This window comes from Ylistrum balloti, unplaced genomic scaffold (assembly GCF_031769215.1).
Source record: "Ylistrum balloti isolate Yb309-2 unplaced genomic scaffold, AGI_CSIRO_Ybal_v1 Utg371962, whole genome shotgun sequence".
NCBI classification, from domain to species: domain Eukaryota; kingdom Metazoa; phylum Mollusca; class Bivalvia; order Pectinida; family Pectinidae; genus Ylistrum; species Ylistrum balloti.
This window is the reverse complement of record NW_026782959.1, coordinates 1-55,177: the sequence shown is the minus strand read 5'-3', so window position 1 is coordinate 55,177 and position 55,177 is coordinate 1. Positions and strand designations below refer to the sequence as shown.

Genomic DNA, 55,177 nt, shown 5'->3' with positions numbered 1-55,177 from the left:
TCTACCAGAGGACAGCCATCCTAAACTTCACAAGCATGTTCTGATACAGGTAAAATAAATACGTTATATGTTTTCAACAAAGTTTTCCTGGTCAATACAAACTTGAACTTTCGAAGTACTGATACCTTTTTCATGTACGATTTGTGAATTTCAGATAAATGTAACGACCATTTTGCATCTACACCAAATTACTCCTAAATCTTTATAGCGTTCAACACAATTAATTTGTTAACAAAAGAAATTTGTCAATGCAAAACATTTCTTGAATTGGATATTTATAACACATCAGTTTTCTGTGGATTTAACTTAGTAAGTCAATCTCTAGACCATTTATCAAGTTTTTCCAAATCGCTGTTGACAGACTTTCGATATCAGAATAAGCGATGAAGAATACATCCAACAGGTATCATCAGCAAATAAGCGTGAAATACTATTCAAATTGTCAACATTACCATTAGTATATATAAAAAATAACAGAGGACCTAAAACACTTCATTGTGGAACACCAGCATAGGGATAATCTTTGTTGGAATATGCATCTTTTATTAGAACCTGTTGTTGTCTGTTGGAAATTTAATTTTCTTACCAGAATATTAGACAAGTATGTTTTGTTTTTCTTTCAATGAACAATATTTATCATGGTAAATATCTATTAATTGGTGAACAGTTGAATGATGAGTCAAAAAACCAGATTGTTTTCCATAAAATAATGAGTTATCAAGAAAAAAATATAGATATACTTGAAAACAACTCTTCCAAAGACTTTACCCATACAAGACAACAAAGTAATTGGTCGATAGTTTGACACTAAATTAGATATTTTGCCAGTTTTAAAATGTACATGCGAATTATGGGATTGTTATACCAGATTTGCATCAACAATGCTAGAAAAGCTGCTCGTAGGCCGTCCTTCTTATGCGCACTGAATCAGGTCTACATCATCTTTTCAAAACGTTGAGAAAATTCCAAAATTTATATAACTTGTAATGCCTGGAACGTTGTTGCATAACACTTGTTTAATGACAGTGATGTCACTTTTGGGTTTTGTCGTGTGCGCTCGACTGTATAGGCACCCTTCGGCTGTCAAGCTTAACACTATAACATGCCTTGATAGAGTGAAAACGAAGGAAGGTAACTCAGGGAGATCAGAATGGCTTGAGTGAAACAAAGGGCAGTAACTCTGGGAGATCAGAATGGCTTGAGTGAAACAAAGGGCAGTAACTCTGGGAGATCAGAATGGCTCGAGTGAAACAAAGGGCAGCAATTCAGGGAGATCAAAATGGCTCGAGTGAAACAAAGGGCAGTAACTATGGGAGATCAGAATGGCTCGAGTGAAACAAAGGGCAGTAATTCAGGGAGATCAGAATGGCTCGAGTGAAACAAAGGGCAGTAACTCTGGGAGATCAGAATGGCTCGAGTGAAACAAAGGGCAGTAACTATGGGAGATCAGAATGGCTCGAGTGAAACAAAGGGCAGTAACTATGGGAGATCAGAATGGCTCGAGTGAAACAAAGGGCAGTTATTCAGGGAGATCAGAATGGCTCGAGTGAAACAAAGGGCAGTAACTATGGGAGATCATAATGGCTCGAGTGAAACAAAGGGTAGTAACTATGGGAGATCAGAATGGCTCGAGTGAAACAAAGGGCAGTAACTATGGGAGATCAGAATGGCTCGAGTGAAACAAAGGGCACTTATTCAGGGAGATCAGAATGGCTCGAGTGAAACAAAGGGCAGTAACTATGGGAGATCAGAATGGCTAGAGTGAAACAAAGAGTAGTAACTATAGGAGATCAGAATGGCTGGAGTGAAACAAAGGGCAGCAATTCAGGGAGATCAGAATGGCTCGAGTGAAACAAAGGGCAATAACTATGGGAGATCATAATGGCTCGAGTGAAACAAAGGGCAGTAACTATGGGAGATCAGAATGGCTAGAGTGAAACAAAGGGTAGTAACTATAGGAGATCAGAATGGCTAGAGTGAAACAAAGAGTAGTAACTATAGGAGATCAGAATGGCTAGAGTGAAACAAAGGGCAGTTATTCAGGGAGATCAGAATGGCTCGAGTGAAACAAAGGGCAGTAACTATGGGAGATCATAATGGCTCGAGTGAAACAAAGGGTAGTAACTATGGGAGATCAGAATGGCTCGAGTGAAACAAAGGGCAGTAACTATGGGAGATCAGAATGGCTCGAGTGAAACAAAGGGCAGTAACTATGGGAGATCAGAATGGTTAGAGTGAAACAAAGGGTAGTAACTATAGGAGATCAGAATGGCTCGAGTGAAACAAAGGGCAGCAATTCAGGGAGATCAGAATGGCTCGAGTGAAACAAAGGGCAATAACTCTGGGAGGTCAGAATGGCTCGAGTGAAACAAAGGGCAGTAATTCAGGGAGATCAGAATGGCTCGAGTGAAACAAAGGGCAATAACTCTGGGAGGTCAGAATGGCTCGAGTGAAACGAAGAGCAGTAACTATGGGAGATCAGAATGGCTAGAGTGAAACGAAGGTTAATAATTCTGGGAGATCAGAATGGCTCAAGTGAAACAAAGGGTAATAATTCTGGGAGATCAGAATGGTATCCCTGTTTCACTATCATTTTCCAACAATTGACGTGAACGAACGTGTCTCATATACAATGACATTGATATAGCCAAACCTAGAATAATTTACTTATTCTGTCATGGTTATTTCGAAAGCCAATCCTTTATTTTAATTATATTGAGTGCTGATCATTTTGCTGCAATTGAATAACGAAACGCTACCACATCTGGTGTTTGTTTTATAGCTACACCCGGCGTCATACCTTCCACTTTTCAGCGACTGTTGCTTTCAGTTACCCTGGCTCTCAAAGTACAACCATGCATACTTCTAATTCAGTTTTGAGGATCGAAAGTTGAACGTTATACGCATTGAACAAATTGAGTGGGGTTTTTTTACAGAATTTTGGTCACGATTTAGGTTTATTTGAAAATCTGTTGCGTCATAATCCAAATAGTACTAAAACCGGTATGACTTCAATCAAATAGCACTATAACCAATATGACTTCGATCAAATAGCACTACAACCAGTAGGACTTCGATCAAATAGCACTTATTTTGACCTAAGGTACTATATAGCACTACAACCGGTAAGACTTCGATCAAATAGCACTACAACCGGTATCACTTCCATCAAATAGCACTACAACCGGTATCACTTCCATCAAATAGCACTACAACCGATTTGACTTCCATCAAATAGCACTACAACCGGTATCACTTCCATCAAATAGCACTACAACCGGTATCACTTCCATCAAATAGCACTACAACCGGTATCACTTCCATCAAATAGCACTACAACTGGTTTGACTTCCATCAAATAGCACTACAACCGGTATCACTTCCATCAAATAGCACTACAACCAGTATCACTTCCATCAAATAGCACTACAACCGGTATCACTTCGATCAAATAGCACTACAATCAGCATGACTTCGATCAAATAGCACTACAACCGGTATGACTTCCATCAAATAGCACTACAACCGGTATGACTTCCATCAAATAGCACTACAACCGGTATGACTTCGATCAAATAGCACTACAACCAGTATCACTTCCATCAAATAGCACTACAACCGGTATGACTTCCATCAAATAGCACTACAACCGGTATCACTTCCATCAAATAGCACTACAACCGGTATCACTTCCATCAAATAGCACTACAACCGGTTTGACTTCGATCAAATAGCACTACAACCGGTATGACTTCCATCAAATAGCACTACAACCGGTATCACTTCCATCAAATAGCACTACAACCAGTATCACTTCCATCAAATAGCACTACAACCGCTATCACTTCGATCAAATAGCACTACAACCAGCATGACTTCGATCAAATAGCACTACAACCGGTATGACTTCCATCAAATAGCACTACAACCGGTATGACTTCCATCAAATAGCACTACAACCGGTATGACTTCGATCAAATAGCACTAAAACCAGTATCACTTCCATCAAATAGCACTACAACCGGTATCACTTCCATCAAATAGCACTACAACCGGTTTGACTTCGATCAAATAGCACTACAACCGGTATCACTTCCATCAAATAGCACTACAACCGGCATGACTTCGATCAAATAGCACTACAACCAGTATCACTTCGATCAAATAGCACTACAACCGGTATCACTTCGATCAAATAGCACTACTATCAGCAAGACTTCAAATAGTTTGACTATAATTAAATTCACCTACGTAGCATTTATTTTGACCTAAGTGATGTATATATAGACCTAATTGATGTTTATATTGACCAAACTAATGTTTATATTGACCAAACTGATGTTTATATCGACCTAATTGATGTTTATATTGACCTAATTAATATTTATATTGACCTAACTTGACCTAATTAATGAAGTTTATACTGGCTGGAACCCTCTCGAGATTGAAGTAAGGAAAACTGGCTGGAACGCTCTAGAGATTGAAGTAGGGAATACTGGCTGGAACCCTCTAGAGATGGAAGTAGGAATACTGACTGGAACCCTCTAGAGATTGAAGTAGGGAATACTGGCTGGAACCCTCTAGAGACTGAAGTAGGGAATACTAGATGGAACGCTCTAGAGATTGAAGTAGGGAATACTGGCTGGAACTCTCTAGAGATTGATGTAGGATACTGACTGGAACCCTCTAGAGATTGAAGTAGGGAATACTGGCTGGAACCCTCTAGAGACTGAAGTTGGGAATACTAGATGGAACGCTCTAGAGATTGAAGTAGGGAATACTGGCTGGAACCCTCTAGAAATTGAAGTAGGAAATACTAGCTTGAACTCTCTAGAGATTGAAGTAGGGAATACTGGCTGGAACCATGAATGTTGTGTTGATCAGCCTTGAATTACCAGAAGAAACCAAAATAATAATGCTGAACTTTCCTCGCTTTTAATTCAATCATAAAGGAAGTTCTCATCAAGGTTATCGTTTCATATACATATCTATAGAGATACATTATACCACATGACAAAGAAATACCACTCATTCCTTGTGAATGTAATTAATACACTTTTACAGTACTTTGTTCATGTCTATATATAAACATTGCACCACATGACAAAGAAATATTACTCATTCCTTGTGAATGTAAATAATACATGTTTACTGTACTTTGTTCATGTCTATATATAAACATTGCACCACATGACAAAGAAATACCACTCATTCCTGAAAAATACACATAATGTTTCAATGACAAAGCTAATTTTTAAAGGTATTCCATTTTCAGTACCACTGGCAAACAATGGAAAGGGTGATAACTCTACATCAAGGACATGTTATTGTTACAGGGCCGCAATAACAAAATAACCTCAATAACCTGTATCTCTCACCTGGTTGTGTTAACTGAAATTGATTAATCAAAACTAGCATTTCAAGTAACACAGTGAAGTTAATCTGTAATTTTTATCAACACTGGAATGTGAATCTGACATTTTTATCAAAGCGATGTCAACCTGACATTTATATTGACACAGTGATGTCAATTCAACTTTTTTATCAACACTTTGATGTCAAACTGATATTATAGTGATGTAAACCTGACATTTGTATTGACATTGCGATGTCAATCTGACATTTTCATCAACATTGTGATGTAAGGTTGCCAGATCAATCAACACAGGAGGAGGAGCCTTATGCTTTAGTTGATAAGGTGACATCAGCAGACATTGTAATGGTCATGGCTATATCAAGCTGATGTTGGCAAGACATAATAATCTGACACTGTGATTGACACTGGGCGATGTTTCATCGTGCACTGAAAATCCTCTTTCTTCACAAAGTTGTCACATAAGGCTCACTCTTTGATATCAGGAGTTCGACTCCATGGCTTGACACTGTAATTGACATTGAGCAATGTCTCGTAAAGCACTTTGTATCTGTTCCAAAAGTCCTTCCCCTTTACTGACAATATCCTCTAAATTCTTGGCTGTGTCTTGATTTTCTGTTTCCAGCTTCTTTAGAGTAGCAATCTGAAAGTAACAAAAAAATCTTGCCATTTGGTTTTTTATTTAAGTACATTACTTCTATGTTTAACCATATAGGAACAGGAATGAAAACAATCAATACCAAGACAAATCCTCAATATATAGTCTTGATCAGGACATCAATAACGTGTCCTGTGACTGTGTATACTTCTACCTGTAGCTCTAGTGACGAGTCCTCAACAGGTAGTGACTCGATCAGGACATCAATGTCTTTTGCTGTTCTGGCAATAAGTTTGGCAAATATGGCAGCATAATCTGAAACAGGAGGATAACTACATTTACTGGTAGTTGAAATAACATAGGCACATAGTTTGAATAATTCTGGTGTTCTATCAACTTCTTGTATCATTCTTGAGTAGATGAACTTCCGAAAAACACCCCAATAAAAAGTGAAGGAAATAAGCAACTTAGGAATTGATTGGCTTTAAACAACAACACCACACCGACACAAAGTTCTGACAAGAACAAGAGGCCCATGGGCCTTAACGGTCATCTGACAAAAAGCAAGCCAAACCTAGAAAGTGGGTTGAGGTCATTCATTTGAACAAACTTGGTAGCCTCTCCTCCAAGCATCTTACAGGCCCAATATCAGCACTCATGGACTTTTGCTTGTTGAGAAGAAGTCGTTTGTATATTTTAACATATTTGACCCCTGTGACCTTGAAAGTGGGTTGAGGTCATTCATTTGAATAAACTTGGTAGCCTTTCCTCCCAGCATGCTACAGACCCAATATCGGCACTCATAGACTTTTGCTTATTGAGATGAAGTCCTTTGTATATTTTAACATATTTGACCCCTGTGACCTTGAAAGTGGGACAAGGTCATTCTTTTGAACAAACTTTGTAGGGCTCCATGCCAGCATGCTATGGGCCAAGTATTAGCCCCCTAGGCCTTCTAGTATTTGAGAAGAAGTTATTTAAAGATTTTGACATATTTGACCCCTGCGACCTTGAAAGTTGTTCAAGGTCATTCATTTGAATAAACTTGGTAGCCTTTCCTCCCAGCATGCTACAGACCCAATATCGGCACTCATAGACTTTTGCTTATTGAGATGAAGTCCTTTGTATATTTTAACATATTTGACCCCTGTGACCTTGAAAGTGGGCCAAGGTCATTTATTTGAACAAACTTTGTAGGGCTCCATGCCAGCATGCTATGGGCCAAGTATTAGCCCCCTAGGCCTTCTAGTATTTGAGAAGAAGTTATTTAAAGATTTTGACATATTTGACCCCTGTGACCTTGAAAGTTGTTCAAGGTCATTCATTTAAACAAACATGATAGCCCTTTATCCCAGCATGCCACAGGCACAATATCAGCAATCTGAGCCTTTTGGTTATTGAGAAGAAGTTGTTTAAAGATTTTAACATATTTGACCCCTGTGACCTTTAAAGTGGGTCAAGGTCATTCATTTGAACAAACTTGGTAGTCCTTCATCCCAGCATGTCACAGGCCCAATATCTACACTCTGAGCCTTTTGGTTAATGAGAAGAAGTTGTTTAAAGATTTTAACATATTTGACCCCTGTGACCTTTAAAGTGGGTCAAGGTCATTCATTTGAACAAACTTGGTAGAGCTCCATGCCAGTATCCTCTGTGCCAAGTATTAGCCCCCTAGACCTTCGAGTATTTGAGAAGAAGTCGTTTGAATGAAAAGTTTACGGACGGCGCACGGCGGACGACGACGGACGAAGCATGATGACTATAGGTCATCGGACCCTTCGGGTCAGATGACCTAATAAAAAGTTTGATAAACAATAACATTTTCCTTTGGAACCTAGTTCTAATAGTACATATCGGATTACATCCCTGGTTAATAGGGGTACTAACATTCTGTCTTCTTTCTTTTAAGGAAAAAATAAATATATTCTGCATTCTAACCACAAACATTAATGTTTATATTAAAATGAATCATGTAGTAACATTTTAAACAATTTCTTCTAATGAAAAGAGTTCAACAGACTATAGCTGTCAAAACGAAGATAATAGCCAGTTGGCCATTTTGTTTCTACAATCATGATTTGGACAATGCAGAAATAGGGACTAGATTGAACCTGTATATGGAATTTGAAAAGGATCCATATTAGAACAACCACTGATTGATGATATTTTCTGGTCAGTCCAAAGTAAAGATAGCATACTTAGGTATCAGAAGGTCCTTTCTGATGAAATCTGAGAATAATCAAGTGCTGCCCTAGTGATAACAAACCACAAAGTCTGCACCCAAGACCGCCACTTGTTGGCTATTTTCATCACAATCAGTCTCAAAATAGACATAAAACAACTAGGAACCTTCACATGAAACTTAAGAAAGATCCATTCTGTACCTCTCTAGAAATAACAATAAGAAGAGTTGTTAAGGAGTAACAACAGATGAACAAATGCACCACAGACGCAGGATGCTTTGGACATCCTACCATGTGATGATGGCAAATACTCCCATTTTTTAACAGTTTCTATAAAACAACCAACCTTCTTGTGTATCAGTTGGAGACTTTCCAAGTTGTTTCTCAAATCCAGCAAATGTACTAGGAGGGGAGCACTGCTGGAGAATTCCAACGCTGTTACAGAATTGGTCAGCTAGCTGTGGAAAAAACCACACACAAAATGATTCACCTACCTGGTAGTATTTTAGAGCATCATTTCCAGTGTGAAAAGTGCGAAAATAAGACGAGGAACCAAGGGAGATAATAATCAATAAATTATGTATACAGAATATGAAAATAATATTATACATGATATATATTTACATGGTGTGATGTTATATGGGATGATTTCTCACTGCTGTGTATGCTTAAAGAGAAAAGTGTAAATTGGGAATGGGGAACCAGTAATTAATTACCACTTATCTCATATGAGTAATAGTCCTGCATTTGAGTGATAATTATCACTTTGGGTAATTATTTAAAGAGCCAGACCCACTTCTCGACCGATATCATTTTATATATAAATAAATAAAATTCATGATTTTCTATTTTTCTCTGGCAGCAAAAGTTCTGGCTAATCCTGTAATACTGCAATTTTAAAGTGAATCACTACCAATCTAACATAATAAATAGTTTTAAAAAAGAATTTGAAACGACTCAGTGCTAATCCATAATTATGCCAGAAGTCCTGCCCTCTGACGCATGCACAAAGAACTGTAAATAAATCTGACGTCTTTCAACATGGCAGAGCGTGCGAAGGAAGTGGGGAAGAAAAGGTGTTGTTAGACTCTGAGGCGAAAAGAAAGAGGATGGCTGGTTGATACTCTGTATCACTCTCTGTATGGCTCTCTTGTGTAGTATCACTCTAAAATCATATTCATAAATACTCTTATCATTGAATATTCGCTTTAGATAGATCTATTTCATGATGTTCTATATGTTTGTTACAGTATCGTTGTCCCCATTTGAGGGCCTCTTGGCAATTAATCGTAGTTTTTCTTGTAATCTGCACATTTTTGTGTCATATCTAAGCATTGAAAGATGTGATCAATAGATACGTTAGATGATTTCCATACAGGAAATATAGAGTATTGATTGCATTATCGGTAAAATCTTTTTACAAGCGATGTCACATTGACATACAACTCACCTCTTCCTCCATTTTTGTTTTGGTTCTGACCGCGTCTGAATGTATCACATGACTTTTCCTAATCAATATTCATATCCTGGTGTTGATTAATGAGACTAATTCTGGCACCAATATCTCTGGTACCCTTTCAATTTCAAGTTTGAAACTTTATACAAGTCTTTATTTATATATTATCTATTAGTATACAACAACATTTCCAGTGAATAAAATATAAAAAAAATATCTAAAACAGAGTGGATCTGGCTCTTTAACCAAAATGCAAGGTCATTTGAAAATGAAATATTTTTACATGGCCCAATAACCAATACAATGATGCACATTTTCACACAAGAGACTGTGAATTATCTTGTCTCGCGTTTTGTTAAAATCACAAATTGTATCACCTCCATTCAATATCAGCTGATTGTAGTGAGGCTAAAAAAAAGAGGACATGCCCACCTATGCCATTTGCACTAAATACTGCCACTTAGTATACAATGAAGTCGGTGGAAAACGAAGTCAATGATACAAGTACTAGTTTTCCTTTTAACACAGAGGTAGATATCGTAGATGAATATTTCCTTGGCAATTACATACATTGTCACATCGACTATTGGGTTCGGTATAAAGGATGGCTCCCTTTTCTGTTGCAAAAATTTCAACGATATTTACGTGTTTCTAATTCAGAATTATCCTGCATTTTAGCAAATAACTGATTACCCGAAGCAGTAATTATTCCTCAAATGCAGGACTTTAACTCATATGAGAGGTTGTCTAACTTGATCCGTTTAAAGCCTGCAAGAACGGTAAAGACAGTAGATACAGTTTGTTAGAACTAATCGCGCTAACATCTTATATTTTATGTCGAGTAATTGACGGCCGCTGAAATGCGTCACAATTTAAATTTGACAAACCTGATTCACAGCATCTTGTAACTGAGTGAGTCTGTCAGCCATATTTAACAAAGTATTCGTCTCAGTCTGCTAAGCGTTTGACAATCGGGAATCCTCGGCACTTTTTAGAGAAAGTGCCGAGAGTCCCCGACTGTCCAGTGGTATTCTCTCGCTGGCGGAAAGTGCCGAGGGTTCCCGACTGCTTCCTCTCCTAATTTGAAATAATTATAATTACATATATCTTTCATCGATTCAACTGGTTAAATTTATGTAATTTAAATTTAAAATAAAGCGATGTTTATAGTTTACACTTAATAATTTCGTTTCCTTTTTATTCCATTTTTTTAAGTATTTCCCAGATTTCCTCGTAGCAACTTCCTTTCGACATCGTTCAACAATCGGCACTGGTTTGTCCTACGTTTCGTGTCATACATAGACTTAAAAGTAAGGTTAATCATAACCTATAATGATATAATTTGTGTTCAGATAATTGTTTATGAGCTTTTATATTATTTCGATATAATTTTGAAGAAATTGAATGCGTTATAGATCATTTTGAGCTGTTATTAATACGACTCGACTCAACCACGTGGTCAGGTCTGCTTCCGCCATTCCTTGTTAATGTAATGCACCCAGTCCTTGCACCTTAAATCCCAATCACCTTGCCCCTTAAATCCCAATCACCTTGCCCAATACGTGTTTCCTGTCTACATTATATAATTCCATAAATAATCATTCTTTGACGCCACTTATCGTATTCTCTATCTTCGCTATGGTTCCCAGAAATGTATATACTTCAAACTGCCTTTGCGTTGCCACATTTTCTATTTTATTAGACTGTGGTGTCATTAAAAGGCAAACAGAAAATGGCTGTGATTGAATTCTTGTTAAAACCTACATGTGGTTATGACAACTGTGGATCAGTCAACAACAAGAATTGGACTCCTGACGACGCTTTTCATGTCGCAGGGTAGAAAAAGAAGAATATATAGTTCTACTGCTCACAACTTTTGAGGTGTATAATCAGGATGTTAATAGAGTCGTACTGAGATAGATCGATAGCCAACTGCGTTTCTGCTATGGGAATTTTTCTAGGTAGGCTTTTCCAGTCTTGTAGCCGGAGATTTCATGCAATTTAAAAAATAACATTAACAAATCATGACCATGGACATGCTGTTGTTCATCAGGGCTCAAAAATTAGTTATGTTTCAGTAATCAGATGTAGATCTGTTCAAATTTGATTTCATAGGTTGGCTGTATTAGTCAGTATAATGTTTTGCCTGGTGCAAATATCTTTTTTTTGGTACAATGAAAGAAGGAAAAAAATCAGAATTTCCTTTTCAGTTCGTAAGAAGTTTCTTACACAGACTGTCATAACTTATATTCAAAACAACAAAAGTATGAAATACATTGTAGTTAGGAATATTAGACTGTATTTAAGAACTGGTTCATGGTAAGATAATAATCATGATTAAAAACACTTAACAACTTCAAAGGCAGATAAAGCGACATTACTATTTGTATATATGCTTAATATTCAATCCTTCAAGAGATTAGGATAACAGTGAATTCAAACAAATCACTGATCGCTTATATACACATCATGGTGTGTCTACACTAAAACTTGTGTACAAATATGCAGGTGCAATAAAGGTAAATTCTAGCTTGACAATGGACAGCACTTCACCCTTCAGCAAAGACACTAAAGAAGTACGATACATAGCAAAAATTCTGGGCATTTGCTTCTCCATTTATTTTGAAGTTTGTGGTTTATGTTTGTGAGAAAAAAGGTTTACTTCGCCCAAAGTGATCATTTTAAAGCCTTTTTACCTTCATAAGAGATAATTTCAAGCAAACGTAAAATAAATTTTATGGACATACTGGTGTAGTTATTTCCTGACCAAAAGTTTTGAGTCTGACTACAATCAGTGTTAACAGAATACCTCTAATAGTGACAGTGTTCCCATTCATTCTCCTTTTAATTTGCTTGTATAACATCTACTATTTACACAATTTCATGGAGGTGCTTTTGTACACGTGTGTCTTTAATTACAAGTGTTACTGTTGTATCCTTTCAGCATGCGTTACGTAGCAGCCTATTTGCTTGCAAGCCTTGGAGGAAATGCTAATCCATCAGCAGCAGACCTTGAGAAGATCATTGGGTCTGTTGGCATTGAAGCTGAGGCAGACAAGATCAAAAAGATTATCAATGAACTGAAGGGAAAAGACATTGAAGAACTTATTGCTGCAGGTAATAACCAATGTCTACTTTATAACAAGTTCACAGAAAAAAAACCTAAATAACAAGCTCTGGCAGTTATTATTTCATCTCGCTGCAAGTTCTTTGAAGCAGATGACATTTTTCCTAGGTGGATACAATTGATCTGCTATCTAATACCTCGAAATAAATTTTGAAGGTATAGTATAAATTTACGTACATGTGCTTTGGAAAGAAATTTTAGAGAATGATGGTGGGAACACAAGAAAGAAATCTTCCATAACTATTTTTTGCTTCAGGAACTGCAAAGCTTGCCTCTGTCCCATCTGGAGGTGGTGCCCCCGCTGGTGGTTCTGGTGGATCTGCACCTGCTCCTGAGGAGAAAAAGGAGGGTGAGTTGTGCTATGTAAAATCATTGTTAACACAGAATTCTGTCCTACTGGGTGAATTTTCTTCACAAGGATCAAATTGAAATAATCCAGTATGTATTAATTATCTGGTCAATGGAGTTTCTTCACAAAATAAGACAGAAAAAGTCACATCCCAAATTGTCAATAAGAATTGCTTTTCAGTTGATTAATTTGGATTCTGGCTCTTTTCCTTCTTTTTAGTCCATCATCATCCAATGTCCATCCGTCTGTAAATGATTGTTGTTATCGCTTTTTCTTGTGAAGTACTGCATGGATCATTTTCAAATTGCATATGGAGGATCCCCTTGGTTCCTATTTGTGCCTGTTTGATTTTGGGTCTGATAAGAAGAAAAAAAATTGTCGACTACCACCTATCTTGGAATTTTTTCATTGATGGTTGATATCGCTTGATTCTTGAAAAGTAATAGATGGATCTCTCCCAAATTTCATGTGTATTATCCCCTTGGTCTCTAGTTGTGCCCATGTAATTTTGGGACTGATCAGAAAAACAAAATGGCTGAAAAGCGGCCATCTTAGATTTTGACTTTGAAAGTTTGTTTTCACTATTTCTTTTTGACCAAACATGCCAAGATGACTTATTGCTATGCTGCTTTATTCATGATGCACATACTCTGTCCAAAAACTTTGCCTTTGAAACATTACTCTTGCTTAATGCATGAGCAGATTTCAACCAAGTTTAGTCTGAAATAACATTGGGGATGGAGGGTTTTTTTTTTTTCCCTAATTCAGACTCGTAGGGACCTGTGAGCAGGGCCCAAAAAAGGGGACATTAGGCAATATTTTGCTGCAAAATGCTACTCCAAAGTTCCAACCAAATTTGGTCTGAAACATTACTCGAGATATGATTTCAAATGTGCTTGAAGAGATCCTGAGATTGTCCTTTCAAATCTGATTTTTTTGGTTTGATGCAAAATCCATCAGAACTCTTTTGTGGTCTGTCAGCATGTACGTCAGTTGTCAGATGACCACAAAAGGCCATTGCCCTCTTGTTTTTTTTTATCCGAAGCTGTTCCTTACAGAAGCATGTTTTCTTATGTGAGCTTGCATCTTTTGTTGTTTAATTGCAATCATATTTTGTACTTTCAGAGAAAAAAGAAGAAAAGAAAGAAGAATCCGAAGAATCGGATGATGACATGGGCTTTGGTCTCTTTGACTAACTTTTTATTTCGCTGTACAGTGCTGTCTTAATAAAAAAGAAAAAGCCCAGTACCTGTTGTATTCTTTATCATACAATTAGTAGACAATGCTTTATCATAATGCAGGGTTTGACACTTAACTTTTCCAAGTAAGGATACTGCAGGATTCCTTGGGTCCAATTTAAGGAAGAACACAATCTTTACATCACAACAACCAAGTATGATGGTGGGTTCCAAATCTTCATATGTCGAGTCCAACCCATTTGCACAATAAGCTTAACACTTTTTTATTGGGTTGTATGGAGTGACATATTGCAATCCCCTTGCGTCAGGCATTGTGTCATAAACTTTTAACATTTTCTTCTTTTGGAAAACTCCTGAACTGATTTTATTGAAATTTTACAAGAGTGCTGTGGACACAATATACGCCACCACAAAATATAAAGATCAAGATAAAATGGCATAAATCTTTCAAAACTCGATAAACTGTAAAATTGTCCGTTCATGCACATCGAACCGTTGTATTAGGGACATTGAGCAAGTTTTGTGAAAATCTGAAGATTATTTTAGGAGGAGTTGCGTTCACAAGGCTCCACTATGAGCAAGCTACAGATACAAAGTTGAAAATGGCATAAATCTTACAAAAATCAATGAACCAAAAAATTGCCCCTTCATGCACATCTACCCATTGTAGTAGTGACATTGAGCAAGTTTCGTGAAAATCTGATGACTAGTTTATGAGGAGTTGCGTTGACAAGAAATGGACAGACAAGACGACGCCAATATACGACTGGCGGTGTATAAAAACCTTCCATGGCTAAAGGCACACGAAAATTGTAGATTATATGGCCCCCGACTTCTACCAAAGGACTTCATCACTAGCCAATGAACAATTACTATGAGGAACAGGTGGATAGGACAGAACAACTTGTTTACAAATTATACCCCATCTGGTGTGATCTGTCAGATTAAATCATTGACTTAAAACTAAATAAGATAACAGCGTATGGAGGAAATTGGTTGTCATATCAAAACACTAATACACAATCACATTTATTTCTTTATTAGTTCACAAATTGACACAAAGTAATGTAACTATTTCTAGGAAATGTACAGTAAACTGGCTCAAAGCTTTGACATTTTTGGAGGAAACCTCTAACAATGTAAAGGCCAATTTCAGAAATTAACACCAAATACAGAAACGTTTTTTATAGTCAATCACAAGCATAAAAAAACCCTGTTCAAATCACCCCTTAAAACACATCTGGTTGTTGCTTTTTCTTGAAACATTCTTAGATCTGTCTCAAATTTCAAATGTAGCTTCCGCCTGGTCTCTAGTCATGTGTTTAATTTTAGGACTAGTTAAAAACAAATGGCAGACAGGTGGCAATATTTTGAGTAAATATTCTGGAGATTCCCAGGTCATATTACCACCTTGAATTTTAATATTCATTGTGAAGACCTGGTTTCTTAGTCAATGGTTCACAAATTGCCCTCGGCTAATCACAGGATCAGGTGATATCAAAGGTTGATGCCCTCGGCTAATCACAGGATCAGGTGATATCAAAGGTTGATGCCCTCGGCTAATCACAGGATCAGGTGATATCAAAGGTTGATGCCCTCGGCTAATCACAGGATCAGGTGATATCAAAGGTTGATGCCCTCGGCTAATCACAGGATCAGGTGATATCAAAGGTTGATGCCCTCGGCTAATCACAGGATCAGGTGATATCAAAGGTTGATGCCCTCGGCTAATCACAGGATCAGGTGATATCAAAGGTTGATGCCCTCGGCTAATCACAGGATCAGGTGATATCAAAGGTTGATGCCCTCGGCTAATCACAGGATGTGATGTGTAAATCTGCTATTGTCACTGTTGGAGAGGTATTCCAGTATAGCCACAGTGATCTGCAATTTTCTTCATCAAATCGGTTTGATAACCATTACATTGAAGTCAAACATTAACCTCATAAGGTTCTGAAAATTGAATTTAAGTTCAAGAACATGTTGCACAATAAAAAGAAATATGTGTGTCACTGGTATCAGAGAACATGATATTTTGTACCATACTAAAGCAAAGTCCCACAAACATTTTACAATCATAGTGTGTGGTCCCCATTTTAAATAACATAACATTGGACTTTTGAATTAAATTTCTAGTAATTCCAAATGTTTTTGATATATGAATTATAAACACAACAGTGAAAATGAAGCTAATTCTTCAAAATTTGAACCTCAAATCTCTAAAATAAAGTGAGGCTGATGTGCCTCTTTATAACCAGACACAACGCAAGGTTGGTCCACTGCCTTATAACCACAGACACCAAGTCAAGTTGGTCCTCAGCCTTATAACCTTAGACACCAAGTGAGGTTGGTCCACAGCCTTATAACCACAGACACCAAGTCAGGTTGGTCCACAGCCTTATAACCACAGACACCAAGTCAGGTTGGTCCACAGCCGTTTAACCACAAGCACTAAGTCAGGTTGGTCCACAGCCTTATAACCACAAACACTAAGTCAGGTTGGTCCACAGCCTTATAACCACAGACACTTAGTCAGGTTGGTCCACAGCCTTATAACCACAGTCACCAAGTGAGGTTGGTTCACAGCCTTATAACCACAGACACCAAGTCAGGTTGGTCCACAGCCTTATAACCACAGACACTTAGTCAGGTTGGTCCACAGCCTTATAAACCACAGACACTTAGTCAGGTTGGTCCACAGCCTTATAACCACAGTCACCAAGTGAGGTTGGTTCACAGCCTTATAACCACAGACACCAAGTGAGGTTGGTTCACAGCCTTATAACCACAGTCACCAAGTGAGGTTGGTCCACAGCCTTATAACCACAAACACCAAGTGAGGTTGGTCCACAGCCTTATAACCACAAACACTAAGTCAGGTTGGTCCACAGCCTTATAACCACAGACACTTAGTCAGGTTGGTCCACAGCCTTATAACCACAGTCACCAAGTGAGGTTGGTCCACAGCCTTATAACCACAGACACCAAGTCAGGTTGGTCCACAGCCTTATAACCACAGACACTTAGTCAGGTTGGTCCACAGCCTTATAACCACAGTCACCAAGTGAGGTTGGTTCACAGCCTTATAACCACAGACACCAAGTCAGGTTGGTCCACAGCCTTATAACCACAGACACTTAGTCAGGTTGGTCCACAGCCTTATAACCACAGTCACCAAGTGAGGTTGGTCCACAGCCTTATAACCACAGACACTTAGTCAGGTTGGTCCACAGCCTTATAACCACAGTCACCAAGTGAGGTTGGTCCACAGCCTTATAACCACAGACACTTAGTCAGGTTGGTCCACAGCCTTATAACCACAGTCACCAAGTGAGGTTGGTCCACAGCCTTATAACCACAGACACTTAGTCAGGTTGGTCCACAGCCTTATAACCACAGTCACCAAGTCAGGTTGGTCCACAGCCTTATAACCACAGTCACCAAGTGAGGTTGGTCCACAGCCTTATAACCACAAACACCAAGTGAGGTTGGTCCACAGCCTTATAACCACAGACACTTAGTCAGGTTGGTCCACAGCCTTATAACCACAAACACTAAGTCAGGTTGGTCCACAGCCTTATAACCACAAACACTAAGTCAGGTTGGTCCACAGCCTTATAACCACAGACACTTAGTCAGGTTGGTCCACAGCCTTATAACCACAGTCACCAAGTGAGGTTGGTTCACAGCCTTATAACCACAGACACCAAGTGAGGTTGGTCCACAGCCTTATAACCATATACACAGAAATGTGTCTTTATATTACGCAACACTATTTAAAACTTAAAAACATGAATTACAGTAAAGCTGTACAGTTGCCTTGTCGATGAAGTCTAAACTCACTATTTACTATAGATATGTAAAGACAGCAGAAGTTCATTCTACATCATAGCCATTCATTTAAAAATACAGTTATGATATTTAGAAAACAACTTGGCTTTTCAAAACTGTTTACAAGGTTTAACTGACACTACAACATAATGGTAATGCAAAACTACCATGTATGCATCCTTAATACTCCAGGAGTTACTATCACTTTCACTCTCTTTACCCCTGGAACATCCTGAATACTCCAGGGCTAACCATCACTTTCATTCTCTGTACCCTGGCTCTGTACGCCTTGAACCATCCTTGATACTCCAGGGGTTACCATCACTTTCACTCTCTGTACCCCTGGAACCATCCTTGATACTCCAGGACTTATTCACAAAGAATTTGGTTTACTTCTACAACTTGAGTAAATAAAGGAAGCTTTAAAGCTGATAAAAACATATTTATCAGAATTTCCGTAGTTCCTTACAAAATGTTGAGAAAATTTTGCTCACCTCATACATGTCATAAAAACACAAATGAGAAATATCAAATTAGAAGTCTCTGTCATATTTTTGGGTGGGATTTCTAACTTTATATAAATAAAGAATGAGCAGTGCACTTCAAAATCTTATTTTACTTTTTTAATGGAAAATGTGTAAAATTTGATGAAAGTGGAAGACAGAAATGAAACATTCACAACTCGTCCCTCTGAAGTAACTGGAAAGAAGTTAAAATATTTAGTCGTTCATTTAATTGTTCTTTCTTTTTATCACTAACTTTTCCATCTTTCAGTTTTTCTACCCTTGTAATTTCTGAATCAACAAATTCTGTTCCTTTTTCAACTATTTTTTTCATAGTTTTAACATAAATGTCAGCAGATCTTTTCTTTGATTCGTCACTTTCTTTTGAAGCTTCTTCCTCTGCAGTAGCTAAAATGTCTTGACGTTTATCTCCACTCGCCTTCAAAAATTCTTTCACTCTTTTATCATAATCTTCTAGGCATGAAGGTAAGCCAAGCCAAAGACCTAAAATTAGAAAATATTTAAATATAATAAATGGGTGCAAGTAATCAAATCCTTGATTGTAAGTATAGTTCCATTTATAGCAAATTTTGGCCAATTATTTAAGTGTAAGTATTATTCATTATAAAGAATGTGTTGCATAAATAAACAAGGCATCGTAAACAGCGAAAATTCCCTCGTAATTCGAGTCATCATTTCATTCAAATAATCTAAGGAATGAAGCTGCTATAGTACCGACAAAGATTTCTAAAAATAGTAAAAGAGACCTTGACCCTAGAACCCTGAAGATAGAACTTGTTTGATATATAATAATAATCTTTTGTAAGTTTGTGAAAACTGATCACAATTCTTCAAGGAATGCAACTGCTAGAGCGCTGACAATGGCTTTCTAAAAATGGTAATAGTGACCTTGACTTTGACCTTGCAACCCTGACACTCTGACACAACAGTCCTTTATAATAAGTATGGATGTTTGATCTAAATCCCCAGCAAATGCTTTCGCTAGATTTTACCTGATTCCCTCATAAGGAATTTTTTTATGTCGTCAGCATTTTTCACATTGCCGAGGAATTTTTTCGGGTTTTCTGCATCTCCAGACATGAACAAAAAATAGACAGGAAAGTCATCTTTTGTCACACTGAACCTTTCTGCCAAATCTGCATTCTCTTTATCACCATAATCTGCAAAATGAAACATCTGATAAACAAGGTTTACTACAATAAGGAATCACATCACTATACTTTTTCCAGTGTGATAACACATCACATTACAAGCTGTTATCAGTGTGATAACATATACATTACAAGCTGTTATCAGTGTGATAACACATCACATTACAAGCTGTTATCAGGGTGATAACATATAACAAGCTGTTATCAGTGTGATAACACATCACATGACTAGTTGTTATCAGTGTGATAACACATCACATGACTAGTTGTTATCAGTGTGATAACACATCACATTACAAGCTGTTATCAGTGTGATAACACATCACATTACAAGGGGGGTCAATATAAATTACTGTAGGGAGGGGTTAGAGATGAATTAATGTAGGGAGGGGATAGAGATAAATTTCTGAAGGGAGGGAGGTCGAGATAAATTACTGTAGGGAGGGGGGGTCAAGATAAATTACTGTAGGGAGGGGGGTCGAGATAAATTACTGAAGGGAGGGGGGTCAAGATAAATTTCTGAAGGGAGGGAGGTCGAGATAAATTACTGTAGGGAGGGGGGTCAAGATAAATTACTGTAGGGAGGGGGGTCAAGATAAATTACTGTAGGGAGGTGGTAGAGATAAATTACTGTAGGGAGGTGGTAGAGATAAATTAATGTAGGGAGGGGGGTCGAGATAAATTACTGTAGGGAGGGGGGGTTGAGATAAATTACTGTAGGGAGGGGGTAGAGATAAATTACTGTAGGGAGGGGGGGGGTCAAGATTAAGTACTGTAGGGAGGTGGTAGAGATAAATTAATGTAGGGAGGGGGGGTCGAGATAAATTACAGAAGGGTGGGGGGGTCGAGATAAATTACTGTAGGGAGGGGGTAGAGATAAATTACTGTAGGGAGGGAGGTCGAGATAAATTACTGTAGGGAGGGGGGTCGAGATAAATTACTGTAGGGAGGGGGTAGAGATAAATTACTGTAGGGAGGGGGGGTCAAGATTAAGTACTGTAGGGAGGTGGTAGAGATAAATTAATGTAGGGAGGGGGGTCGAGATAAATTACAGAAGGGTGGGTTGGGGGGGGGGGGGGGTCGGGATAAATTACTGTAGGGAGGGGGTAGAGATAAATTACTGTAGGGAGGGGGGGGGGTCGAGATAAATTACTGTAGGGAGGGGGTAGAGATAAATTACTGTAGGGAGGGGGGGGGTCGAGATAAATTACTGTAGGGAGGGGGGGGGGGGGGTCGAGATAAATTACTGTAGGGAGGGGGTAGAGATAAATTACTGTAGGGAGGGGGATCGAGATAAATTACTGTAGGGAGGGGGGTCAAGATAAAGTACTGTAGGGAGGGGGTTGAGATAAATTATTGAAGAGGGGGGTCGAGAAAAATTACTGTAGGGAGGGGATCAATCCTGATGATTTTAGAAAATGTATCATTTCATCAAATTTCTATTTGTGCTAAACAAAATGAGGATTAATACTGATGGAGGACACCTCTCACCATCAGTCTACTAACACATCAAGTGAAATCTTTGGACATAACTGTTTTTCAGTTTTTATTTTGGATCTCCAGGCCTGTATCAGCAATGTTTGAACCTTTTGGATAGTATTATAATTTGAATTATGTATGACGTAATATACCTTGGACTTGAACTTCTGGTAACAGAATTTGATAATTACCTTGGACTTGAACTTCTGACACCAGAATTTGACAATGACCTTAGACTTGAACTTCTGACACCAGAATTTGACAATGACCTTGGACTTGAACTTCTGACACCAGAATTTGACAATGACCTTGGACTTGAACTTCTGACACCAGAATTTGACAATGACCTTGGACTTGAACTTCTGACACCAGAATTTGACAATGACCTTGGACTTGAACTTCTGGCACCAGAATTTGGACTTGAACTTCTGGCACCAGAATTTGACAATTACCTTGGACTTGAACTTCTGACACCAGAATGTCATCTTGTGACAATGTTGCAGCAGCCACCTCCTTGAAGGCATCCTGTTTCTCACCGTACGGATAAGTCTCATCAAACTTTACCAAAACTGCTTTGTGTTTCCTCAGGATCTGCAAAAGTCATTTACTTTATTAAAGAGATACTCTACACAAGTTTGGATTTCATATGGCATTCCGATTAGTGGAGTTTGAGTATTGTTTGCTTGAGGTATTTCAGCAATCTTTGGTGTCATTTGTTACATCCGGGACAGCCATTTTTGAAAATTTAAAGCAAGGTCAGGGGTCTGGAAAAAATTTTTAAACCACTAGGCACAGGACTAGTGGGCTGAAAAATTTACTCATCCAAATTCAGCTATGAAATGGCGACTTAATCGCGATGATGTGACATGTGACTTTTTTTCATTTGAAGTTTTAGTGAAAAAAGCTATGTAGTGATGGCTGCTTTGCGTCAGACATTGTGCACGACTTAGTCTTAGGCCTAGTCGTAGTATTTCTTTACATCTGACTGACTAGATGCTGTTAAGAACAAGAGCACCTGACATCAGTTTGACAGCGGGAAAATGACTAAGGTATTCTGAATGCTATATTTGACGTCATGGGAGTCCTGGTGTAATCAAAAGTTAAGAGTGAGACTGGAATATTTCATTTTCCATACTGTAAACATGTTTCTTTGTTTTAAATTTTCTTTACATTTTTATTGAAATTTAAGTTGTAACATTAATATCATTCGAAAAGAGTACTCGTCCGACGGACGACTGACAAAGATAAATCTGGTTGTCCGAGACAACTTTCACTTGTCTATGATGACCGGAAGAGTGCTTTTCCGGACCCCTGAAGGTGAAACACCATGATGTAGTAGATTTCACATGAAATGATGTTGCATCCTGACCAATAAAGGAGAAGATAGTTCTGCTATGAATGATGGAGAAAATACAGCTGTGTATGAAGAGTTCCTGGACGTAAGAGGACACCAAATGCTGTTCATTTGAGAATTTATTTCTTTTTCAAGTACATTTTATTGCTAAAATTCATGAAAAATTTTTTTTTTTTTCGATAATACATTGCCATGAATATTTGTCAGTTAGGTTTTAGGCCATCAAATAAGTTTTATTTACAAAAATAATTAACAGACATAACAGGACACCAATTTTGAAATTTGGCACTAATAGATGAAGATGTTTGTTTTCTATATTGCAACTGAATAACTAATATCTATTAAGATTTTCAAAATAATATTTAAAGATATTTTTATATCTCTTGACAAGGATTTTATTCACCAATTGCAATTATGGTGTCCTGCATTACATTCAGTTCAGAATCCAAGTCCATGTTTCATCCCAGACATATTTAAAAAAAAAAAAAAAAAAAGAAGATACACCTGTCATACCAAGTTGCTTTACATAGATTTAATGTCTATGCACATTCCATCATCAAAGTAGTAAACCTATTGCAGAATGGAAATACGTAACGAAGACACTAAATTATGTTTGGTGAACCTGTGCGTCCAAGGAACAACTACCTATATGATATGCCACATGCTTCTTATCCACCATTTGTTAAATATAAAATGGCCTTTCTTGTGTATCATTTCAAACAACATTTTCAATGGATTGCCAACATATACATCTGATATCATGGAAGTAACATTGGACTTGCATCATCATCTCTCCATTATATAGGTCTTCCTTTGTTAAACAGCCTAAAACATATATACCAATGTACTTGCAGTAAGAGATAAAATTGCTGTAGTTTCAATGTCCGGGACGTAACATTATAACATGATTTACACAAGCTCTAAATGATTCAATTTCTTTCAAACATGTTCAGAGGTTTTTCACTACATTCGCTATTATCAGGATAACAACCTGTGAGGATAAACACACTCAAAAGGTGGAAACAATACACAAGTTAACGGCATTCTAGGTATATCGTTTGATGTAACTTTTCTGGCATGAAATGTTACCTCCAGGTGCTAATGCTTTTAAAATGTTATCAATGTAAATAAATGTACATTTGTGAAAAGCCGCAGGTTTTTTTGTCAGCGGTCAGATGTGTAGCTTATATACTGGTGCTGCTTATATGTGGATGATAAAAAATTGGCAGAATGAAAAAAAAAAAAATACAAGAGGCCTAGTGGCCTTGACAGTCACCTGAGATAAACAATATTGAATATAAAGATTAAAGGGTAGTTATCAAGTGTCATGAAACAGAAATTGTAACACTGAGTATATACAGTGTCAATACATGGATATCATTAACTGTCATCCTATACCGATTATTCTTATAAAGTTAATTCCAGTGGGAAATAAACGATGTTATGCTAAAAATACAATTTTTCTATGAAAATTACAGTAAAGTCTAAAAATAATATTCCTCCACAGGGAGAAATGTGAGACTCCTTTTGATAATAAGCACCTTAAGATGCTTCCATCCATGAAGAGTATTTGATTTTACCATACCTGGGTGTTGAGAAGATTTTTAAAATTTAAGGCAATTTGACCAATTTTGGCTCCACCCTTAACTTATAATTCTAATCAAGTTTGAAATATTTCCAATGGAAATTAAACAAATTATGCTCAAAAATCTAGTTTTTCTATATAAAGTATAATAAGCTTTACCTCCTCCCCACGGGGATATGCGAGACCCTGGGGCCATCAAACTGAATTTTTGCAAAGCACCTTAAGATGCTTGCATTCACGAGAGTATTTGATTCTAACATGTCTGGGTCTTGAGAAGAAGATTTTTGAAATATGGGTCAATCTGACCCCTTTTGGCCTAGCCCCTCAGGCCCCTGGGTGTGGGGACTGTATAATTCACAAATTTGGTTCATCTTAGGCCAGGGAAGGTTTCTGCAAAAATTTCACTGAAATTGGATCAAGGGTTTTTGAGACGAAGCTGAAAGTGTTAAATTGTTTGCGGACACATGACGCACAATGCCAGATGAAAGGTGTAAGAAAATGAAGTGTATTGTCTGCATATCAGTTTTGGCCTGTTATGTATTTTAGAATGGTCATTTTGTTGAGGCGTATCACATGTACTATTGACCTGTATGACCATGCACCCTGATACTTTTGGTTACTGTAACATGTCATGCTTCCAGAAAGAATGAAAAATAGTGACCTAAACCAAGGATACCAGTACGAGACATCAGTGCCAAGATTTTTTTTTACAAATATCTGTCCATCACATGTTTGTGACTGAACAGATTGTCTAGAACTGTCATTTGCAACCATACACAGGATAATTTAAAGATTGAAATAAAAAATACCATTCTCAAGAATTTAATTAACCATACCTTTTAATGCAAGGGCCTTTGTTAAAATTTCACAGTAGAGACACTGATGGAGATATTGTTAATTAAACTGCTCATAATGTCAGGCCCTATAACTGTGCATAGACAATCCTTGAAGACTCCCAAGTCAAACAGGTTTGATAATTGCTATTTTATGTTTTTCAAACACATCAATAAAATAAAGAACTATCTGTGTATAATTCATTTACAAACTTATGTTAAATGTCTCACTGACGGGTGTGGTTTATTGCCTGGAAAATATGGTAAATATATTTTTCATTATTAATCTTTCCAATCTTAATCCATTCACCTTTGCCTCATAACATTGAACAAAATGGATATGTTAACATTTCTTTTTGCTTATGAGGCCAGGCCCACCATTCATATAAAACTATTTCCTTTTCTGCCAAGGATACGTCACACCAAGTTTGGTTAAAATGTGCTTAGTCATTCATGACTTGTAGCAGTTTAAAGGAAAAGTTGATAGACGCCAATCACTGCTGTTTCCCAACAGCTCACTACACCACAGCTCACAGCTCACTAGGCCCTTTGAGCTTGGTGAGTTAATAAATTAATTGTAATCAATTTTGAATGATCATTGATTTGACAGACAAAACTGATGATCAATCAGAAATTTTCAACTGATTCTTATGCTAGTTTGAACTAATGTAAGGGAGGTAGATATTATTTCTATTTTTCACCTAGAAATTAAGGCAACACAAAATTATCAAAGAATTCCTTGTATTAACTTGTATTTTAAACATACTATAAATCTTACCTGTTTTTTTGAGTCTCTGGTGTTTTTGGTGTTTTATGAAAAAAAAAAAACTTCTGATATCATTATCATGTGATCTACTCAGGATAGAACAGATGTTAAGAGTCCCTATAGGACAACTTATTAATGTAGTGATATTGTGTAGTACAGGGGTATTTTTTCCACACCTGTGACAATTCCTATCATTACATCTGTCACATCTCTTGATACTCTGCAGAATGGACAGATTTATCACCTATCCAATATATTACTCAGAAAATGAAAGGCTTAAACACCTGTGTCAATAGTTCAAATGCATCCTCTCAAATACAAGAATGTTCCAAATCTGTTGAAGGCATCAAAATTGTTCATAACACTGCACATAAATATTAGCGATGTGAAGATAGGTAAACTTATCTATGTATTGTGATAACTTTGCTTGCTCTTGATAGCAATAGGTCGAAGGCATATTTTTTTGCAATACATGTGTAAACACCTTGAATGAAGCCATGAATCAGACAGCTCAAAATTATGCATCAAAATTACACATGCTTGTAGTTAGCAATGTCTATTTCGTATCAGTCACTACAAGGATGTTTATTATAAAGGGATGAGAAACTTTGCATTTGTGTTTGTTCACTGAGCTGTGAAGTCCCCTTTTCTTATTGTTCTTACCCAATTTGATCTTAACCCATGTCCCTAACACATCTATGCTGTAGTTGGTGTAGACTTGCATGTAAATGTAGCTGTGACCAGTCTTGACAATTTTGTCGACCAGTGAGAATGGAACCTCATTTTTGTGACAAAAAATCTAAAGTGATGTATAAGAAAACTTCCAACACCAGTCTGAAAATTTAGCCAACCTTTTCATGAGCTATTTAAAGATGATTTTTAATATATTTTGGGTTGGGCAGAAAGTGGTTTGCAATATAGGTCGAGTTTTCATTTGTTAATACCTTAAACATGCATTTAGTTTTACAAGTATCAAACGTTATCAGAAATTATTCGTCAACAAAGTTAGCACAATCAATTTGAAACTATCAACTGTTCATGTTGAAATGATTATGTACTTTCGGATTAAAATTGTATATAACAAAGACAGCAACGCTAATTAACTTGAATTTCTTCGCTAAATCGTTAAGAAGAGATGTAGGCAATTTCTTATCCATCTGTACTATGCTTTCCTGGACCAGAGACATATGTAACACATATATACGCCTCTGTCTGGACACTGTTAGTTTACCAAAATATGCCCGAATAGAGAAAACAGTGCTGTTGCGTCTAACAAAAGAGATGTAGATGGGGTAGTTTTGAAATAATCCGCCATTCACAAATATATAAAAAAAATCTAAGCTCAGTCAATTCTTTTTTGCAACCATATTGTCCCGCATTTAAACATTGACAAAACAACACTAGCTTATTACAGATTTGAAAACAAAACGGACAAAAATAAAGCATTGTCAGCTTGCTTTTAAAAAAATCGACTTACTTTCTCGAAGACGCCCGAATTAAGTTGAACTGATCCTTTAACGCCATCAGCGACAACTGTTTGAAATAACACAACTACAACTGCAAGACCGACAAGATACATGCTTTTCGTCGCCATCATTGTCTCAATGATGAGGTGGCCCAATCAAAAACCATGTTATATACACCGGGAAATAAATTACAAACGTGCCACGATTGTTTTATCTCGATATTTGATTGGTTAAATTGAAACCATTCGGTTCTCTCGGCGTTTGACCATTCAAAGTCACAATTGTTTACATGCATGCTGTTGCTTGTGCGGTAACGCAATGTCTTACATCTGTCGGCGAGAAACTACACGCTGATTATTGATTCGTGTGGTATAGGTAAAGACGTCTTCATAACGATACTAATCCAACACATATGGAAGCCTTTGATGTTAGTAACGACACAGTTATAAGGCAGATGATAATTCACATCCCCTCACCCTATAGTTTTCCCTCCTTCAGCATCACTAATGACGTGCTGTGCGTTTGATTTTTTAATGCTATATGATTATAAGTGTGTATATTTGCTGCTTATTCCATTTTGTAATAACTGTCTCCATTATTAGGGGAAAGAAGAAAGATGTCTTCAGGGTTGGTTGTTACCTATCCGATGACACAGTGTGTTTTCGTTTAACATCCAGATCAACATTTGTGACTTAACTGGGTCCAGTGCAATTCATCTGCTGATCTCAATCAACACATGTACAGTATACACATATGTAGTTGTAAGACAAATATTACCTGTATCAACCTGTGAAATTGCTGTACTGAGTTCTAAATCTTGATTTTGTAAAAAGATTTTATATAAAGAAAAAGACAGTTGCATTTGAAAGGATATTTTTTTCTTGAAGTTGACCACATCAGACACTAGGAAAATATCCTTTTTTGAAAACGTTGATGGGAAAAAAACGAAAACTTTACATTCATGAGAAATGAAAACAAAAATAACTCATTGTTTGCTTTCTCTCAACAACAATTTCACGACTATGTGATTTTGTTGGATATTTTTACAAATCTATAAAAAAAAATCAAAATATATATAAATATATCTTTAGAGTTTAGTAAGTAATATTGTATCAATATTTGCACTGGATCCTAACTAACAAATGTTTGTTGGATGCTTAATGTCAGAATAGGTATGTATACATGATCAATAAAAAGAGTAATAAAGGCTATGGCTGTTGTACAATCAAATAAAATGAAAATAATTGAATTTGCTGAGCTATTTTTATATTCTAGGATTTTATGCTTTATAAGGAATGAACAATCCCAACACATGCCATTTATATATACATACATATTATTTTACTTTATTTATGCTTTTATTTTTGAGCATATAAAATTTCCCCATGAAAATGTTACAAAGTTGGCAAGTAAGACTGAGAAAATTACAGAACTATTAAGAGTTCAATTTTTTAATTTATTACAGAACGAGGACTTCATCTTTATTAGACTTAATGCAGCTGATTATCACATACTGACGACTGGCAATTATTTATACCATAAGTCTTAATTGAACAATATCAGAGTTAAGTTTATGCAACTTGCATTTTAATGACATAAAAAGTCAGAACATTCATTCAGTTATTTCCTGTGCATGAAATTCATCTAACCAAAATTAAAATAAGTTAGTGCAACATACAACTGAGTGAATTATAAAATCCATTTTAGCTCTTCCTTGTCGTATTTCAAATTACAGGCAGTAGACATATGTAGGATGATATGATCGTTCAAGTTTGGATACAATATGAAAAACCAAATTTACACTATTGACTATATTTGATGGTTTATATTTTTGTTTGTTTGAATTGGTCTTGTAAGAAAATCAGATGAAATAGCATATTCTAAGAAGCTAAACATAAACTAATGAAATAATGAATATAACTACTGAGATTAATTAATAGTTTTTGCTACGTTTGGAAGATAGCAAAAGTCTGAAATTTAAATTTTACTCCATATTGGTTGTAATTTTAAGTGTTTTGACATCATCAGTTTGTACCTTCGCTATACTGAGCCCAATATAGTAGAAAAATATCTTGTTTCTAATCAGTAGAATTTATTTTCCTTTCAGCTCACCTCTTTGAAGACTTAATGCCTTGTACTTACACATCGTCAGCCACAGACGTTCCATCATGACAGAGCACTCTGTGTGCCTGTGGGTGAAGGCTGAGCCTTTCAGCTATGGAGCCTTTCCCATAGCACCTCACCCAAGACTGACATTTAGTGTAAGTGATGCAGAATACCTCACCTAAGACTCACATTTAGTGTAACTGATGCAGAATACCTCACCCAAGACTCACATTTAGTGTAAGTGATGCAGAATACCTCACCTAAGACTCACATTTAGTGTAAGTGATGCAGAATACCTCACCTAAGACTCACATTTAGTGTAAGTTACCCACAGGACCTCACCTTCAGACTCGTATTTACCAACAACACCTCACCAAGACTTAAATTTATTGTAAGTTACCCTGAGTACCTCACCTTAGACTCACATTAAGTGTTAGGGTCCAACAGCCAAATGAAGTACTAGTTACCAACAGTACCTCTTCCCCTAACTCATATTTTGTGTAAATTACTGACAGCACCTTACCTCCAGACTCACATTTGGTGTAAATTGCCCACAGCACCTTACCTCCAGACTTACATTTAGTGTAAATTACTGACAGCTCCTTACCTCCAGACTCACATTTAGTGTAAATTACTGACAGCTCCTTACCTCCAGACTCACATTTAGTGTAAATTGCCCACAGCACCTTACCTCCACACTCACATTTGGTGTAAATTACTGACAGCACCTTACCTCCACACTCACATTTGGTGTAAATTACTGACAGCACCTTACCTCCACACTCACATTTAGTGTAAATTACTGACAGCACCTTACCTCCACACTCACATTTAGTGTAAATTGCCCACAGCACCCCACCTCCACACTCACATTTAGTGTAAATTACTGACAGCACCTTACCTCCAGACTCACATTTAGTGTAAATTACTGACAGCACCTTACCTCCAGACTCACATTTACTGTAGATTGCCCACAGCACCTTACCGCCATACTCACATTTAGTGTAAATTACTGACAGCACCTTACCTCCAGACTCACATTTAGTGTAAATTACTGACAGCACCTTACCTCCAGACTCACATTTGGTGTAAATTACTGACAGCACCTTACCTCCACACTCACATTTAGTGTAGATTGCCCACAGCACCTTACCGCCATACTCACATTTAGTGTAAATTACTGACAGCACCTTACCTCCAGACTCACATTTAGTGTAAATTACTGACAGCACCTTACCTCCAGACTCACACTTAGTGTGAATTACTGACAGCACCCCACCTCCAGACTCACATTTAGTGTAAATTACTGACAGCTCCTTACCTCCACACTCACATTTGGTGTAAATTGCCCACAGCACCTTACCTCCAGACTCACAGTTAGTGTGAATTACTGACAGCACCCCACCTCCACACTCACATTTGGTGTAAATTACTGACAGCACCTTACCTCCAGACTCATATTTAGTGTAAATTACTGACAGCACCTTACCTCCACACTCACATTTAGTGTAAATTGCCCATAGCACCTTACCTCCAGACTCACATTTAGTGTTAATTGTCCACAGCACCTTACCTCCAGACTCACATTTAGTGTAAATTGCCCACAGCACCTTACCTCCAGACTCACATTTAGTGTAAATTGCCCACAGCACCTTACCTCCAGACTCACATTTAGTGTAAATTACTGACAGCACCTTACCTCCAGACTCACATTTAGTGTAAATTACTGACAGCACCTTACCTCCACACTCACATTTAGTGTAAATTGCCCACAGCACCTTACCTCCACACTCACACTTAGTGTAAATTACTGACAGCACCTTACCTCCAGACTCACATTTAGTGTAAATTACTGACAGCACCCCACCTCCACACTCACACTTAGTGTAAATTACTGACAGCACCTTACCTCCACACTCACATTTAGTGTAAATTGCCCACAGCACCTTACCGCCAGACTCACATTTAGTGTAAATTGCCCACAGCACCTTACCTCCAGACTCACGTTTAGTGTAAATTGCCCACAGCACCTTACCGCCACACTCACATTTAGTGTAAATTGCCCACAGCACCTTACCGCCACACTCACATTTAGTGTAAATTGCCCACAGCACCTTACCTCCAGACTCACATTTGGTGTAAATTACTGACAGCACCTTACCTCCACACTCACATTTAGTGTAAATTGCCCACAGCACCTTACCTCCACACTCACACTTAGTGTAAATTACTGACAGCTCCTTACCTTCAGACTCACATTTAATGTAAATTGCCCACAGCACCTTACCTCCAGACTCACATTTAGTATAAATTGCCCACAGCACCTTACCTCCAGACTCACATTTAGTGTAAATTACTGACAGCACCTTACCTTCAGACTCACATTTAGTGTAAATTACTGACAGCACCTTACCTCCAGACTCACATTTGGTGTAAATTACTGACAGCACCTTACCTCCACACTCACATTTAGTGTAAATTGCCCACAGCACCTTACCTCCAGACTCACATTTGGTGTAAATTACTGACAGCACCTTACCTCCACACTCACATTTGGTGTAAATTACTGACAGCACCTTACCTCCAGACTCACATTTAGTGTAAATTACTGACAGCACCTTACCTCCACACTCACATTTAGTGTAAATTGCCCACAGCACCTTACCTCCAGACTCACATTTGGTGTAAATTACTGACAGCACCTTACCTCCACACTCACATTTGGTGTAAATTACTGACAGCACCTTACCTCCACACTCACATTTAGCGTAAATTGCCCACAGCACCTTATCTCCAGACTCACATTTAGTGTTAATTGTCCACAGCACCTTACCTCCAGACTCACATTTAGTGTAAATTACTGACAGCACCTTACCTTCAGACTCACATTTAGTGTAAATTACTGACAGCACCTTACCTTCAGACTCACATTTAGTGTAAATTGCCCACAGCATCTCATCTTTGTCTGACATTTAGTGTAAGCTATCCACTTTACCTCATCTAAAACTCACATTTAACATAAATTGCCTACAACACCTCTCCCTAGACTGATATTAGTGTAAGTTTTTCAGCTCCTGAAAGGTTCTTGAAAAAAATCCTTCTAATCATTGTTAGATGATTATGATATCTGGTTAAAGTCATTGATAGTTAATTACGGTACACATTTAAAGTCAGAAGATTTGTGTTGACAATACTTAATAACTTTCCTTGTTAAGCTTACATTGTAACAGGGCAAACAACTAATTTTTTTGCTTTACTTTGTAGAACATCAAGAAAATTGTAATCTATGCCAAGAATAAGGGAAGCCTCGGATTTCCGAGGATTAAGTAAGTAGTCAAACAATGATACATTTATAGATATATAACAACCACCAGCTCCAACAAACTGTTTTCACCCTTTAAAGGCTCATTCAGGTTTATTAGTGAAAATACAACATGACATCATAGTTGATGTGACATCAAACACTGGGACTTGGCACCAATTCCCACGGTCCATGTATTATGGTGACAAGGGTTGTAATGCCCAAGAAATGAAAACTGAACATATTTTTTAAGTTACTTCCTTTAAAATCCTAAGGCTGGGAGATCTTAGTAACACAGACATTGTTTTTAATAGAAATGTTTTATCTTTCCATTGAGTGTTTCATGAACGAGATTGACAAAGTATTGACCAAGTTGACAAATTCGGAAACATATGTAGAAATTGCTAGGTAGATATATCTGTATATCTGGTTGAAGTGTTTTCTTGTCTCAAATGGGTACTTCAATAATTGCTCCGAATTTACAAAATCTATGCTTTTGGCAGTATACAGTACCCATGACCTTGTCCTGACATAATGTCCTCAGATGTCATGACTCCTACATTGTAGAAACTCCATATGCACATCAAGGTACTCACTTTCTTTGACAACAAATTCATCAATTTCTTTATGTCACTGATATTTGGTGAACACCATACCCAGTCTTGGCCCCAAAACCCTGTCCAGGTTTATCATAAATAATAACTCGAGAACAAAAAATCATATAAATGGGACTTATGACCTACGTCCCCAATTCTGAATAACAAACTCATGTGACCTTTGGTGAAGATTGGCGCAGGTGGGGAGGGGTCGGAGGGGGAGGTTGGAGGCTCCCTTTCCATTGGTGGTTTGTGTTTCTAAGGAAACTGATAAACAAACCAGGTGGTGAAATAATCTTGACCTATATTAAAGGTCACAGGGGACAGACAGACAGATTTGAGAGAAAAGGGTGGGTTTCAGACAGACAGAGAGTGAGGTTTGTGAAGAGGGAGGGATTTCTATGTGGATTCTCTTGCAATCATTTGGGTCAATTATCTCAGCTAATTTTTTCAGTGATAAAATATTGGCATCAAAATGGATTCTACATATCAAATGATGCTGTGAGTTTTAATAAACATTATTGGTTTGTGTCATGCAGTATTGAGTCTATTCTACACTGAAATTTTCAACAGCTGATGTAAAATTTAGCCAGTCACAGTACTGTTACTGAGTTGCAGTTTATTTCACAAAGAACAATTACATTTATCATATCATTTCTCTTAAGAAATTTTTCATTATCAAGATTTAATAGTGAAAACATCATTCCCAGAAAAATAACTGAAAATATGGCCATTTGTCACTTGTCTGTGATTCATTTGTAACGTATAGACTCATGATCAGAAATTGGGATTAGCATTTTAATCAGATCTTTATTGTGTCATTGTTTTAGCTATTCAGTATGGCGTCATATAGCCTGTAACAAGCTTCACCTCTCAGAAGACCTAGCCTGGATGTAAGTTGGAAAAACATACGTACATGTACTTGTGTAGGTAGGTTTTGTTTTTTCATTAGTTGACCTGGTCTAAAGGATTGGTGAGTATATACCATAGCCAGTCGTACATCATGTCTAGTTTATATATCTTGTTTGTCTTTTGTCCATAAAGCTTTTCCTTTCAATTGTTATTAATCATTAACAACAGTGTGAATTTTGTTCAAATTTGGCCTGGAGCATCCTTAGGGAAAGAAGAAACATTTGTAAAACAAATGCTGGAAATGGGCTTCCTGGGGCCTTTGTGGCAAAATGTCCTTTGTCGTCCTCTGTTGGGATGATGGGTTTTTAACCAAATTTTATCTGGTGAAAACTTAAATAACTCCGTTTTGTGTTGTGTTACATCAGTTTCCATTCATGTCTGAGATGGATCGGCTGTCATATTAGGAAGAATGTTTTACTCACTGATATATACTGTATCTTGTTTGCCACAGTTATATGGAGCTAGTATTTTTCAGTAGAACTAGTTCATGGTGATAAGCTTTCTAAGTAAAAAAAATACTAGTTATAATATATAAATGTAGATATACATTCTAGCTGAATTTCCAGTTGTCTTGTTTATTATTAATTATTAAGAATATAATAACAAGAATTTCCTCACAGATGTAAGGGTATCTGTATACAGTTGTGATTTGTTAACAATCTGTTGTATTATGTACTCTGTTAACAATTTTATCTCTTTTCATCAGAACAATACAGACATATCTCAGGATGTTGTTTTTTACCTGTTACATGTTCTATAGCAGTATTTAAATTTGGCAGGTATTTCTCAACTTGCCACATGTTCTCTGAGGACTTGTCTACCATGGAGAGAATTGAACGTGACCAGGAGATGGCTGCTTGCTCCAGCCAATCAGATAGAGGTATTCCTTAGTCATGTAGTAGTGTTGTATAGTCATTGCAATCCTTCAGTTCAGTTACATTTTTTTATCACATGAATACCAATAAAATGAAACATTGTTCTTGTGGCTTTAGACAAAACACGAAAATAAAATGCTACAAATAAAACTCAAGATAAAAAAATTATGAGTTATACAGTATCCTATGAAAATTTTACTCTCAAAATGATGTATGAGGTTTTACCCACAAACATTTCATGTAATACAGTACTCGCTTCAGTATCACGTCTAGGTAAAAAAATTTAAATATATAGATAAACGATTTGTAATCTTGGTATTTTAGACAATAGTATCAGTGAAGCTGATGAATGCTCCCTGAAACCTCTTATAGATTTTGTTTTATGCTCCTGACAATATTTGAGCATGAAAAATAATGAAGGGCAATAACTCCTAAATTATGTAAAACAGAGTTATGCTTATTGTATACTCTACTTCTCCTTATCGAGATCTATCTACCTATGAAGTTTCATTTTGATACCTCTTACAGTGTTTGTGATATGTTTCGGACTAAATACGACGGACGAACAAACCGACGGACAAAGCAATGACTGTATGCTCTCCCTTCCTGGAGCATAAAAAACTATGTGGGGATTTTCACTTAAAGGCTTGTTATCTGTGGGTAAATACATAGAATGCCAACTTTCTGTGCAGTTATAAATTTTTAATTGAGTTTGATGACTTTAGGGCAAGTGTGATGTCAATATTTGGGATGACCTTTAACCTATACATGAATAAGTGTGTTAATTGATGAGTTTCTTACTGTATTTCACAGACAGACTGCGGTCATCAGTGAACGTATCCACACTGAAATTTGTTTTGTACCTGTACATACAACAGATCTACAAAGTTTCACTCAAGGCCTCCCTTGTGTCAGGAGAGGAGTATCCTTCATATAGTACCTGTGTATTCTGTCCTTCAGTGTATTATAGAGCCTGTGTATTCTGTCTTTAAGTGTATTATAGAGCCTGTGTATTCTGTCTTTAAGTGTATTATAGAGCCTGTGTATTCTGTCCTTCAGTGTATTATAGAGCCTGTGTATTCTGTCCTTCAGTGTATTATAGAGGCTGTGTATTCTGTCCTTCAGTGTATTATAGAGCCTGTGTATTCTGTCCTTCAGTGTATTATAGAGCCTGTGTATTCTGTCTTTAAGTGTATTATAGAGGCTGTGTATTCTGTCCTTCAGTGTATTATAGAGCCTGTGTATTCTGTCTTTAAGTGTATTATAGAGCCTGTGTATTCTGTCTTTAAGTGTATTATAGAGCCTGTGTATTCTGTCCTTCAGTGTATTATAGAGCCTGTGTATTCTGTCTTTAAGTGTATTATAGAGCCTGTGTATTCTGTCCTTCAGTGTATTATAGAGCCTGTGTATTCTGTCTTTAAGTGTATTACAGAGCCTGTGTATTCTGTCTTTAAGTGTATTATAGAGCCTGTGTATTCTGTCTTTAAGTGTATTATAGAGCCTGTGTATTCTGTCTTTAAGTGTATTATAGAGCCTGTGTATTCTGTCCTTCAGTGTATTAGTGTATTATAGAGCCTGTGTATTCTGTCCTTCAGTGTATTATAGAGCCTGTGTATTCTGTCTTTAAGTGTATTATAGAGCCTGTGTATTCTGTCCTTCAGTGTATTATAGAGCCTGTGTATTCTGTCCTTCAGTGTATTATAGAGCCTGTGTATTCTGTCTTTAAGTGTATTATAGAGCCTGTGTATTCTGTCTTTAAGTGTATTATAGAGCCTGTGTATTCTGTCTTTAAGTGTATTATAGAGCCTGTGTATTCTGTCTTTAAGTGTATTATAGAGCCTGTGTATTCTGTCCTTCAGTGTATTATAGAGCCTGTGTATTCTGTCCTTCAGTGTATTATAGAGCCTGTGTATTCTGTCTTTAAGTGTATTATAGAGCCTGTGTATTCTGTCCTTCAGTGTATTATAGAGCCTGTGTATTCTGTCTTTAAGTGTATTATAGAGCCTGTGTATTCTGTCTTTAAGTGTATTATAGAGCCTGTGTATTCTGTCTTTAAGTGTATTATAGAGCTTGTGTATTCTGTCTTTAAGTGTATTATAGAGCCTGTGTATTCTGTCTTTAAGTGTATTATAGAGCCTGTGTATTCTGTCCTTCAGTGTATTATAGAGCCTGTGTATTCTGTCTTTAAGTGTATTATAGAGCCTGTGTATTCTGTCTTTAAGTGTATTATAGAGCCTGTGTATTCTGTCTTTAAGTGTATTATAGAGCCTGTGTATTCTGTCATTAAGTGTATTATAGAGCCTGTGTATTCTGTCTTTAAGTGTATTATAGAGCCTGTGTATTCTGTCATTCCGTGTATTATAGAGCCTGTGTATTCTGTCCTTCAGTGTATTATAGAGCCTATGTATTCTGTCATTCCGTGTATTATAGAGCTTGTGTATTCTGTCCTTCAGTGTATTATAGAGGCTGTGTATTCTGTCCTTCAGTGTATTATAGAGGCTGTGTATTCTGTCTTTAAGTGTATTATAGAGCCTGTGTATTCTGTCTTTAAGTGTATTATAGAGCCTGTGTATTCTGTCCTTCAGTGTATTATAGAGGCTGTGTATTCTGTCCTTCAGTGTATTATAGAGCCTGTGTATTCTGTCCTTCAGTGTACTATAGAGCCTGTGTATTCTGTCTTTAAGTGTATTATAGAGCCTGTGTATTCTGTCCTTCAGTGTATTATAGAGCCTGTGTATTCTGTCTTTAAGTGTATTATAGAGCCTGTGTATTCTGTCCTTCAGTGTATTATAGAGCCTGTGTATTCTGTCCTTCAGTGTATTATAGAGCCTGTGTATTCTGTCTTTAAGTGTATTATAGAGCCTGTGTATTCTGTCCTTCAGTGTATTATAGAGGCTGTGTATTCTGTCTTTAAGTGTATTATAGAGCCTGTGTATTCTGTCTTTAAGTGTATTATAGAGGCTGTGTATTCTGTCTTTAAGTGTATTATAGAGCCTGTGTATTCTGTCCTTCAGTGTATTATAGAGGCTGTGTATTCTGTCTTTAAGTGTATTATAGAGCCTGTGTATTCTGTCTTTAAGTGTATTATAGAGGCTGTGTATTCTGTCTTTAAGTGTAGTATAGAGCCTGTGTATTCTGTCTTTAAGTGTATAATAGAGGCTGTGTATTCTGTCTTTAAGTGTATTATAGAGCCTGTGTATTCTGTCTTTAAGTGTATTATAGAGCCTGTGTATTCTGTCTTTAAGTGTATAATAGAGGCTGTGTATTCTGTCTTTAAGTGTATTATAGAGCCTGTGTATTCTGCCTTTAAGTGTATTATAGAGGCTGTGTATTCTGTCTTTAAGTGTATTATAGAGCCTGTGTATTCTGTCTTTCAGTGTATTATAGAGGCTGTGTATTCTGTCTTTAAGTGTATTATAGAGCCTGTGTATTCTGTCTTTAAGTGTATAATAGAGGCTGTGTATTCTGTCTTTAAGTGTATAATAGAGGCTGTGTATTCTGTCTTTAAGTGTATTATAGAGCCTGTGTATTCTGTCTTTAAGTGTATTATAGAGGCTGTGTATTCTGTCTTTAAGTGTATTATAGAGCCTGTGTATTCTGTCTTTAAGTGTATTATAGAGGCTGTGTATTCTGTCTTTAAGTGTATAATAGAGGCTGTGTATTCTGTCTTTAAGTGTATAATAGAGCCTGTGTGTTCTGTCTTTAAGTGTATTTTAGAGCCTGTGTATTCTGTCCTTCAGTGTATTATAGAGCCTGTGTATTCTGTCCTTCAGTGTATTATAGAGCCTGTGTATTCTGTCTTTAAGTGTATTACAGAGCCTGTGTATTCTGTCCTTCGATGTATTATAGAGCCTGTGTATTCTGTCCTTCAGTGTATTATAGAGCCTGTGTATTCTGTCTTTAAGTGTATTTTAGAGCCTGTGTATTCTGTCCTTCAGTGTATTATAGAGCCTGTGTATTCTGTCCTTCAGTGTATTATAGAGCCTGTGTATTCTGTCCTTCAGTGTATTATAGAGCCTGTGTATTCTGTCTTTAAGTGTATTATAGAGCCTGTGTATTCTGTCCTTCCGTATATTATAGAGCCTGTGTATTCTGTCCTTCAGTGTATTTTAGAGCCTGTGTATTCTGTCTTTAAGTGTATTATAGAGGCTGTGTATTCTGTCTTTAAGTGTATTATAGAGCCTGTGTATTCTGTCTTTAAGTGTATTATAGAGGCTGTGTATTCTGTCCTTCAATGTATTATAGAGGCTGTGTATTCTGTCTTTAAGTGTATTATAGAGGCTGTGTATTCTGTCTTTAAGTGTATAATAGAGGCTGTGTATTCTGTCTTTAAGTGTATAATAGAGCCTGTGTGTTCTGTCTTTAAGTGTATTTTAGAGCCTGTGTATTCTGTCCTTCAGTGTATTATAGAGGCTGTGTATTCTGTCCTTCGATGTATTATAGAGCCTGTGTATTCTGTCCTTCAGTGTATTTTAGAGCCTGTGTATTCTGTCTTTAAGTGTATTATAGAGGCTGTGTATTCTGTCTTTAAGTGTATTATAGAGCCTGTGTATTCTGTCTTTAAGTGTATAATAGAGGCTGTGTATTCTGTCTTTAAGTGTATAATAGAGCCTGTGTGTTCTGTCTTTAAGTGTATTTTAGAGCCTGTGTATTCTGTCCTTCAGTGTATTATAGAGGCTGTGTATTCTGTCCTTCAGTGTATTTTAGAGCCTGTGTATTCTGTCTTTAAGTGTATTATAGAGCCTGTGTGTTCTGTCTTTAAGTGTATTTTAGAGCCTGTGTATTCTGTCCTTCAGTGTATTATAGAGGCTGTGTATTCTGTCCTTCAGTGTATTTTAGAGCCTGTGTATTCTGTCTTTAAGTGTATTATAGAGCTTGTGTATTCTGTCTTTAAGTGTATTATAGAGCCTGTGTATTCTGTCCTTCAATGTATTATAGAGCCTGTGTATTCTGTCTTTAAGTGTAGTATAGAGCCTGTGTATTCTGTCCTTCAGTGTATTATAGAGCCTGCATATTCTTTCCTTCAATGTATTATAGAGCCTGTGTATTCTGTCTTTAAGTGTATAATTGAGGCTGTGTATTCTGTCTTTAAGTGTATTATAGAGCCTGTGTATTCTGTCCTTCAGTGTATTTTAGAGCCTGTGTATTCTGTCTTTAAGTGTATTACAGAGCCTGTGTATTCTGTCCTTCGATGTATTATAGAGCCTGTGTATTCTGTCCTTCAGTGTATTTTAGAGCCTGTGTATTCTGTCTTTAAGTGTATTATAGAGGCTGTGTATTCTGTCTTTAAGTGTATTATAGAGCCTGTGTATTCTGTCTTTAAGTGTATTATAGAGGCTGTGTATTCTGTCTTTAAGTGTATTATAGAGCCTGTGTATTCTGTCTTTAAGTGTATAATAGAGGCTGTGTATTCTGTCTTTAAGTGTATTATAGAGGCTGTGTATTCTGTCTTTAAGTGTATTTTAGAGCCTGTGTATTCTGTCTTTAAGTGTATAATAGAGGCTGTGTATTCTGTCTTTAAGTGTATTATAGAGCCTGTGTATTCTGTCTTTAAGTGTATTATAGAGCCTGTGTATTCTGTCTTTAAGTGTATTATAGAGGCTGTGTATTCTGTCTTTAAGTGTATTATAGAGGCTGTGTATTCTGTCTTTAAGTGTATAATAGAGGCTGTGTATTCTGTCTTTAAGTGTATAATAGAGCCTGTGTGTTCTGTCTTTAAGTGTATTTTAGAGCCTGTGTATTCTGTCTTTAAGTGTATTTTAGAGCCTGTGTATTCTGTCTTTAAGTGTATTATAGAGGCTGTGTATTCTGTCCTTCAGTGTATTATAGAGCCTGTGTATTCTGTCTTTAAGTGTATTATAGAGGCTGTGTATTCTGTCTTTAAGTGTATTATAGAGCCTGTGTATTCTGTCTTTAAGTGTATAATAGAGGCTGTGTATTCTGTCTTTAAGTGTATAATAGAGCCTGTGTGTTCTGTCTTTAAGTGTATTTTAGAGCCTGTGTATTCTGTCCTTCAGTGTATTATAGAGGCTGTGTATTCTGTCCTTCAGTGTATTATAGAGCCTGTGTATTCTGTCTTTAAGTGTATTATAGAGCCTGTGTATTCTGTCCTTCAATGTATTATAGAGCCTGTGTATTCTGTCTTTAAGTGTATTATAGAGCCTGTGTATTCTGTCCTTCAGTGTATTATAGAGCCTGTGTATTCTGTCCTTCAATGTATTATAGAGCCTATGTATTCTGTCTTTAAGTGTATAATAGAGGCTGTGTATTCTGTCTTTAAGTGTAATATAGAGGCTGTGTGTTCTGTCTTTAAGTGTATTTTAGAGCCTGTGTATTCTGTCTTTAAGTGTATTATAGAGCCTGTGTATTCTGTCCTTCAGTGTATTATAGAGCCTGTGTATTCTGTCTTTAAGTGTATAATAGAGGCTGTGTATTCTGTCCTTCAGTGTATTATAGAGCCTGTGTATTCTGTCCTTCAGTGTATTATAGAGCCTGTGTATTCTGTCCTTCAGTGTATTATAGAGGCTGTGTATTCTGTCCTTCAGTGTATTATAGAGCCTGTGTATTCTGTCCTTCAGTGTATTATAGAGCCTGTGTATTCTATCTTTAAGTGTATTATAGAGGCTGTGTATTCTGTCTTTAAGTGTATAATAGAGGCTGTGTATTCTGTCCTTCAGTGTATTATAGAGCCTGTGTATTCTGTCCTTCAGTGTATTATAGAGCCTGTGTATTCTGTCCTTCAGTGTATTTTAGAGCCTGTGTATTCTGTCCTTCAGTGTATTATAGAGCCTGTGTATTCTGTCTTTAAGTGTATTATAGAGGCTGTGTATTCTGTCTTTAAGTGTATAATAGAGGCTGTGTATTCTGTCCTTCAGTGTATTATAGAGCCTGTGTATTCTGTCCTTCAGTGTATTATAGAGCCTGTGTATTCTGTCCTTCAGTGTATTATAGAGCCTGTGTATTCTGTCCTTCAGTGTATTATAGAGCCTGTGTATTCTGTCCTTCAGTGTATTATAGAGCCTGTGTATTCTGTCCTTCAGTGTATTATAGAGCCTGTGTATTCTGTCTTTAAGTGTATTATAGAGCCTGTGTATTCTGTCCTTCAGTGTAATATAGAGCCTGTGTATTCTGTCCTTCAGTGTATTATAGAGCCTGTGTATTCTGTCCTTCAGTGTATTATAGAGCCTGTGTATTCTGTCTTTAAGTGTATTATAGAGCCTGTGTATTCTGTCCTTCAGTGTAATATAGAACCTGTGTAGTCTGTCCTGTGTTAAGTTAATCAATATATTAGATTCCTTAACATAGTAAGATGGCCAACAGTACGCTCAAGTTCTCCAGACCTGGAGGGAACAGGGAGGACAACGCCTCGAGGAAATAAGGTATTTCTATAACCCACCAACTCCTCAAATATTCCTGTTACCCACCAACTCCTCAAATATTCCTGTTACCCACCAACTCCTCAAATATTCCTGTTACCCACCAACTCCTCAAATATTTCTGTTACCCACCAACTCCTCAAATATTCCTGTTACCCACCAACTCCTCAAATATTCCTGTTACCCACCAACTCCTCAAATATTTCTATAACCCACCAACTCCTCAAATATTTCTGTTACCCACCAACTCCTCAAATATTCCTGTTACCCACCAACTCCTCAAATATTCCTGTTACCCACCAACTCCTCAAATATTTCTATAACCCACCAACTCCTCAAATATTTCTGTTACCCACCAACTCCTCAAATATTCCTGTTACCCACCAACTCCTCAAATATTTCTGTTACCCACCAACTCCTCAAATATTTCTGTTACCCACCAACTCCTCAAATATTTCTGTTACCCACCGACTCCTCAAATATTTCTATAACCCACCAACTCCTCAAATATTTCTATAACCCACCAACTCCTCAAATATTTCTGTTACCCACCAACTCCTCAAATATTCCTGTTACCCACCAACTCCTCAAATATTTCTGTTACCCACCAACTCCTCAAATATTTCTATAACCCACCAACTCCTCAAATATTTCTGTTACCCACCAACTCCTCAAATATTCCTGTTACCCACCAACTCCTCAAATATTTCTGTTACCCACCAACTCCTCAAATATTTCTGTTACCCACCAACTCCTCAAATGTTCCTGTTACCCACCAACTCCTCAAATATTCCTGTTACCCACCAACTCCTCAAATATTTCTGTTACCCACCAACTCCTCAAATATTCCTGTTACCCACCAACTCCTCAAATATTCCTGTTACCCACCAACTCCTCAAATATTTCTATAACCCACCAACTCCTCAAATATTTCTGTTACCCACCAACTCCTCAAATATTCCTGTTACCCACCAACTCCTCAAATATTCCTGTTACCCACCAACTCCTCAAATATTTCTATAACCCACCAACTCCTCAAATATTTCTGTTACCCACCAACTCCTCAAATATTCCTGTTACCCACCAACTCCTCAAATATTTCTGTTACCCACCAACTCCTCAAATATTTCTGTTACCCACCAACTCCTCAAATATTTCTGTTACCCACCGACTCCTCAAATATTTCTATAACCCACCAACTCCTCAAATATTTCTATAACCCACCAACTCCTCAAATATTTCTGTTACCCACCAACTCCTCAAATATATCTATAACCCACCAACTCCTCAAATATTTCTGTTACCCACCAACTCCTCAAATATTCCTGTTACCCACCAACTCCTCAAATATTTCTGTTACCCACCAACTCCTCAAATATTTCTGTTACCCACCAACTCCTCCAATATTCCTGTTACCCAACAACTCCTCCAATATTTCTGTTACCCACTAACTCCTCAAATATTTCTGTTACCCACCAACTCCTCCAATATTCCTGTTACTCACCAACTCCTCAAATATTCCTGTTACCCACCAAGTTAAGGATTTTAACAGTACATATCAACCTTACTTATTCTACTGTACAACATTCTGCCCTCCAGAGACTGAAGAGCTCTGCTCTCTTTTACAGACATTGGATGACCACAGTCACCTTGTATTTGTACAGAACCATATCCATGAGATCCTAGAACTCCTAGTAGAGCCAGGTAAGTGTCACACTTCATATTTGATGTCAGTGCATGCAGTTGTAATTGGACCAAAACTTCAGAATGAATCTTAAAAGTGAAATATTCAAATGATTTTTCTTCTGGTTGTTTTGAAACATTTCACTTTTTTTCATTTTCAGTTTTTAAGAAATTCCAGGTTTTCAGTATCATTACTTATATAACTGGAGTGAAAACTGAGATCAGTAGGACAGTATTTTTGATATCATTCACTTTCCATAGATTGAATCAGTGTTCTATTTTTAGATGTGTTGAGTAGCGTGGGTCCTGGGGACCTGGCTGTTAGTCTAGCTGCCCTGGAATCTCTCGGTTTCCTTATCACTGGCTCTGTGGATAAATGCAAGTAAGTAGTGAACAATTCTCCAGTTTTTATACTGTACCCAATAAACCATCCATTTGATCATCATGTTGTTTCTGTACAACAGTAATTAATAATCAATGATATTCTGAATAAATTACTATTGAGGCAGGCTTCTTTCATAGTCAATGGTGATCCCTTATAATTGAAGTTTATGCAGGAGATACACCATAGACACACTGCAGGACCCTCACTAACCTGTCATATACACAGCAGCACCCTCACTGACCTGTCATATACACAGCAGTACTCTCACTGACCTGTCATATACACAGCAGCACCCTCACTGACCTGTCATATACACAGCAGCACCCTCACTGACCTGTCATATACACAGCAGGACTCTCACTGACCTGTCATATACACAGCAGGACTCTCACTGACCTGTCATATACACAGCAGGACTCTCACTGACCTGTCATATACACAGCAGGACTCTCACTGACCTGTCATATACCCAGCAGTACTCACACTGACCTGTCATATACACAGCAGGACTCTCACTGACCTGTCATATACCCAGCAGCACCCTCACTGACCTGTCATATACACAGCAGGACTCTCACTGACCTGTCATATACACAGCAGGACTCTCACTGACCTGTCATATACACAGCAGGACTCTCACTGACCTGTCATATACACAGCAGTACCCTCACTGACCTGTCATATACACAGCAGGACACGTAATTACCCAAATTTTGTCTTCAAATTTTTGTGTACAGAGCAGGACTTAAGATTGTGAGAATTTCTGTTATAGGTCTTTGTTACCCATACAAGATATAGCCCTACTTCAAACTGTACAGCACAGAACTGGCTTCTCAAAGGTGGGTAACCATACAACACAGAACTGGCTTCTCAAAGGTAGGTAACCATACAACACAGAACTGGCTTCTCAAAGGTGGGTAACCATACAACACAGAACTGGCTTCTCAAAGGTAGGTAACCATACAACACAGAACTGGCTTCTCAAAGGTAGGTAACCATACAACACAGAACTGGCTTCTCAAAGGTAGGTAACCATACAACACAGAACTGGCTTCTCAAAGGTAGGTAACCATACAACACAGAACTGGCTTCTCAAAGGTAGGTAACCATACAACACAGAACTGGCTTCTCAAAGGTAGGTAACCATACAACACAGAACTGGCTTCTCAAAGGTAGGTAACCATACAACACAGAACTGGCTTCTCAAAGGTAGGTAACCATACAACACAGAACTGGCTTCTCAAAGGTAGGTAACCATACAACACAGAACTGGCTTCTCAAAGGTAGGTAACCATACAACACAGAACTGGCTTCTCAAAGGTAGGTAACCATACAACACAGAACTGGCTACTTTAAGGTAGGTAACCATACAACACAGAACTGGCTTCTCAATTGTAAGTAACCATACAAGACAGAACTGGCTTCTCAATGGTAGGTAACCATACAACACAGAACTGGCTACTTTAAGGTAGGTAACCATACAACACAGAACTGGCTTCTCAATTGTAGGTAACCATACAACACAGAACTGGCTTCTCAATTGTAGGTAACCATACAAGACAGAACTGGCTTCTCAATTGTAGGTAACCATACAACACAGAACTGGCTACTTTAAGGTAGGTAACCATACAACACAGAACTGGCTACTTTAAGGTAGGTAACCATACAACACAGAACTAGCTACTTTAAGGTAGGTAACCATACAACACAGAACTAGCTACTCGAAGGTAGGTAACCATACAACACAGACTGGCTTCTCGAAGGTAGGTAACCATACAACACAGAACTGGCTTCTCAAATGTAGCTAACCATACAACACAGAACTGGCTTCTCAAAGGTAGCTAACCATACAACACAGACCTGGCTTCTCAAAGGTAGGTAACCATACAACACAGAACTGGCTACTCAAAGGTAGGTAACCATACAACACAGAACTGGCTTCTCAAAGGTAGGTAACCATACAACACAGAACTGCCAATTTTAAGGTAGGTAACCATACAACACAGAACTGCCAATTTTAAGGTAGGTAACCATACAACACAGAACTGGCTTCTCAAAGGTAGGTAACCATACATCACAGAACTGCCTATTTTAAGGTAGGTAACCATACAACACAGAACTGCCAATTTTAAGGTAGGTAACCATACAACACAGAACTGGCTTCTCAAAGGTAGGTAACCATACATCACAGAACTGCCTATTTTAAGGTAGGTAACCATACAACACAGAACTGCCAATTTTAAGGTAGGTAACCATACAACACAGAACTGGCTTCTCAAAGGTAGGTAACCATACATCACAGAACTGCCTATTTTAAGGTAGGTAACCATACAACACAGAACTGGCTTCTCAAAGGTAGGTAACCATACAACACAGAACTGGCTACTTTAAGGTAGGTAACCATACAACACAGAACTGGCTACTTTAAGGTAGGTAACCATACAACACAGAACTGGCTACTTTAAGGTAGGTAACCATACAACACAGAACTGCCAATTTTAAGGTAGGTAACCATACAACACAGAACTGCCAATTTTAAGGTAGGTAACAATACAACACAGAACTGTAAGGAGATAGATGATGATGATGACGATGCTGATGAAATTTTTATAAAATTCCCAATCACTTGTTACTTGTTTAAACTTTCAAATTATGATCAAATTGAACTGATTTCTAAATACCATGGATTTTGGAAATATATATTTTAGGAGGGAAAAACAACTCACATATAACTTATCGGTTTCAGATGACACGAATATTTTCATTACGTCTGCTGCAAAACTGGATAAAAGACTCCTTGATGCCGAACCCATTTGGAATATCTTCGTGTATAGCTAGTGGGCGTCGCCTCTCCTGGCCCATGGCAGGTAATAATCTCTCTATCAGGTGTAAACTTATTGTAGCCAGTGGTGGTCACTTGTCCTGGTTTGTGACCGGTAATAATCTCTCTATCAGGTATAAACTTATTGTAGCCAGTGGTGGTCACTTGTCCCGGTCTGTGACCGGTAATAATCTCTCTATCAGGTATAAACTTATTGTAGCCAGTGGTGGTCACTTGTCCCGGTCTGTGACCGGTAATATTCTCTATCAGGTATAAACTTATTGTAGCCAGTGGTGGTCACTTGTCCCGGTCTGTGACCGGTAATATTCTCTATCAGGTATAAACTTATTGTAGCCAGTGGTGGTCACTTGTCCCGGTCTGTGACCGGTAATAATCTCTCTATCAGGTATAAACTTATTGTAGCCAGTGGTGGTCACTTGTCCCGGTCTGTGACCGGTAATATTCTCTATCAGGTATAAACTTATTGTAGCCAGTGGTGGTCACTTGTCCCGGTCTGTGACCGGTAATAATCTCTCTATCAGGTATAAACTTATTGTAGCCAGTGGTGGTCACTTGTCCCGGTCTGTGACCGGTAATAATCTCTCTATCAGGTATAAACTTATTGTAGCCAGTGGTGGTCACTTGTCCCGGTCTGTGACCGGTAATATTCTCTATCAGGTGTAAACTTATTGTAGCCAGTGGTGGTCACTTGTCCCGGTCTGTGACCGGTAATAATCTCTCTATCAGGTATAAACTTATTGTAGCCAGTGGTGGTCACTTGTCCCGGTCTGTGACCGGTAATATTCTCTATCAGGTATAAACTTATTGTAGCCAGTGGTGGTCACTTGTCCCGGTCTGTGACCGGTAATAATATCTCTATCAGGTATAAACTTATTGTAGCCAGTGGTGGTCACTTGTCCCGGTCTGTGACCGGTAATATTCTCTATCAGGTATAAACTTATTGTAGCCAGTGGTGGTCACTTGTCCCGGTCTGTGACCGGTAATATTCTCTATCAGGTATAAATTTATTGTAGCCAGTGGTGGTCACTTGTCCTGGTCTGTGACCGGTAATATTCTCTATCAGGTATAAACTTATTGTAGCCAGTGGTGGTCACTTGTCCCGGGAATAGATCCAACTTTCAAAGAGCATATAAAGATAAAACAATGGTGGGCACCAAGGTCCTTCTGGGATCTCATGTATCTAATTCTTATTACAGGAGAGGACAAAGACAATAAAGCTGATCAGGTCACAAAACGTGGCAAAATAGCAACCAATGCTCATGCTGTTCCGAAGGGCCATGCTAAAGGGTAAGGTTTGTTACTTTTGACATGAAATAGGAGAGGGTAGTGATAGTCAGTAGAGCTTCGAAATAATCCAACATAGTGTAGAAATCAAAGATGTAAGTGTTTCTCTGTGCTGATATTGTTTCTTAGGGTGTCGAGATCATGGACTACCTTGTGTTTTTAGGTCATCTGAACCGAAGGGTCAAGATGACCTATAGTCATTGTGTTTTGTCCTTCGTTGTACATTGTGTGTTATGTTCTTTAAAAACCCTACTTCTCTTTTAAACCTGGATGCATTATTGGTTGAGGGTAATTATTCATTAAATTCAGAATTTTGATTCAACCCCTAGTGATTAAGAGATGGGGCTTTTACTTGCTTCAAAACGCTACTCCTTTTTAATGCTTTAATGGATTTCAACCAAATTTGGTTTGAAACATCATTGAGAGTGGGGAATCATTTCTTAAATACTGAAAGTTAATTCAACTCTAGTTAATAGGAATGACCATGATCCACTTGAAAGGTTACAGGGATAAAATATGTTTAAACCTTTAAACGACTTTTTCTCAATAACCAAAAGGCCAAGGATGATGATATTAGGTCTGTAGCATGCTCGGATGAAGGGCTACCAACTGTGTTAATATGAATGACATTGGCCAATCTTCAAGGTCACGGGGGTCTTTTCAATAACCTAAAGGCCAAGGGTCTTGATATTGGGCCTGTGGCTTGCTTTTTCAACAAGCAATATGTCTAGAGTAATGGCAATTGTGTAGTGCATGTATAAAGAATATGATTTCAAGTTTGCAGAAAATGTCTTGATGAACCAACAATGTCTTCTATGTAAGCTGTAGTGTTGTTGAGCAATTTATTTTAGGCCTATTTTGCCGCTTTCATATGTAGTCAGATGACTGGTAAGCCCCATAGGTCTCTTGTTTGTATTTAAACATATTGTAACAAATACAACAGGATTCTGTTTTCAAACATATGTTCAGACCTTTCCCTTGTGTCTTCAGTGATTATGTTCTAGCTGTTCACTTGTATCAACAAAAATTTTAAAGTTGCATTCTTATTTTCAATCAAATTCTGAAAAAAATTAATTTGCTGTTTTCTTTCTCAAGGAGCAAAATAATCATTATGAGTCAAGTCAGCAAGCAGACGATATCCCGAGTAAGTATTTTCTGAGTATAAAACCCTGACGATCAGACGATATCCCGAGTAAGTATTTTCTGAGTATAAAACCCTGATGATCAGACGATATCCCGAGTAAGTATTTTCTGAGGATAAAACCCTGACGATCAGACGATATCCCGAGTAAGTATTTTCTGAGTATAAAACCCTGACGATCAGACGATATCCCGAGTAAGTATTTTCTGAGTATAAAACCCTGATGATCAGACGATATCCCGAGTAAGTATTTTCTGAGTATAAAACCCTGACGATCAGACGATATCCCGAGTAAGTATTTTCTGAGTATAAAACCCTGACGATCAGACGATATCCCGAGTAAGTATTTTCTGAGTATAAAACCCTGATGATCAGACGATATCCCGAGTAAGTATTTTCTGAGTATAAAACCCTGATGATCAGACGATATCCCGAGTAAGTATTTTCTGAGTATAAAACAGACGATATCCCGAGTAAGTATTTTCTGAGTATAAAACCCTGACGATCAGACGATATCCCGAGTAAGTATTTTCTGAGTATAAAACCCTGACGATCAGACGATATCCCGAGTATTTGATATGCTATTCATATGTTCTGGATATAATTCTGTATCAAAGTTAAGTTGAAATTGATATTTCTGTAACTTAACTCCAGTTGTTTTACAATCATTGAATCAGACAAACCAGTCAATGTTGTAAACATGGAAACTAAGACATGTGATATCTAAAACAGATAAAATGGATTCACTTTGTTCTCAAATTTAAGGAAAAATGGCGTGTATGTACCTCCCTTAATTTAACTTAGAGGTAAACAAATGATAAAAGTTTTATCTTGGTTTGCAACATTATTTATTTTCAGAGCTCTGGAACACTGGAAAATAGCAGCATCAAGATACATCGATGTCATTACTCCTACCTGTACCTACTGTCTCCCCTCAGGTAACACACAGGTGTCACTATACTTACCTGTACATACTGTCTCCCTCAGGTAACACACAGGTGTCACTATACTTATCTGTACCTACTGTCTCCCCTCAGGTAACACACAGGTGTCACTATACTTACCTGTACCTACTGTCTCCCCTCAGGTAACACACAGGTGTCACTATACTTACCTGTACCTACTGTCTCCCCTCAGGTAACACACAGGTGTCACTATACTTATCTGTACCTACTGTCTCCCCTCAGATAACACACAGGTGTCACTATACCTGCCTGTACCTACTGTCTCCCCTCAGGTAACACACAGGTGTCACTATACTTACCTGTACCTACTGTCTCCCCTCAGATAACATACAGGTGTCACTATACTTACCTGTACCTACTGTCTCCCCTCAGGTAACATACAGGTGTCACTATACTTACCTGTACCTACTGTCTCCCCTCAGGTAACACACAGGTGTTGGCTTTTGTGCGGCATCTTCCATCGTCCGTCATCTGTCGTAAACATTTTCAACTTCTACAAGTTCTACATGTCTCATTGAGCTGAAACTTATCTGAAATGATTGGGACAGGATCCTGACCAAAGTTTGTTAATTTCGAGTTGGTCCGAAATCCAACATAGCCGACATCTTGAAAACACATTTTCGACTTCTTCTCAAGTTCCACTATTGCAATTGAGCGAAAACTTGCATGAAATGATCATGACATGGCACTGACCAAAGTTTGTTAATTTTGGGTTGGTCCGAAATCCAAGATGGTCGCCATTTTGAAAACACATTTTCGACTTCTTCTCAAGTTCTACCTGTGACCTTGAGCTGAAACTTGCCTGAAATGATCGTGACCTGGTCCTGACCAAAGTTTGTTAATTTCGCGTTGGTCCGAAATCCAACATGGCCGCCATCTTGAAAACACATTTTCGACTTCTTCTCAAGTTCCAACAGTGCAATTGAGCGAAAACTTGCATGAAATGATCATGACATGGCACTGACCAAAGTTTGTTACTTCAAACATCCTCTAAATAACCAGAACACACAGGGTGATGATATTTGGCCTGTAGCATGCTGGGATGAAGGTTTACGAAGTTTGTTGAAATGAATAACCTTAACCCACTTTCAAGGTGGTGGCTGAGTGTCCTTGATTCTTAAATCCAGGTGAAATAAGTTCAAAATTTGAAATCTTGTATTTTATGTCAGATGACCGTTAAGGCCCATGGGCCTCTTGTTTTAATTGATGTAACTATTGAGAGTTTGTTTTCATTTATTGATGTATTCAGATCAGTGACGATAGAGAAATGCCGTAACTCAACAATCATCCTGGGACCAGTGGAGACCACAGTGTACCTCAGTCATTGTGAGAAAGTGACTCTCATCGCTCCATGTCGCTTTCTCATGATAAGGTTAGTACTTCTAGGTTTTGCTCCATCCGAAGAAGCCTGGAGTTGGGATATCAGGCCAGTAGCATACTCGGGAGTAGAACTGTGAAATTTGTTCTGATGTATGACCTTGATCCATTTTTAAGGTTCCAGGGGTCAGATGTGTTAAAATTTCCAAGCAATTTTTTAGCTCACCTGGCACCGGCATCCACCGTCTGTCAACTTTTACTATATATTGTTGACTGAGAGGATTTGGGCTGAAGCATCCTTAGGGAAAGATGGGAACCAATTTTGTGTAAAAACACACACCCCACCATGGCCTGAGAGATGGCCCGTTAGCAAAAAAATCAATCAATTTCTTTAAAATTTTCAGGAATTGCAGGATATTGTCCAAATTGGGTGTGAAGGATGCTTGGGTGTAGGAAAATTATTGTGTAAACAATGGGTCTTGGCCTCGTGGGGCTAGAGGGGGCGGGTCCAATAGAGAGATCTATCAATTCTTCAAAATCTCTCTTGTTCTTCAGAAATTGCAAAATATTGTCAAAATTGGTATGAAGCGTGCTTGGGTGAAGGAAAATCAGTTTTGTATAACAGTGGGGCTCGACCCCTTGAGGCCAGATGGTAGGTGTCCAACAGGGAAAATCTAACCTTTACAGTAGATTTAGTTCATTTTCATATCATTGCTTTACACCATTAACAATTCTTTGGATCTTTGGTTCTTTGAAACAGTTGTGATCCCCACTGAATAGCTAAAGCACTGCTGAGCATCAAGAGATAAACACAATCATAACTGATAATTTGTCCTGGGGTCTGGTCCCACCCCAGGACTGATTATATATTAGAAGTCATCCCATAATTTAATAGCATTGCTGGACACACCAGAGATAAGCAATTGATCTCTGTCCCCACCCCTAGGGAATTTGAAGCCGTATCTATTGGGTGAGGCCCATCAGGGGAAAGTTTTGCATTATTGACTTAAATATTTGGGTGAGTGATACAGGCCCTCTCGTCCTCTTGTTTTAAATAACCAACAGGTCTAGGCTCTTGGGCTGGTAGAATTGTGGGAAAAAATGCTATCAAAATCTGTTCAACAAATGACAAGGAGTCTCTTTCCAACTATGAGGAGTGAGATGGTCTGGTTTGAAAAAATAAAAAGTTCAAAGGTCAGGATACTGGAAAGATGTGTGAGTTCAGGATCAACAAGAAAATTGCATGACATTTCAAACAGCGTAAAAAAGTTGTGTGCGATACAGTCCCATTAGGCCTTTTGTTTACATCTGGTATACTGTTGGTTTTGTTGCATTTATGAATTCTTTGGAATAACTTCTTTTGTGAATATGTTGATCTCTGTTGAGTGTGTCTGACAGTTGGTGTTGTTGTGGTAAGGATTCACTAGCAGATGTTGCATACTTTTCAGTGGAAGCACACTTTGTAACTTACACTTGATGACACCGAGCCGACCAATGCTCCTCGGTGGGAATGATACCATCCTTCTGGCCCCCTACCACACACACTATCCTTGTTTGGAGGACCATCTCACCACTGCCGGACTGTGTCCCGACAGGAACCTTTGGAACCAGCCACTATGTGTGGGTAAGTGTGCAGTCACTGTCTGAAGTAGCCATTGTGTGGGTAAGTGTGGAGTCACTGTCTGAAGTAGACACTGTGTGGATAAGTGTGGAGTCACTGTCTGAAGTAGACACTGTGTGGATAAGGATGGAGTCACTGTCTGAAGTAGACACTGTGTGGATAAGTATGGAGTCACTGTCTGAAGTAGACACTTTGTGTGGGTAAGTGTGGAGTCACTGTCTGAAGTAGACACTGTGTGGATAAGTATGGAGTCACTGTCTGAAGTAGACACTTTGTGTGGGTAAGTGTGGAGTCACTGTCTGAAGTAGACACTGTGTGGGTAAGTGTGAAGTCACTGTCTGAAGTAGACACTGTGTGGGTAAGTGTGGAGTCACTGTTTGAAGTAGACACTGTGTGGGTAAGTGTGGAGTCACTGTCTGAAGTAGACACTGTGTGGGTAAGTGTGGAGTCACTGTCTGAAGTAGACACTGTGTGGATAAGTGTGAAGTCACTGTCTAAAGTAGACACTGTGTGGGTAAGTGTGGAGTCACTGTTTGAAGTAGACACTGTGTGGGTAAGTGTGGAGTCACAGTCTGAAGTAGACACTGTGTGGGTAAGTGTGGAGTCACTGTCTGATGTAGACACTGTGTGTGGGTAAGTGTGGAGTCACTGTCTGAAGTAGACACTGTGGGTAAGTGTGGAGTCACTGTCTGAAGTAGACACTGTGTGTGGGTAAGTGTGGAATCACTGTCTGAAGTAGACACTTTGTGTGGGTAAGTGTGGAGTCACTGTCTGAAGTAGACACTGTGTGGGTAAGTGTGGAGTCACTGTCTGAAGTAGACACTGTGTGGATAAGTGTGGAGTCACTGTCTGAAGTAGACACTGTGTGGATAAGTGTGGAGTCACTGTCTGAAGTAGACACTGTGTGTGGGTAAGTGTGGAGTCACTGTCTGAAGGGAAAGAGAGCTGTGTATTCCAGATTATTTGTTATTTACCCTCACCATCATGTTGTAGGACCAGAACACAAAGATGAGACACCGGTATGGGAGCTCTTACCTATACCTGAATTCTTCACCTTCAACATTCCCTTTCAAATGGAGGGCAGTACGACGGTATGTATAGAAAGGTGCTCATTGTTTGTTCTTCTGTCTGCCTGTACCTACAGTGTAGAGTTAGGACACTGGAGGTGCATAGGATGTGATGAGCCATTCACCGTTAAACATTTTTTGTAGGACTGCATTGACCTTCTGTCTACTCAAGAATGTTTTTATCGTAACATTACATGTCTAAAAACCCTTTTTATGCTAAGAGCATTTTCAATGCTCTTCAGCATGTTGCTGTCGCCCCCGGCCCTGAGTATCAGTATTTCGTTTTTATTGGTTCATAAATCGAAAGTTTACTCCTACTCCATCTGCCGGACATCACCGTAATCATTGGATTATCGCCCCTACAAGTTGCTGATCCTGGTCATTAAATGAAACAACCTTATCGACATTTTCTTCGTTACTTGTACATCACG

General features: G+C 37.9%; 4 protein-coding genes across 4 annotated transcripts; 2 read left to right on the top strand and 2 right to left on the bottom strand.

Annotated features, from left to right (window-relative positions):
* Nucleotides 1-4,913: 4,913 nt before the first annotated feature.
* LOC132563998 (mediator of RNA polymerase II transcription subunit 21-like) lies at nt 4,914-10,544 on the bottom strand. The gene is made up of 4 exons (XM_060228749.1): nt 10,499-10,544; nt 8,502-8,613; nt 6,187-6,287; nt 4,914-6,017 (listed from the first exon to the last, which is right to left on the bottom strand). Exons 1-4 carry the CDS (start codon nt 10,538-10,540, stop codon nt 5,856-5,858), a joined length of 417 nt encoding a protein of 138 aa, XP_060084732.1. The 5' UTR covers nt 10,541-10,544; the 3' UTR covers nt 4,914-5,855.
* A 295-nt stretch (nt 10,545-10,839) lies between these two features.
* On the top strand, nt 10,840-14,332 carry LOC132563999 (large ribosomal subunit protein P2-like). Its single transcript, XM_060228750.1, has 4 exons — nt 10,840-10,921; nt 12,556-12,728; nt 12,995-13,087; nt 14,213-14,332. The coding sequence occupies exons 2-4, from the start codon at nt 12,557-12,559 to the stop codon at nt 14,281-14,283; spliced, it is 336 nt and encodes a 111-aa protein (XP_060084733.1). The 5' UTR covers nt 10,840-10,921; nt 12,556; the 3' UTR covers nt 14,284-14,332.
* A 3,163-nt stretch (nt 14,333-17,495) lies between these two features.
* LOC132564002 (endoplasmic reticulum resident protein 29-like) lies at nt 17,496-27,406 on the bottom strand. Its single transcript, XM_060228752.1, has 4 exons — nt 27,287-27,406; nt 21,724-21,862; nt 19,634-19,801; nt 17,496-19,124 (listed from the first exon to the last, which is right to left on the bottom strand). The coding sequence occupies exons 1-4, from the start codon at nt 27,404-27,406 to the stop codon at nt 18,793-18,795; spliced, it is 759 nt and encodes a 252-aa protein (XP_060084735.1). The 3' UTR covers nt 17,496-18,792.
* A 193-nt stretch (nt 27,407-27,599) lies between these two features.
* On the top strand, nt 27,600-54,770 carry LOC132564000 (TBCC domain-containing protein 1-like; the record flags this gene model as incomplete). Its single annotated transcript, XM_060228751.1, has 17 exons — nt 27,600-27,650; nt 29,383-29,536; nt 32,646-32,707; nt 34,109-34,171; nt 34,970-35,070; nt 35,879-35,987; nt 42,375-42,444; nt 44,070-44,145; nt 44,410-44,506; nt 45,282-45,348; nt 47,256-47,376; nt 48,548-48,638; nt 49,731-49,779; nt 50,635-50,714; nt 51,991-52,113; nt 53,507-53,682; nt 54,673-54,770. Coding segments are annotated over exons 2-17 (1,476 nt in total), but the record flags the coding sequence as incomplete, so codon positions are not given.
* Nucleotides 54,771-55,177: the final 407 nt, after the last annotated feature.

What these genes read in the sequence shown, in the direction of transcription:
- LOC132563998 (XM_060228749.1), bottom strand. Translation starts at nt 10,540, where the DNA reads ATGGCTGACAGACTCACTCAGTTACAAGATGCTGTGAATCAG. An exon ending in TCCAACTGATACACAAGAAG is followed by an intron (nt 6,288 to 8,501) that starts GTTGGTTGTTTT and finishes CTCCTGTTTCAG; the next exon opens with ATTATGCTGCCATATTTGCC. An exon ending in ACTCGTCACTAGAGCTACAG is followed by an intron (nt 6,018 to 6,186) that starts GTAGAAGTATAC and finishes TGTTACTTTCAG; the next exon opens with ATTGCTACTCTAAAGAAGCT.
- LOC132563999 (XM_060228750.1), top strand. Translation starts at nt 12,557, where the DNA reads ATGCGTTACGTAGCAGCCTATTTGCTTGCAAGCCTTGGAGGAAATGCT. An exon ending in TGAAGAACTTATTGCTGCAG is followed by an intron (nt 12,729 to 12,994) that starts GTAATAACCAAT and finishes TTTTTGCTTCAG; the next exon opens with GAACTGCAAAGCTTGCCTCT. An exon ending in TCCTGAGGAGAAAAAGGAGG is followed by an intron (nt 13,088 to 14,212) that starts GTGAGTTGTGCT and finishes TTGTACTTTCAG; the next exon opens with AGAAAAAAGAAGAAAAGAAA.
- LOC132564002 (XM_060228752.1), bottom strand. Translation starts at nt 27,406, where the DNA reads ATGATGGCGACGAAAAGCATGTATCTTGTCGGTCTTGCAGTTGTAGTT. An exon ending in ATTCGGGCGTCTTCGAGAAA is followed by an intron (nt 21,863 to 27,286) that starts GTAAGTCGATTT and finishes TGACTTTTGCAG; the next exon opens with ATCCTGAGGAAACACAAAGC. An exon ending in GTCAGAAGTTCAAGTCCAAG is followed by an intron (nt 19,802 to 21,723) that starts GTAATTGTCAAA and finishes TTCATTTTGCAG; the next exon opens with ATTATGGTGATAAAGAGAAT.